We start from the raw sequence: 72,089 nt of genomic DNA, 5'->3' as shown, positions 1-72,089 counted from the left end.
CTATGAAGCGCCATCCAATCAACTTTGCAGCATTTGGCTGAATCTGGGCTGAAAGTATATCCCGGTACACTTCAGAATTCATCCGGCTACTCTTGTCTGCTCTTATGTCATCAATAAACACAAGTGACCCAGTGCCATTGAAAGCCATGCATGCCCATGCCATCACGTTGCCTCCACCATGTTTTACAGAGGATGTGGTGTGCCTTGGATCATGTGCCGTTCCCTTTCTTCTCCAAACTTTTTTCTTCCCATCATTCTGGTACAGGTTGATCTTTGTCTCATCTGTCCATAGAATACTTTTCCAGAACTGAGCTGGCTTCTTGAGGTGTTTTTCTGCAAATTTAACTCTGGCCTGTCTATTTTTGGTATTGATGAATGGTTTGCATCTAGATGTGAACCCTTTGTATTTACTGTCATGGAGTCTTCTCTTTACTGTTGACTTAGAGACAGATACACCTACTTCACTGAGAGTGTTCTGGACTTCAGTTGATGTTGTGAACGGGTTCTTCTTCACCAAATTAAGTATGCGGCGATCATCCACCACTGTTGTCATCCGTGGACGCCCAGGCCTTTTTGAGTTCCCAAGCTCACCAGTCAATTCCTTTTTTCTCAGAATGTACCCAACTGTTGATTTTGCTACTCCAAGCATGTCTGCTATCTCTCTGATGGATTTTTTCTTTTTTTTTCAGCCTCAGGATGTTCTGCTTCACCTCAATTGAGAGTTCCTTTGACCGCATGTTGTCTGCTCACAGCAACAGCTTCCAAATGCAAAACCACACACCTGGAATCCACCCCTGACCTTTTAACTACTTCATTGATTACAGGTTAACGAGGGAGACGCCTTCAGAGTTAATTGCAGCCCTTAGAGTCCATTGTCCAATTACTTTTGGTCCCTTGAAAAAGAGGACGCTATGCATTACAGAGCTATGATTCCTAAACCCTTTCTCTGATTTGGATGTGGAAACTATCATATTGCAGCTGGGAGTGTGCACTTTCAGCCCATATTATATATATAATTGTATTTCTGAACATGTTTTTGTAAACAGCTAAAATAACAAAACTTGTGTCACTGTCCAAATATTTCTGGCCCTAACTGTATATTACTGATATTACTCTGCGTGTAGGAAACCAAAATTTAGTACAAGACAATGGGCAAACAGAATGGGAGTACCACATTTCTAATAATGGGAACAATGCTTTCAGGGGGCCATCTAGGACGTATATTCAAAGGGTTATAGGGGTGCATCGAAATTTGGAGCAGACCTTGCATTCACTTCATGGGCAAAAACACTATGTGAGTACAAAATTCATAATAATGGGAACTTTGGTTTCATGTGGCCATCCAGGACGTCTTTTCAAAGGGATATTGGGGTGCATCTAAATTTAATGCAAGGCAGGCCTTGCATGCAATGCATAAGCAAACAACTTTGCAATAATGTAAACATTGCTTTCATGTGGCCATCCTGTATGGATCTTCAAAGGGGTATTGGGGTGGCTGTTAGAAGAGGTATTGGGGTGGCTGTTCTAAGGGGTATTGGGGTGCGTCTAAATTTTGGACAGGCCTTGAAATCACTGCATAGGCAAACAGTATGGGAGTACCAACTTCCTAATAATGGGACCATTTCTTTCAGGTGGCCCTCCAGTAAGTCTCATCAAAGGGGTATTGGGTAGTGTCCAAATTTTGGGCAGCCCTGCCACTCACTGCATACACAATAACATGATTGGAGACCCACCGTTTAATAATGGGAACATCAAAGCATAGCCGGCTGATAGCTCTCTAAGAATAGTAAAGGCCGCCTGATTACCCAATAAAAATAGGCTTTGTGATTTGGAGTCCGTCCTTTATATCAGTGAAACAGGATGTGTCTGATGATGTGTCACACATCACATGGCCAGCTAAGGTTGTAAAATGTTAAAATGACATGATCCCGGTACGATGGGCATTGCGGTTCGGTCCCGGGCCTCCCATCTTCTTATGATGACATCCTCTTCTTGTATTCACGCTGCGGCTTCGGCGCAGGTGTACTTTGTCTGCCCTGTTGAGGGAAGAGCAAAGTACTGCAGTGCGCAAGCGCCGGGCCTCTCTGACCTTTCCCGGCGCCTGCGCACTGCAGTACTTTGCTCTGCCCTCAACAGAGCAGACAATGTACGCCTGCGCCAGAGCCACAGCGTGACTACAAGAAGAGGACGTCATCGTAAGAAGATGGGAGGCCACAGAACGCGACGCCTATTGGACCGGACCTCAGCGGGACCACCCCTGGGTGAGTATAATCTAACCTCTTTTTCTCATCTTTCATGATACATCGGTGGCTTATCTACAGCATTACAGAATGTTGTAGATAAGCCCCTGATGCTGGTGGGCTTAGCTCACCATAGATTTTGGGGGTGCCAGGTTCTCTTTAAGGTTGGGATTAGGATTAGGGGTGTGTTAGAGTTAGGTTTGTGGTTAAGGTTATGGTTAGGGCTGGGATTAGGGTTAGGGGTGTGTTCTGGTCAGGGTTGGAGTTAGAATTGTGGGGCTTCCACTGTTTAGGCACATCAGGCGAAAAGATAATTTTTGTAAAAAAATATGTTTTGTTATTTTTACGGCTCTACGTTATAAACTTCTGTGAAGAACTTGGGAGTTCAAAGTGCTCACCACACATGTAGATAAGTTCCTTAGGGGGTCTAGCTTCCAACATGCAGTCAATTGTGGGGGTTTCCAAAGTTTAGGCACTACAGGGGATCACCAAACGCGTCATGGAGTCCAATCTCAATTCCAGCCAATTTTAGTTTGAAAAAGTCAAATGGTGTTCCTTCCCTTCCAAACTCTGCCATGCGCCCAAACAGTGGTTCCCCCCATATATGGGGTATCAGCGTACTCAGGACAAATTGGAAAACAACTTTCGCTGTCCAATTTCTCCTGTTACCCTTGATAAAATAAAAAAATTGGATCTGAAGTACATTTTTTGTGAAAAAAAGTTAAATGTTCATTTTTTTAGACATTCCAAAAATTCCTGTGAAGCACCTGAAGGGTTAATAAACTTCTTGAATGTGGTTTTGAGCACCTTGAGGGGTGCAGTTTTTATAATGGTGTCACTTTTGAGTATTTTCTATCATATAGACCCCTCAAAGTGACTTAAAATGTGATGCGGTCCCTAATAAAAAAATGGTGTTGTAAAAATGAGAAATTGCTGGTCAACTTTTAACCCTTAAAGCTCTCTAACAAAAAAATCTTTTGGTTCCAAAATTGTTCTGATGTAAAGTAGACATGTGGAAATGTTACTTATTAAGTATTTTATGTAACATATCTCTGTGATTTAAGGGCATAAAAATTCAAAGTTGGAATATTGCAAAATTTTCAAAATGTTGGCCAAATTTCCTTTTTTTTCACAAATAAACGCAAGTCTTATCGAAGAATTGTTACCACTCACGTGAAGTAAAATATGTCATGATAAAATTATGCCAGAATCACTGGGATCCATGGAAGCGTTCCAGAGTCATGATCTCATAAAAGGACAGTGGTCAGAATTGTAAAAATTGGCCTGGTCATTAACGTGCAAACCACCCTTGGGTGTTAAAGGGTTAACATTTTTCCCAGGAGAATCCATTTTGGTTTCCTTTTTGTATGTTTTTTGGTGAGTCTGTAAAAGTGGCGCAAGACTCGGACAACATTACTTCACAGCAGTGACCTGGGAATCAGAAATGGTTCCAGGGGTATTCCCCATGATGTTCCCATGAAATTTCAGCAATGTTCCCAACGATTTCTGCTGTGTTTAGACCCTCTAAAGACCTCGGGGGGGGGGGGGGTGTGACAAAAATGCTTGGGTTTCCCATAGACTTACATTGGGTTTGTTGCTCAGGTTGAGCACCTGAGCATTCCAATTTGCTCGACCAGAGCAACGAGCACCCGAGCATTTTTATGCTCACTCATCACTATCTGTGATGCTTTACTTTGATGTGACACATGTCACATGGAAGTGCTCACATTTTCTTATCTTGACATTCTTAGAGATGTCCTGAAAAAGTCTGAAGGGGCATCATCAATATAAAGATAATAAGTACAGTAATTTTCCAGTGAAAAGTTAATGTATTTTTGCACTATGATATATCATCACTGCATTATCATCCCTCTATGGTGACATCACTGTTTATTATCTTTGTACTGACATCACTGTTTTTAGTATTCCTCTACTGTGAAATCAATGTCCTTACTATCTCTGTACTATGACATCACTCTATTTATTATCCCTGAACTGTGACATCACTACATTATTGAAATTGCACTTTACTGTCACATCACTGTGTTTGTTATCTCTGCATTTTGATATCCCTGAGTGTATTATTCCTGTACTGTGCCATCGCTTTCTTTATTTTTCTTGTACTATGACATCACTGTGTTTATTATCTCTGAACTGTGACATCACTGTTTATGGTCCCTGTTATGTACAGTGACACCACTATGTTCATTATCTCTCTGCTCCGACATCCTTGTGTGTATTATCTCAGTACTGTAACATCTATGTGTTTATTATCCCATTACTGTGACATCATTGAGTTTATTATCCCTGTATGGTGACATTACTGTGTTTAATATTCATGTACTGTGACATCCCAGTATTTATTATCTCTTTACTGTGACATTCCTGTGTGGGGGCAGCACGGTGGCACAGTGGTTAGCCCTGCAGCGCTGGAGTCCTGGGTTCTAATCCCACCCTGGACAACATCTGCAAAGAGTTTGTATGTTCTCTCCGTGTTGGCATGGGTTTCCTCCGGGCACTCCAGTTTCCTCCCACATTCCAAAGACATACTGATAGGGAATTTAGATTGTGAACCCCATCGGGGACAGCGATAATAATGTGTGCAAACTGTAAAGCACTGCGGAATATGTTAGCGCTATATAAAAATAAAGATTATTTATTAACCCTGTAATGTGAAATCACTGTGTTTATTATCTCTGTCCTATGAGATCACTGTGTTTAGTATGGCTGTGCTGTGACATTACTGTGTTTATTGTTCTTGAACTGTACTATGACACCGTTTTTATTATCTCAGCACTGTGACATTACTGGCTATATTATTCCAGGACTGTAACATCACTGGATGTCACACGGCAGCTATGCAGGTTGATGCACACTCCACTAGATGGCAGTAGAGTGGAGGAAAGACTGCAACACTTGCCAGAGAAGACCTGCTGTGCTGCAGTGAGGCCACCACCAGGTGGCAAGAGAGTAGTCAAACAAGCCATGTCAAAACCAGGAGAGTAACATAGTACAAAAGGGAAAATCAACCCAGAGTCAGAGACGCGCCAGAGGGTCAATACCAGATGGAAGCAGAAGTGCCAGGAGCAAAAGACAGAGTCAGGTAAGGCTAGTTTCACATTTGCGATTAAATCCGCAGCGTTGATTCCGCATCCGCAAGTGGTGGAAAAAACGCATATAAACGCGTACAAACGCAGCATTTTTTAAACGCATGTGGCAACGCATGCAGTTAAAAAAACGCCGCGTTTGTACGCGTTCATATGCGTTTTTTTATTGCGCTTGCGTTTTTTGTACGCATGATGAGAATTTTCCCAAGAGAAAGATCTAGATAACCAGACACCGCCAATGGGACTACAGAGGGCGTGTATTTTGGTATTTTATTTATATAGACCCCTGAACAGCTGTAATATTCAGATTTTGCTCCTGTATCCTGTGTCATGATGGATCTTCGCATGGAGAGCTTATATTTCAACCTGGATTTAAGCATCAAGCTGTTTCTTGCCTGTGCTTTTGCTTGGGAGCAAGACAGAAATCGTGAAAGATGGAGAAGGAGACAACGTCGGCGTTTTTGGAGACACCCCATAATCGAACTACGTGAGAGTCGGGGAGCCTATCACACGCTGTATGGCGAGCTTAATGCCAACCCTGAGAAATTCCATGAATATACAAGGATGTCACAAGACTCGTTCCGGGATTTGCTTGCTCGTGTCCAAGGAACCATACGGAGACAGGACACCCAGCTCCGTAGAGCGATTCCACCGGAGGAACGTCTGCTGGTTACATTAAGGCACGTTACAAATCTAAACCAATGACAGTCCAAATGTTGTGTTTTCAGACATGTATGTTTTGGCTATTTAACTATCTCTCTTTAGTGTAAACACACCATCAATAGAATAGATTGTAATTTTTTTTGTTTCTGTTTTCCTTACAGATTTCTGGCAACCGGAGAGAGTTTATCATCCCTCCACTTCCAATACCGGCTTGGAATATCCACCCTGTCCGGAATAGTTGCGGACACCTGCCTGGCTTTGTGGAATGCACTCCGGGATGAGATTATACCCGTACCCACCGCGGACATGTGGCTTGAAATAGCTGAAAAATTCTGGAGTGTGTGTGATTTCCCCAACTGTTTAGGAGCGGTGGATGGAAAGCACATCCGCATTATCAAACCTGCCAGAACAGGATTGGAGTTTTTTAACTACAAAAAATATTTTTCTGTTGTGCTCATGGCAATAGCTGATGCGGACTGTCGCTTCATCGCCGTGGACATTGGAGCTTTTGGCCGTGGCAACGATTCCCAGACTTTCAAGAACGCGGATATGGGCCGGCGTGTGTATGGCAAAAATTTCAAGTTTCCCCCGCCACAGCCTCTCCCCAACACTCAAGGTCCACCCCTGCCATTTGTTATGGTTGGGGATGAGGTTTTCCAGATGTGTGAAAACCTACTGAAGCCCTATTCCAGTCGGGACCTGAACCACACTAGAAGGATCTTTAACTACAGACTGACCAGGGCCCGAAGAACAGTAGAGTGTTCTTTTGGCATTCTGGTCTCAAAATGGCGCATTCTTGCATCAGCCATAAATCTAAAAGTGGAAACAGTCGATGAGGTGGTCAAAGCCTGTGTGGTTCTTCACAATTATATAATGGCTAAGGAGCAATCCAACATTGAACTGGATGAACCAGTTGCACACCCATTGCCCGACTTCCATCATCTCCCGCTGCAATCAACTGCAGCAGTTGGTCACATGCAGGACCAATTTGCTGCATTTTTTTATTCAGATATTGGACGAGTGTCATGGCAGGACAATGTTGTGTAAATGTCCTGTTGTAATTAGATCTGTACAAGTAATTTTCTGAAATGATAATTATATTTCTCATTAATAAACTTTAGTTTTGGTTATGTTGACCGTGTCTCCTATGTTTTTCCTCTACAAACCAAGTCTGTCCTAAAACTAGCAGTATTTGGTCTGTATTTAATATCAGTATTTGTAATCCAAAACCAGGAGTGGGTGATAAAGGCAGAGGTGCTAGTTGTTATGTTAATATCATAATTTACCTCTAATTGCTCCACTCCTTGTTTTGGCTTAGAAATACTGATATAAAACACTGACCACATACTGCTTGTGTTATGGCAGCCATGTTGCTTTACATTTGGTGATGTCATTGCGTCCTGATTCTGTTCTGCAGTATCCATTGGACACAGACTGAAGAGACAATGACTGTCACATTCAAGAGATCTATACTCATCAAGTCAGGTGTCAGAAATAATGAATTCATGATGCACATATAACAGCCTCATGAATTCACTATTTCTGTCACCTGTGCAGGTGAGCATAGATATGCCGTGTGACCACCATTGTCCCTTCTATTTGTGTGTAATAGATTATGTACACAGAAGAGAAAATGGAGGTTATACAAGGCAGTTCTCTACTCACCAGGTCAGGTTTCAGAACTAATTTTTTTTATTGACACCTGACCAGTTCAGTAGAGTTCTGCACTGTTTTTCCGCCATTTTCTCTTCAGACTGCAACGGAAGTCACAGCAGAAAGAAGAGATTATGGAGATAATACATCTCTTATTTTTGGGCCCACCTCATATCTTTATACTAAAGACACACAAAGGTGCATTTTTTTTCTAATAACTACTGGAGATATTATGTGGCCCAAAAATTAAGTGTGTGGTGAAGTTTCTTGGTGCACGGTGTGTGTTGCCGGCAGCGATAGACAAAATAAACCAAACATAATTGTGGCAAATCAAATTGTATTTATTTTTTTAACAACCAAAAAAATTTATTTAACTGCACCGGCTTGGGGTAGAGTGATGTAAACAGGGGGTGTGAAGCACTGAGGCCTGGCTAACCGTGGACGACGCAGAGGTGACAGGAGAAGGGGCAATGAAACTAGTGGGGTCTGGTAGTTCGGGGATGGGGCTTGACACATGAGAGGCTTGAGACGCACTGGAAGGGTGAGACAAGCCTAACATTACAGACACATTGGGAGGTGAAGGGGGAGGAATGCTAAGAGTTCTCTGTTTTTTTTGTGTGTGTTTTTTTTAGTTTGATGGGTTCTGGGAGGCACTGGTGGGCTCATATGGTGTGGCGTGGTGGTGGGTGACCTGTCAGGGTCTGGCTGCACCGCATCAGAGTCCATAGCGCTCGTAGAGTGTGCAGCCATGCCAGAGTCCATAGTGCTCTTAGAGCATGCAGCCATGCCAGAGTCCATAGCACTTGTAGAGCAGAAGGCCATGCCAGGGTCCTGCTGCATCATGGTGGTGGCGGTACGGAAGGCCATGCCAGGGTCCTGCTGCATCGTGGTGGGGGCAGTACGGAAGGCCATGCCAGGGTCCTGCTGCATCGTGGTGGGGGCGGTACGGAAACCCCTGCCAGGGTCCTGCTGCATCGTGGTGGGGGCGGTATGGAAAGCCATGCCAGGGTCCTGCTGCATCGTGGTGGGGGCGGTACGGAAAGCCATGCCAGGGTCCTGCTGCATCGTGGTGCTGGCGGTACGGAAAGTCATGCCAGGGTCCTGCTGCATCGTGGAGGTGGCGGTACGGAAAGCCATGCCAGGGTCCTGCTGCATCGTGGTGTCAGTGGAGGAGGTCCAAGCAGGAGCAGCGGTTGTCATGGTGGTGGCGGTGGGATGTCCAACTGCACTCGTCATGGTGCTGGCGCTGTAGTGGAGTCCGCCTGTGGAAGGAATTGAGGTGGCCGTGCAGTGGTATGCAGCAGAGGTCGGCATTGATATTAATCGTGACAGTGAATGCACAGTTGGATTTGCCGCCACTGTCTGCTGCAAATACCGACTCTGCTGCATAGCTTGCACGTAAGCAGCATTGCAGGCCTGCATGACACTCAGCTGGAGATCGGGAGTAAGGTGTTCCGACATGCCCTGCTCAATTTGGTTAAAAAAATGATGAGCTGGCCTCTGGAGGTCGGCTTTCACTTGATCAAGGCTTTTGGTGATCTCCTGGATACGTGCATTCAAGAGGTTATGTGAAACATCCATTCGGTCACCCAAAGCCTTGATTGCTTTGTGTAAAACCGAGCTCAAGTGCAAAAACTCGGGCATGAGTGACCTGTCCGAAGCCCTCTGCCGCTGCCGGGGAGGAGCCCAAAAAAAAAGGGCAGTGGAAGAGGACTGCGAAAGGGGAAGACCTGATGGACCAGCTCTCTGGTCTCCAGTTAGTGTGGAAAGCTGTTGTGAATTCTGCTCTTGGGCTCCCTCCGGTGGTTATGAGTGGTAGTGCTGCTGTCTTTGGATCGCAGCATTTATCAGGTGTGTCCACTTATTGCAATTTGGAATGGGCTATTTAGTCTTGCTTGATCCTTTAGTCAGTGCCAGTTGTCCATTGTTTTTTTTTGGAGGATTCAAATCCCTGACTGGTCTCTCCTGTTTTGCTGTTCTTTTCAACAAAGATAAGTTCTGGCTTTGCTTTTGCTGTCCACATGCTGTGGGCCTTATAGTTCTGTGCATTTTCATGTTTTGTCTTGTCCAGCTTTGTCTGTGTAAGGATTTTTTGCAGCCAAGCTGTATCTCTGGAGATGCAGATATACCCTCCATGTCTTTAGTCAGATGTGGAGATTTGTATTTTCTGTTGTGGATATTTTCTAGTGTTTTAATACTAACCGCATAGTACTCTGTCCTATTCTTTCTTTTTAGCTAGAAAGGCCTCCTTTGCTATATCCTGATTTCAGTCTGCGTATGTCATTTCCCTCTCCTCTCACAGTCAATATTTGTGGGGGGCTGTCTATCCTTTGGTGATTTTCTCTGAGGCAAGATAGTTTTCCCGTTTCTATCTTTAGGGGAAGTTAGTCCTTAGGCTGTGTCGAGGTGTTTAGGGAGTGTTAGGTACATCCCACGGCTACTTCTAGTTGCGGTGCTAAGTTCAGGGTCTGCGGTCAGTACAGGTACCACCTTCTCCAGAGTACGTCACATGCTGTTCCTAAGCCACCAGATCATAACAGTACAACTGGCCAAAAATGAGTTAAACGCATCTCAGAAGAAGGGAAGGAAAGTGCTGAGCCATTTTTTTTCTGTAGTCTGTTTTGTCTTTCCTTCCCTCTTTTCCTCTGGGTTGCTCTGGAGTTAGGCGCTGGCATGGAGGTTCAGGAATTGGTTTCTCGTGTGAGCCAACTTGCTGCTAGAGTACAGGGTATTTCCGATTATATCGTTCAGACTCCGGTTTTAGAGCCTAGAATTCCAACTCCTGATTTGTTTTTTGGGGACAGGTCCAAATTTTTGAGCTTTAAAAATAACTGTAAACTGTTTTTTGCTCTGAAACCCCGTTCTTCTGGCAATCCCATTCAACAGGTTAAAATTGTTATTTCTCTGCTGCGTGGTGATCCTCAGGATTGGGCATTTTCCCTGGAATCTGGGAATCCTGCTTTGCTTAATGTAGACACCTTTATTCAGGCGCTAGGGTTATTCTATGATGAACCTAATTCAGTGGATCATGCAGAGAAGACCTTGTTGGCCCTGTGTCAGGGTCAAGAAGTGGCAGAATCGTATTGCCAGAAATTTAGAAAATGGTCTGCATTGACTAAATGGAATGAGGATGCCTTGGCAGCAATTTTCAGAAAGGGTCTTTCTGAATCCGTTAAAGATGTTATGGTGGGGTTCCCCACGCCTGCTGGTCTGAGTGATTCTATGTCTCTGGCCATTCAGATTGATCGGCGCTTGCGCGAGCGCAGAGTTGTGCACACTGTGGCGTTGTCCTCCGAGCGGAGCCCTGAGCCTATGCAGTGTGATAGGATTTTGTCTAGAGATGAACGGCAAAGATTCAGGCATCAGAATAGGTTGTGTTTTTACTGCGGCGATCCTGCTCATGTTATTTCTGATTGCCCTAAGCGTACAAAGAGAATCGCTAGTTCTGTTACCATCAGTACTGTACAACCTAAATTTCTGTTATCTGTGATCTTGATCTGCTCATTATTGTCATTTTCTGTCATGGCATTTGTGGATTCAGGCGCCGCTCTGAACTTAATAGACTTAGAATTTGCCAGACGTTGTGGTTTCCCCTTGCAGCCTTTGCAGAACCCTATTCCTTTAAGGGGCATTGATGCTACACCGTTGGCTAAAAATAAACCTCAGTTTTGGACACAGCTGACCATGTGCATGGCGCCAGCCTATCAGGAAGATTGTCGTTTTTTGGTGTTGCATAATTTGCATGATGCCATTGTGCTAGGTTTTCCATGGTTACAGGTACATAATGCGGTGTTAGATTGGAAATCTATGTCTGTGACTAGTTGGGGTTGTCAGGGGGTTCATGGTCACGTTCCTTTGATGTCAATTTCCTCTTCCCCCTCTTCTGAAATTCCTGAGTTTTTGTCAGATTTCCAGGATGTATTCGATGAGCCCAAATCCAGTTCCCTTCCACCGCATAGGGACTGTGATTGTGCTATTGACTTGATTCCAGGATGTAAGTTCCCTAAGGGCCGACTTTTCAACCTGTCTGTGCCAGAACATGCCGCCATGCGGAGCTATATTAAGGAGTCTTTGGAGAAGGGGCATATTCGGCCATCTTCTTCACCATTGAGAGCAGGTTTTTTTTTTGTTGCCAAGAAGGATGGCTCCTTGAGACCCTGTATTGATTATCGCCTCTTGAATAAGATCACGGTCAAATTTCAATATCCTTTGCCTTTGCTTACTGATTTGTTTGCTAGGATTAAGGGGGCTAGTTTGTTTACTAAGATTGACCTTCAAGGGGCATATAATCTTGTTCGTATTAAGTAGGGTGACGAATGGAAAACTGCATTTAATACGCCCGAAGGCCATTTTGAATACCTTGTGATGCCATTCGGACTCTCTAATGCCCCATCTGTGTTCCAGTCCTTCATGCATGATATCTTTCGGAATTATCTTGATAAATTCATGATTGTATATTTGGATGATATTTTGATTTTTTCCAATGATTGGGAGTCTCATGTGAAACAGGTCAGGATGGTATTTCAGATCCTCCGTGATAGTGCTTTATTTGTGAAGGGGTCTTAGTGACTCTTTGGAGTGCAGAAGGTTTCTTTTTTGGGCTTCATTTTTTCTCCCTCATCTATAGAAATGGATCCGGTTAAGGTTCAGGCCATTCATGATTGGATTCAGCCCACATCTTTGAAGAGCCTTCAGAAATTCTTGGGCTTTGCTAATTTTTATCGTCGTTTCATTGCCAACTTCTCCAGTGTGGTTAAACCTCTGACCGATTTAACGAAGAAAGGCGCTGATGTGACGAATTGGTCCTCCGCGGCTGTTTCTGCCTTTCAGGAGCTTAAACGCAGATTTACTTCTGCCCCTGTGTTGCGTCAGCTCGATGTTTCTCTTCCATTTCAGGTTGAGGTTGACGCGTCTGAGATTGGGGCAGGGGCCGTTTTGTCTCAGAGGAATTCTGATGGTTCCTTGATGAAACCGTGTGCCTTCTTTTCTCGGAAGTTTACGCCTGCGGAACACAATTATGATGTCGGCAATCGGGAGTTGTTGGCTATGAAGTGGGCATTTGAGGAGTGGCGTCATTGGCTTGAGGGGGCCAAGCACCGTATTGTGGTCCTGACCGATCATAAAAATCTGATTTACCTCGAGTCTGCCAAACGACTGAACCCTAGACAGGCTCGATGGTCCCTGTTTTTCTCCCGTTTTGATTTTGTGGTCTCGTATCTTCCGGGTTCTAAGAATTTTAAGGCTGATGCCCTCTCTAGGAGTTTTTTGGCTGATTCTCCTGGGGTCCTTGAGCCGGTCGGCATTCTGAAGGAAGGGGTGATTCTTTCTGCCATCTCCCCTGATTTACGATGGGTTCTTCAGGAATTTCAGGCTGATAAACCTGACCGCTGTCCAGTGGGGAAACTGTTTGTTCCTGATAGATGGACTAGTAAAGAGTGATTTCTGAGGTTCATTGTTCTGTGTTGGCTGGCCATCCTGGGGTTTTTTGGCACCAGAGATTTGGTTGGTAGGTCCTTCTGGTGGCCTTCTTTGTCGCGGGATGTGCATTCTTTTGAGCAGTCCTGTGGGACTTGTGCGCGGGCCAAGCCTTGTTGCTCCCGTGCTAGTGGGTTGCTTCTGCCTTTGCCGGTCCCTGAGAGGCCTTGGACGCATATCTCTATGGATTTTATTTCAGATCTTCCGGTTTCCCAGAGGATGTCGGTTATCTGGGTGGTTTGTGATCGGTTTTCTAAGATGGTTCATTTGGTACCTTTGCCTAAATTGCCTTCCTCTTCTGATTTGGTTCCGTTGTTCTTTCAGCATGTGGTTCGTTTGCATGGCATTCCGGAGAATATTGTGTCCGACAGAGGTTCCCAGTTTGTTTCTAGGTTTTGGCGGGGCTTTTGTGCTAGGCTGGGCATTGATTTGTCTTTTTCTTCCGCATTTCATCCTCAGACAAATGGCCAAACCGAGTGAACTAATCAGACTTTGGAAACTTATTTGAGATGCTTTGTGTCTGCTGATCAGGATGATTGGGTGGCTTTCTTGCCATTGGCCGAGTTTGCCCTTAATAATCGGGCTAGTTCTGCTACCTTGGTTTCGCCTTTTTTTTGTAATTTTGGTTTTCATCCTCATTTTTCTTCAGGGCAGGTTGAGCCTTCTGATTGTCCTGGTGTGGATTCTGTGGTTGACAGGCTGCAGCAAATTTGGGCTCATGTGGTGGACAATTTGGTGTTGTCTCAGGAGGAGGCTCAGCGTTTTGCTAACCGTCGTTGGTGTGTTGGTTCCCGGCTTTGGGTTGGGGATTTGGTCTGGTTGTCTTCCCGTCATGTTCCTATGAAGGTTTCTTCCCCTAAGTTCAAGCCTCAGTTTATTGGTCCTTATAGGATTTCTGAGATTATCAATCCAGTGTCTTTTCGTTTGGCCCTTCCAGCCTCTTTTTCCATCCATAATGTTTTCCATAGATCTTTGTTGTGGAAGTATGTGGTGCCCGTTGTTCCCTCTGTTGATCCTCCGGCCCCGGTGTTGATTGATGGGGAGTTGGAGTATGTGGTTGAGAAGATTTTGGATTCTCGTTTTTCGAGGCGGAAGCTTCAGTATCTTGTCAAATGGAAGGGTTATGGCCAGGAGGATAATTCTTGGGTTGTTGCCTCCGATGTTCATGCTGACGATTTGGTTCGTGCCTTTCATTTGGCTCGTCCTGATCGGCCTGGGGGCTCTGGTGAGGGTTCGGTGACCCCTCCTCAAGGTGGGGTACTGTTGTGAATTCTGCTCTTGGGCATCTTCCAGTGGTTATGAGTGGTAGTGCTGCTGTCTTTGGATCACAGCATTTATCAGGTGTGTCCACTTATTGCAATTTGGAATGGGCTATTTAGTCTTGCTTGATCCTTTAGTCAGTGCCAGTTGTCCATTGTTTTTGGAGGATTCACATCCCTGACTGGTCTCTCCTGTTTTGCTGTTCTTTTCAACAAAGATAAGTTCTGGCTTTGTTTTTGCTGTCCACATGCTGTGGGCCTTATAGTTCTGTGCATTTTCATGTTTTGTCTTGTCCAGCTTTGTTTGTGTAAGGATCTTTTGCAGCCAAGCTGTATCTCTGGAGATGCAGATATACCCTCCATGTCTTTAGTCAGATGTGGAGATTTGTATTTTCTGTGGTGGATATTTTCTAGTGTTTTAATACTAAACGCATAGTAGTCTGTCCTATTCTTTCTTTTTAGCTAGAAAGGCCTCCTTTGCTGTATCCTGATTTCAGTCTGCGTATGTCATTTCCCTCTCCTCTCACAGTCAATATTTGTGGGGGGCTGTCTATCCTTTGGGGATTTTCTCTGAGACAAGATAGTTTTCCCGTTTCTATCTTTAGGGGAAGTTAGTCCTTAGGCTGTGTCGAGGTGTCTAGGGAGTGTTAGGTACATCCCACGGCTACTTCTAGTTGCGGTGCTAAGTTCAGGGTTTGCGGTCAGTACAGGAACCACCTTCTCCAGAGTACGTCACATGCTGCTCCTAGGCCACCAGATCATAACTGAAGGCCCAGTTGCTGCTGCGCTGCTGGATGGCTGGGACGGGTCCGCGGCTGTCGGATGAAGGACCGCTCCAGAACCTGGGCCAACAGTAGTGCTCTTCTGCTGTGAAAAAAGGAAAAATTAAATTACTGCCAAATATTAACAAGACGCCAAATCCTGTGGAATATAAACATACATAGTATGGCAATGCAATACAACCAAATGCATGGATAAATACTTACGCTCTCTGGGCAAGTACCGGTCTTAAAAATGCCAGAATGCGATGGTATTTGTACGTTCGGATCCTTGCTCCTGAACCACTGGGAACACGGCTCTCTTGACGCAGGTCCTTGTTGAAGCGGTCCTTAATCGAATGCCAACGTGTTTTGACTTTGCCCACTGTTAAAAATGGACTTTGGACCGTGCTCACACAACTTTGTGTGATGAGAGAAACTCCTGAGAGTTTCTTTCATCACACACAGTTGAGTGAGCACGGCCAAGGTCTCTGCTGCTTCACGCTGCAGTGCAATACTTACCAAATGCACTTCGGACCCGAGTCGGGACGTTGTCCCAGCCATCCCACAGCTCTTTGGCCACCTCATTCCATAGGCGCCACAATGTGACGTTGTTTGAGTGCAGTGGATCCCGGGTGTCCCACAACGGGACTCGCTCCTGGACCAGGGCGATGAGGAGTTCATTCTCTATGAGATCATCCTCCCATTGTGAAACCTAAAAAATAAATACATTCATTAAAGTTTGGTCAATTAACATAAGGAAAATAAAGTAAAAAGATGCAGAGAAATTGCATGAATAGGAAAGTCAACATACAAAAGCATTCCAGAAGAAAAAAGTAAAGAAATATGAATGGAAATAAAGGAAGATTCAAGAGTATGACACTGAGGATACATTAAAAACAGTCAGCCTTGTATACGTACCCGCTGCCGTCTGTCCACTGGACCTTGACTCCGCTGCTCCTGGCCAGTCTCTGCCGCAGATGAAGAAGAGCTCTAAAAAAAAAGAAAAATTCAAATTGTCGCATGTGTAGATGTGACAGTGAATACTTACCAATCTGACGAGGCAAGTACTCACCTCACTCACATGCTCGACTTCTGACGGCCCAGGTAGAAACTCCTCATGAGATGATAAAGAAGAAGACATTCTGATGCATGTAGAAAGAAAGAAAAGCAAGAAATTAGGACATGTAGAGACAGAAAATTGAAAATAAAGGCATTGGCTAGGATATACTCACATTGTTCAGAGTCTGGTTTCCTCCAAGGTGCTGTTGGCTGTCTGCTCTGCTTCAGTGTCTGCTGAGTAGTGACCTGCAAATGTCCACTACCTCCCTTTATCACCTACTATGTGGAGGGTGGCTTATCAGTGTCTAGACATGTTGTTTTCAATTGAAACGCATGCGTCCGCAAACCCAACCAAATGCATGCGCTTGTGAACGCATGCGTTCATATAGACAGCAATGCGTTTTTTTGGCGCAAACCCTGCACAATCAACCACATGCGTTACCAGGCGGCAAATTGACGCCTCTAAAAATTACTACATGTTGCATTTCCGCGCCAAGCCGCAAACGACGAAACGATGCATGCGTCGTCAAACACGGTAAAACGCGGACAATCACAAACGCATGCGTTCCTAATGTTAAATATAGGAATACACAATGCATGCGGATATATGCGGTAGAAACGCTGCGGACACAAACGCAAATGTGAAACCGGCCTAAGAGACAAAGCTGAGTCAAGTACCAGAGAGTCCAAACACGAAAGGAATACACTGAGTCAGAATGGGGGAAGGGGAATGAACAGACACCGGAACAGTCAGGAATCACAGCAGGACAAATCAAGATATAACCAGAGTCAGCTACTCATGCCGTAGGCAGAAGCTATAATTGACACTGCTTGCAGGATGCAGTGGGGGTAAATAGCAAACCAGATTGAATCTGAGAAAAGTTAACCCCTGACATAATCAGGCCGGGAAAAGGGAAGACGGGACTCAAAATCCGGTCTGGATCATGACACTGGGTTTATGATCCCTTTACTGTGACATCACTGTGTTTAGTATCTCTGTACAGGCAGTCCATCCAACTTATGTACAACTCACACTTATAAATGGAGGATATAACTCTACAGCAAAGGGATCCCAGGTTGCATGTGGAGAAAGCTGCAATTCAGTAGTTGTAGCAGTATTACTCTTGTACTGATGAGAGTTGCACTCCTTTTTAGGTCCAGTTCATAGTAGTGTATGTACATTACAGGAAGCTGACTCTTGTTAGATGTGCAAACAAGGAGTGCACACCACTTCTTCCATGTCTGGTATTGTACAGTGCTGAACATTACAGGAAATTGGCTTTAATTTCCATCACAATCATAACAGTGCAATGTTTTTTGTTGATTTATACACTATGCAGTGCGTTAGGGCTGCTATTTAATCTTGTATCCTGAGATACATTTAAAAAATTTAACTGTTACAATTTACATACTAATGTAACCTAAACTTACAATACCTATTTAGGTTCTAACCTGGGGACTACCTTATTGTGACATCACTGCATTTGTTATCCTTGAACTGTGACATTACTATGCTTTTTATCCATTTGTTATCCCTTCACTATGACATAACTGTGTTTATTATTCTATACTGTGACATGACGATGTTTATTATCCTATAGTATAGGACCTATACTGTGACATCACTGCATTTATTATCCCTGCACTGTTACATCACTGTGTATATTGTGTCTGAACTATGACGTCGCTCTGCTTATTCTCTGTATTGTGTTGTTACTGTCATGAATGTGCCACATTCTGCTGGAACCTGTGGTACATCTGAAATTAGAAGACAGCAGCGATTAGCTGACATAGGTCCTCTTTAAATCTACACAGCCATTCATGAGTTAATAAAGTGTTTAGCGTTCCTCATGGCTATTGGCTGTGCTGCTTATTGGAACCATACCCTTCCAATATAAAGACCTATTTTTGGTTTCCCTCTTTGCAAGCAATAGAATTTTCATTCTGTTCCTGGCTTCATTGGAGAAGTGTTCTGGAGAGTCGCTCTTGCATTCTTAACCCCTTCAAGACCCAGCCTATTTTGACCTTAAAGACCTTGCCGTTTTTTGCAATTCTGACCAGTGTCCCTTTATGAGGTAATAACTCAGGAACGCTTCAACGGATCCTAGCGGTTCTGAGATTGTTTTTTCGTGACATATTGGGCTTCATGTTAGTGGTAAATTTAGGTCAATAAATTCTGCATTTATTTGTGATAAACACGGAAATTTGGCGAAAATTTTGAAAATTTCACAATTTTCACATTTTGAATTTTTATTCTGTTAAAGCAGAGAGATATGTGACACAAAATAGTTAATAAATAACATTTCCCACATGTTTACTTTACATCAGCACAATTTTGGAAACAAAATTTTTTTTTGTTAGGAAGTTATAAGGGTTAAAATTCGACCAGCGATTTGTCATTTTTACAACTAAATTTACAAAACCATTTTTTTTAGGGACCACCTCACATTTGAAGTCAGTTTGAGGGGTCTATATGGCTGAAAATACCCAAAAGTGACACCATTCTAAAAACTGCACCCCTCAAGGTACTCAAAACCACATTCAAGAAGTTTATTAACCCTTCAGGTGCTTCACAGCAGCAGAAGCAACATGGAAGGAAAAAATGAACATTTAACTTTTTAGTCACAAAAATTATCTTTTAGCAACAATTTTTTTATTTTCCCAATGGTAAAAGGAGAAACTGAACCACGAAAGTTGTTGTCCAATTTGTCCTGAGTACGCTGATACCTCATATGTGGGGGTAAACCACTGTTTTGGCGCACGGCAGGGCTTGGAAGGGAAGGAGCGCCATTTGACTTTTTGAATCAAAAATTGGCTCCACTCTTTAGCGGACACCATGTCACGTTTGGAGAGCCCCCGTGTGCCTAAAAATTGGAGCTCCCCCACAAGTGACCCCATTTTGGAAACTAGACGCCCCAAGGAACTTATCTAGATGCATAGTGAGCACTTTGAACCCCCAGGTGCTTCACAAATTGATCCGTAAAATGAAAAAGTACTTTTTTTTCACAAAAAAATTCTTTTAGCCTCAATTTTTTCATTTTCACATGGGCAACAGGATAAAATGGATCCTAAAATGTGTTGGGCAATTTCTCCTGAGTACACCAATACCTCACATGTGGAGGTAAACCACTGTTTGGGCACATGGTAAGGCTCGGAAGGGAAGGAGCGCCATTTGACTTTTTGAATGAAAAATTATTTCCATCGTTAGCGGACACCATGTCGCGTTTGGATAGCTCCTGTGTGCCTAAACATTGGCGCTCCCCCACAAGTGACCCCATTTTGGAAACTAGACCCCCCAAGGAACTAATTTAGATGCCTAGTGAGCACTTTAAACCCTCAGGTGCTTCACAAATTGATCTGTAAAAATGAAAAAGTAATTTTTTTTTCACAAAAAAATTCTTTTCGCCTCAATTTTTTCATTTTCACATGGGCAGTAGGATAAAATGGATCATAAAATTTGTTGGGCAATTTCTCCCGAGTACGCCGATACCTCATATGTGGGGGTAAACCACTGTTTGGGCACTCGGCAGGGCTCGGAAGAGAAGGCGCGCCATTTGACTTTTTGAATGGAAAATTAGCTCCAATTGTTAGCGGACACCATGTCGCGTTTGGAGAGCCCCTGTGTGCCTAAACATTGGAGCTCCCGCACAAGTGACCCCATTTTGGAAACTAGACCCCCCAAGGAACTTATCTAGATGCATATTGAGCACTTTAAACCCCCAGGTGCTTCACAGAAGTTTATAACGCAGAGCCATGAAAATAAAAAATAATTTTTCTTTCCTCAAAAATGATTTTTTAGCCTGGAATTTCCTATTTTGCCAAGGATAATAGGAGAAATTGGACCCCAAATATTGTTGTCCAGTTTGTCCTGAGTACGCTGATACCCCATATGTGGGGGTAAACCACTGTTTGGGCGCACGGCAGGGCTCGGAAGGGATGGCACGCCATTTGGCTTTTTAAATGGAAAATTAGCTCCAATCATTAGCGGACACCATGTCACGTTTGGAGAGCCCCTGTGTGCCTAAACATTGGAGATCCCCCAGAAATGACACCATTTTAGAAACTAGACCCCCAAAGGAACTAATCTAGATGTGTGGTGAGGACTTTGAACCCCCAAGTGCTTCACAGAAGTTTATAACGCAGAGCCATGAAAATTAAAAAAAAAATTATTTTCTCAAAAATGATCTTTTAGCCTGCAATTTTTTATTTTCCCAAGGGTAACAGGAGAAATTTGACCCCAAAAGTTGTTGTCCAGTTTCTCCTGAGTACGCTGATACCCCATATGTGGGGGTAAATCACTGTTTGGGCACATGCCGGGGCTCGGAAGTGAAGTAGTGACGTTTTGAAATGCAGACTTTGATGGAATGCTCTGTGGGCGTCACGTTGCGTTTGCAGAGCCCCTGATGTGGCTTAACAGTAGAAACCCCCCACAAGTGACCCCATTTTGGAAACTAGACCCCCAAAGGAACTTATCTAGATGTGTGGTGAGCACTTTGAACCCCCAAGTGCTTCATAGAAGTTTATAATGCAGAGCCGTGAAAATAATAAATACGTTTTCTTTCCTCAAAAATAATTATTTAGCCCAGAATTTTTTAATTTTCCCAAGGGTAACAGGAGAAATTTGACCCCAATATTTGTTGTCCAGTTTCTCCTGAGTATGGTGATACCCCATATGTGGGGGTAAACTACTGTTTGGGCACATGCCGGGGCTTGGAATTGAAGTAGTGACGTTTTGAAATGCAGACTTTGATGGAATGCTCTGCGGGCGTCACGTTGCGTTTGCAGAGCCCCTAATGTGCCTAAACAGTAGAAACCCCCCACAAGTGACCCCATTTTGGAAACTAGACCCTGAAAGGAACTTATCTAGATGTGTGGTGAGCACTTTGAACCCCCAAGTGCTTCATAGAAGTTTATAATGCAGAGCCGTGAAAATAATAAATACGTTTTCTTTCCTCAAAAATAATTATTTAGCCCAGAATTTTTTATTTTCCCAAGGGTTACAGGAGAAATTGGACCCCAAAAGTTGTTGTCCAGTTTCTCCTGAGTACGCTGATACCCCATATGTGGGGGTAAACCACTGTTTGGGCACACGTCGGGGCTCAGAAGGGAAGTAGTGACTTTTGAAATGCAGACTTTGATGGAATGGTCTGCGGGTGTCACGTTGCGTTTGCAGAGCCCCTGGTGTGCCTAAACAGTAGAAACCCCCCACAAGTGACCCCATTTTAGAAACTAGACCCCCCAAGGAACTTATCTAGATATGTGGTGAGCACTTTGAACCCCCAAGTGCTTCACAGACGTTTACAACGCAGAGCCGTGAAAATAAAAAATCATTTTTCTTTCCTCAAAAATTATGTTTTAGCAAGCATTTTTTTAGATTCACAAGGGTAACAGGAGAAATTGGACCCCAGTAATTCTTGCGCAGTTTGTCCTGAGTATGCTGGTACCCCATATGTGGGGGTAAACCACTGTTTGGGCACACGTCAGGGCTCGGAAGTGAGGGAGCACCATTTGACTTTTTGAATACGAGATTGGCTGGAATCAATGGTGGCGCCATGTTGCGTTTGGAGACCCCTGATGTGCCTAAACAGTGGTAACCCCTCAATTCTAACTCCAACACTAACCCCCCCACACCCCTAACCCTAATCCCAACTGTAGCCATAACCCTAATCACAATCCTAACCCCAACACACCCCTAACCACAACACTAACCCCAACACACCCCTAACCCTAACCACAACCCTAATTCCAACCCTAACCCTAAGGCTATGTGCCCACGTTGCGGATTCGTGTGAGATATTTCCGCACCATTTTTGAAAAATCTGCGGGTAAAAGGCACTGTGTTTTACCTGCGGATTTTCCGCGGATTTCCAGTGTTTTTTGTGCGGATTTCACCTGCGGATTCCTATTGAGGAACAGGTGTAAAACGCTGCGGAATCCACACAAAGAATTGACATGCTGCGGAAAATACAACGCAGCGTTCCCGCGCGGTATTTTCCGCACCATGGGCACAGCGGATTTGGTTTTTCATATGTTTACATGGTACTGTAAACCTGATGGAACACTGCTGCGAATCCGCAGCCAAATCCGCACCGTGTGCACATAGCCTAATTCTAAAGGTATGTGCACACGCTGCGGAAAACGCTGCGGATCCGCAGCAGTTTCCCATGAGTGTACAGTTCAATGTAAACCTATGGGAAACAAAAATCGCTGTACACATGCTGCGGAAAAACTGCACGGAAACGCAGCGGTTTACATTCCGCAGCATGTCACTTCTTTGTGCGGATTCCGCAGCGGTTTTACAACTGCTCCAATAGAAAATCGCAATTGTAAAACCGCAGTGAAATGCGCAGAAAAAAACGCGGTAAATCCGCCATAAATCCGCAGCGGTTTAGCACTGCGGATTTATCAAATCCGCAGCGGAAAAATCCGCAGAGGACCAGAATACGTGTGCACATTCCTAACCCTAACCCTAGCCCTAACCCTAGCCCTAACCCTAACCCTAGCCCTAACCCTAGCCCTAACCCTAGCCCTAACCCTAACCCTACCCCTAACCCTAACCCTACCCCTAGCCCAACCCCTAACCCTACCCCTAACCCTACCCCTAGCCCTAACCCTACCCCTAGCCCTAACCCTAACCCTATTCTAACATTAGTGGAAAAAAAAAAAATTCTTTATTTTTTTATTGTCCCTACCTATGGGGGTGACAAAGGGGGGGGGGGTCATTTATTATTTTTTTTATTTTGATCACTGAGATAGATTATCACACTAGTATTTCCAGCCATGGCCGATGATATTTCAGCATCGGCCATGGCTGGATTGTAATATTTCACCCGTTAAAATGGGTGAAATATTACAAATCGCTCTGATTGCCAGTTTCACTTTCAACAGCCAATCAGAGCGATCGTAGCCACGAGGGGGTGAAGCCACCCCCCCTGGGCTAAACTACCACTCCCCCTGTCCCTGCAGATCGGGTGAAATGGGAGTTAACCCTTTCACCCGATCTGCAGGGACGCGATCTTTCCATGACGCCGCATAGGCGTCATGGGTCGGATTGGCACCGACTTTCATGACGCCTACGTGGCGTCAAAGGTCGGGAAGGGGTTAAGATTGGTGCAGGCTGTTTCTTGTGAATACCTCTATCTTCCCCTTTTGGTGTTCTTTTGAGTTGCTTTTCTGCCTCTTTACTGTGCACCCATTTTACCTTTGTATTTTAGCCTGTGTGTCTGTTGTTTGATTGTGCATTGTTTTCCCCCTTTCTGTCCAGCTGGTGTTACCATTTTACTCCTGCCCCTTTCCTCCGAGAGGTGGGTAGGATCAGCGTAGGATTTTGTGGGAGCACAGAGAGGTACGAGACCCAGGCATCTCCACCTTAAGGGGTAACAATAGGGTTAGGTATTGACTAGGGCATCCCTAGAATAAGGGATATTGTAGGATCCATCCTTCCCTGCTTTCCGATGGACACAACTTGACAATAACAGTGTTTATTATCTCTGTACTGTGATATCACTACATTTATTATCTCTGTACTATGACATTACGGAGTGCATTATCTCTGCAATGTGACATCACTGACTAGCTTTATTACTTTTGCGACATAACAATTTCACAGGAGTGCCAGGAAACCGAGAGCCAATATCACTGGTGTGGTGCCACTGCGGCAGGGGAATATAACTGTTTCTTTTATTACTTCTGAAATTCGGGCATTTAAGAAAGAATTGTCAAAGTAGTGGACAATCCTTTTAAGGTAAATCCAAATGCATAGCTGTACATAGTTGCATAGTCCCCTGTGCAAAAAAAACAATGTTATGATGATATTGTTTTGTTTCTTGTTATCCATGTGTTGTAGTCTCAGTGGGACAATCAGAACTAAATATTTAGTTCACATGTCTGACTATGAGGTTTAGATAAAGGATAATGCATTAACAAAAGTAAGCAAAAAATGTTAAACTGAATAAGGTACGACATTGTCAGACATGAGAAAGGTAGACTTTAAAGCCATCTTATTTGTTCCATTCTTCTGTTAAAATATTAGCTCTATGGTTTAAACTGCAGAAATTATCTGATATTTAACTCTGCCTGAAGCCGCAACTAAGGCTACTTTCACACTAGCGTCGGCCCGTCGCAGTGCTTTGGGCCGACGTACCGATGCATCCTGTCTCAACGCTGCACAACGGTGGCAGCGGATGCATTATTACAACGCATCCGCTGCCCCATTGTGAGATGAGGGGAGGAGGGGGCAGAAATGGCAGACACGACGCACCCAAAAATGTTACAAGCAACGTTTTTTGGTGCCGACGGTCCGACGCAACACGACGCAACCGTGGCATGACGGTTGTGACATGTGGCAATGCGTCGCAATGCGTCGCTAATACGAGACTATGGAGAAAAAACGCATCATGCAGACAACTTTGTAGGATGCGTTTTTAATGCAAACAACACATTGTGACGGAGGCCAAACGAGGCTAGTGTGAAAGTAGCCATAATTGCTAGATAATTTTCAAAAACAGAGGCTAAAAATTAAATAACTAATTGAAACTATTTGTCAATGTTTGCATTTTGTTAATTAAATATCAATATTAGAAAGATAAACTAACACTAGCAAATTCATTAGAAAATTAATTTTCACATCTGCAGCATAAACAAGGCAGATAATATATGACAAACACAAAATTCTGATCTCTTGAACTCCATCTCACAAAACATAAAGCATGCACCTGCCTAAGTAGCATAACTTTCCTTGACAGCAAAACACATGCCAGGTTGCTTGCAGTGGGTGTTTGTATCCTTGTAGTGCAATCTAAAAGCTGTGCAACTGAAGGAGTAAAAACAATTTAATGCTTGACTGTACCAAGTACATATCCCCTGGTGCTTTTAGTAGTAGTAGATTTTTCTTAATGATGAGTTAAAGTGTTTTCAGGGGAGGAACATGGGAAAAAAGTATATGGCATGGTAAAAGCAGAGATCTAATTGTCCAGAAAGAAAGCACATAGAAATATAACAGAGATCTGAGCTTAGCTGTCCTAAAAGAAATCACATAGAAATACAACAGAGATCTGAGCTTAGCTGTCCTAATAAGGAAAATAAAAAGTACAGGAGAGGGTTGGAATTTCTTAGGTTCTTCAACGGTTATTTAGAAATGACTCAAATACTGTATCACGGCAGCATCACAATTGTTTACCCTTATAAAATATTTGCTATCTTTTAAAAATTGGGTATTGTCTTACTAAACAGCTAGTGGATGGACATGGAAGAAATAAAAAATGGATGTCAATAAGAATTGCATGTCTAAAGAAATTCTCAGTTTATTCTGTCAAAAATCATGGTGTTTGGGCTAGTGGAACGCACCAAATAATACGGAGATAGATATGAGGTGCGTTTGCAGCCCGGGGTCCGCCGTGCAGAGATGGTACCTGCTGCTGAGTAATGGATGGACACTTGCTCACACGTGGGTTAGACTTCACCCCGTGTGAATAATAGCGAACTCTGTTGCTTCTCAGAGTCGCCTATATACGCTGTGCCCTGTTAACAGTCACAGGGTGCAGCTGCAAAACACTAGTGGGATCCCTATGAATCACCCCCACTAATCTGGTGATTGGACTTGATCTGACCCTCGGTGGCTTTTGAGCCCACACCTGAGGATGCCCCGAGTCAGATGCAGAGTCCAAGTGGGAATTCCCACCCTACACTGACAGGCTGTCAGGAAAGTGCACTGATTGCGCATGGTGCCGTATAGGCGGGCACTGCAAAAGGCACTGTAAAGTGTGCTAGATGTGCAGGTAGCACTGTCGGGCTCTAGATAGCTTCCAACATTCGCGAGCAGTCAACGACATGAGGAATGGGAATGATTAAGGAGCTTTCATCTATTGACAGTCATTCATCTACACACACATGTTATCAAGTTTATACTAGCGCATGGCTGAGCGGCCAAGCAAACCTTTTATAGAAGTAGCTCAACAGGACCTTCCAGATAGTCCAATAGGAGCAACAACAGGACCTGAGTATGTGACCCCCGGACCTCCAATGGGAGGTCGTCCCGTGGGCATGCTCAGTATGAGAAAAGTGGCACTTAGTCCCAGAAAGACCTGCTTGCTTCTGATCAGTACTGGCTACAAATGCAGAGCTGGAAAGGAAGCAGTAACCAGTCGCACAGTATCAGTCTGAGCCAGACGCAGGGACCGACATCTCCGCTGAGCAGGCTCCACTGCAGCTGGAGAAGAATGGGAGACCGCAGTGGACATGGTTCGAGATTCCCCCATGCAGCGGCAGGAACTCAACACCTAACTTTACCCTCCTCCTAGAGCTTTCTCCTCCCTGGGCCTCACTACGTTTAAAGGCTGCAATGAGCAGTGGGGCCCGAATGTGCTCCAAAGGCTCCCAGGTTTTGTCCTCTGGGCCGTGACCCCTCCAGTCCACCAGATAGAACTTTTTGCCACGCACCAACTTGCACCCCAAAATAACGTTCACCTCATAATCGTCCGTGGACGAATCCGATGTCCCGGCAGATGACTCAGCAAACTGGGACATGTGAACGGGCTTTAAGAGGGACACATGAAAGGTGCCGGTGATACCCAGGCATGGAGGAAGAGCCAGAAGATAGACCACAGGGTTAACCTGTTCCAGAACCTTGAAAGGCCCTACGTAGCGAGGCGCAAACTTAGTGGACTCAATATTGCGGGCGGAGAGCCACACTAAGTCGCCAGGAGCAAATGTCGGAGCGGGGCGCCGATGTGCATCGGTAGAGACCCTCATTCTCTCCTTGGAAGCCCGGATTGCATCCTGTGTACGGTCCCAGATGTCCCGTGCTTCCACTGCCCAGTCTGCCACCCTAAAGTTGGCAGAAGACATGGGCATGGGCACAGGAACTCATGGATGATGGCCGTAATTAAGGATGAATGGGGTCTGCCCAGTGGAATCGGCTACGGCGTTGTTCAAGGCAAACTCTGCCCATGGTAACAGGGATGCCCAGTCATCCTGCCTGGCAGAGACAAAATGTCATAGATATGTGACCAGGGTCTGGTTGGCCCTCTCTACCAACCCATTCGTCTCAGGTGGTACGCTGAAGAGAGATTCAGCTCAATACGAAGTAGGCGACAAAGCTCTCTCCAGAACCGAGACCCAAACTGGGGACCCCGGTCACTGACAATCTTTTCAGGCATACCGTGTAAACGGAAGGCATGTTTGGCAAACAACACCGCCATGGCTCGTGCAGAAGGTAACCGTTGAACAGGCAGCAAATGCACCATTTTAGAAAAATGGTCAGTAACTACCCAAGTAACGGTGCAGCCACGGGACTTTGGTAAGCCTACTACAAAGTCCATCCCGACCATCTCCCAGGGCCTATCAGCCACCGATAGGGGGCAGAGTAACCCAGCAGGCCATTGTCGAGGAGACGTATTCTTGGCGCAGGAGACGCACGCCTGAATAAAGTCTCTAATGTCACAGGCCATATGTGGCCACCAGTGCGTTCTCGCCAGAAGCTCAGATGTCCTTTTTATCCCTAAATGTCCACCCACCCTGGATGAGTGAGCCCAAAAGAGAAACTCTGGTCGCAAATTGGATGGCACAGACTGCAGCAACACCAGAGCCACAGTTCTCAGACTCTCAGAGGGAACAATTAGCCGAGGCTCCTCCTCCTCTGATGACACCACGGAACGGGAGAGAGCATCGGCGGGAATGTTCTTCTCCCCAGATAGGAAATGAAGGGTGAAATGGAACTGGGAGCAGAACAGGGACCATCTGGCCTGGCAAGAATTCAGCGGCTGGGCTGTCTGCCAATATACTAAATTCTTGTGGTCAGTGTAGACTTGGAAGGGAAAGCGAGCCCCTTCCAGGAGGTTTCTCCATTGTGAAAAAGCCAACTTCATTGCTAGCAGCTCTCTGTCCCTGATGGAATAATTCCTCTCTGCCAGAGTGAAGGACTTCGAGATAAAGAAGCAAGGATGCTTCCGACCTTGAGTGTCCTTTTGGAAGAGGACCGCTCCAGCTCCGACAGATGAGGCATCCACCTCAATAATAAAAGGTTTATCTACATCGTGACGATGTAGAATGGGAGCACTAGCAATGTGGGACTTAACAGATAAGAAGGCTTTGGAGACCTCTTCTGACCACAATTTGGGATTTGCTCCCTTCTTGGTGAGGGCTACCAAGGGAGCTACCAAAGTTGAGAAGTGGGGTATGAACTGGCGATAATAATTAGTGAACCCCAAGAAGCGCTGTACTGCTTTGAGAGAATGAGGTTCCTGCCAGTCCATCACTGCTTGTAGCTTGGTAGGATCCTTAGCTAATCCCTGGGTTGAGATGATATAGCCCAGGAAAGGCAAGGACTCCTGCTCAAACACACACTTCTCCAACTTGGCATAGAGGGAGTTTTCCCGTAGGAGGTCGAAGACTCTGCTAACATCTCTCCGGTGGGAATCAATATCTGGAGAGAAGATGAGAATATCATCCAGATAGACTACCACCGAGGTGGAGAGCATATCCCGGAAGATATCATTCACAAAGTCTTAGAAGACAGATGGGGCATTACAGAGCCCAAAGGGCATCACCAGATATTCATAGTGCCCATCTCTGGTATTAAAAGTCGTCTTCCACGCGTCCATCTCATGGATGCGAATCAGGTTGTAAGCACCCCGCAGATCTAGCTTAGTAAATACCCTTGCTCCCCGGAGCCTATCGAAGAGCTCAGATATCAGGGGGAGAGGGAACTTGTTCTTAACGGTAATGGTGTTAAGACCACTGTAGTCTATGCATGGACGTAATTCTCCGTTCTTCTTCTTCACGAAGAACTTCGCCCCTGCAGGTGACACTGACTTCCTAATGAATCCTCTTGCTAGATTCTCCTGGATGTACTGTGACATTGCCTCCATCTCCAGGAGAGACAGGGGATAGACACATCCCCGAGGAGGCTCTGCCCCTTGCAAGAGGTCAATAGGACAGTCATAGGGGCAGTGAGGCGGAAGAGTCTCCGCAGCTCTCTTGGAGAAAACGTCCGCATAAGGCCAGTAGTGTTTGGGTAGAGGACTAAGATCTGTGGGTATCTCCGTAGTGTCAACCTGAAAGCATTCCCTCTAACATCTACCATCACAAGATTTACTCCATCCCTGAATTCTCCCAGAGGACCACTCAATATGTGGGGAGTGGTAAAGCAACCAAGGTATCCCAAGAAGGGTCCCTCAGGAATGACGAGAAGAGAAATTATCTCCTGATGGGATGGAAACATGGATAGTGTAAAGGGAACAGTCTGATGTGTAATCTGTGAAGGCAGAGCCGACCCATTCACCACTCTTACGGTCACTGGTTTGGCTAGCATAACCAGGGGTATTGCGTGCCGTTGGCTGAAGGAAGAAGACATGAAATTTCCCTCCGCCCCAGAATCCACACAAAGCTCAACCGTAAAAGTGGAAGGGCCAAAAGTAATTGTCGCTTTAAAGGATAATTTGGAGGAAAATGCCCTTTTCCCTGCCGCTGTGGACAATTCTTGGAATAATGTCCTGACTGCTGGCAGACACTACAGACCATGAGTGTTCGAGCAGTCCGAAACTTAGGACCTGCTCAACAAGCCTCCATGGCCTCATAGGCCTCGAACGCCTGGACAGGTGAATCCAGAGGTTTGGCGAAGGTAAGCGCCAAATGAAACCTCTGTCTACACTGGGCTCGCTCCAATCTTCTGTCATGATCCATGTTTGGATCTGTGGCAGATCTGGTTTGCCTCAGTTTAAGACCTTTTTTCCTTTCTGGTCATCGAGGGTTAATGCAATTTCTTCCCCCGGTGGCCGCTGATGTTACTGCATTGCTGCTGGCTCAGCTGATGCTTGTGGCTTGTGATGACCACTCCCTCCATCCTTTAAGAGGTCACCTGGTTCATCAGCTGACTGTCGGTGTTAGTTCATTCTTCAGCGACCAAGCCAGGAGTAGGAGCTAGCTGGGAACTGCTGTTCTACAGCTGTGTCCGTTGTATCTGTCCGTTCTGCTATGCTGTGCCTTGCAGCACTAAGCTAAGGTTGGTTTTCCTTTACGTTGTCTGTTTTCCTGTATATTGTATAGTTATACACTGGTGCAGTCCACCTCCCTTGGGGGGAGTGGGGGTCACTATAGCGCCTGTATAGGAGACAGGGATACGCTGGCGGCTCGGGCCTCCTAACCTTCATAGGTACCCCCGAGATAAGGGAAAGCCAGGGCCCCTTATAGTGGCAGGGACAGGTGCGGGTTCCAAATACGCCGTCCTGCCCCTTTATCGCCGTAATCGGCGTGACATTAACACCGACCTTCACATTTTTTCTGGTGAGCTATGGCTCAAATGCAGGCCTTTGCCCAACTGCTTCAGACCCTCACTGACATGTTTAAGGTGCTGCGTGGTGAGTTGGTGCAGCAGCTGCAGCAGTTGGTGGGGTTTTGGGCTTCGGCCCAGGTAAATGCTCAACCTGAGCCCAAGTTATCTCTTCCTGATAGGTTCTCTGGAGGGAGACATACATTTTTGGTTTTTAAGGAGGCCTGCAAGTTATACTTCAGGCTCCGCCCTCGTTCATCAGGGAGTGAGGAACAATGGGTGGGAATCATAGTTTCCCTTCTTAAAGGTGATCCCCAATCTTGGGCCTTCTCCCTGCCGACCGGTTCTCCATCTCTACGGTAAGTGGACGAGTTTTTTGCAGCTCTGGCGCTGGTATATGGTGACCCGGATGGCGTCTCCTTGACGGAATCCCGACTCCGCAAGATCAAGCAGGGGGCTGGGCCGGCGGAGGAGTACTGTTCAGAGTTCAGGAGGTGGGCCACTGACACACAGTGGAATGACCCTGCCCTTAGGTGCCATTTTGTGCAGGGTCTGTCCCCTAGGTTGCAAGATACTCTGGTACAGTACGCCACTCCCAAGTCATTGGAGGCCACCATGTCCCTTGTCATCCAGGTGGATAGACATTTGAGGGAGAGGCATACACCAAATGTGCCCCCGGTAGTCCTTGCTAGGGAGGAGGCCACACCTGACAAGGTGGACGAACCCATGCAGGTGGGAGGAGTTGCTTCCCAAACGGGGTTGTCTGGGGTTCGCCATGGTGTGGGGGCATGTTTTTACTGTGGGCAGACTGGTCATTTTATCAATGTCTGCCCAGCTCGCGCCAAGATACCTGTTCCATCTAAAAAGCCACGTCCCCCTGGTTGTGTGGAAGGAAGCGACCAGGGAGTGTATATTTCCTCTATTTTCTCATCTCAGTGTACCTTACCTGCTGAGGTGGTTGTAGGTGGGGTTACTGAGAATATTCCGGTGCTTGTAGACAGTGGAGCAGGAGTCAATTTGGTGGATGCTCATTTTGTCCAGAACCATGGCCTGATGAGTAGGTCGCTAGCTAGACCCCTAAGCATTCAGGCCATTGACTCTGTCCCGCTCAGCCAGGGGAGCATTACCCAAGTCGTTGACAAGATACATTTGCGTATAGGGGCTTGTCATGAAGAGTTCCTGTCATGCTACGTCTTGGAGAACATACCAACTCCCTCCCATTGTCTTAGGTCTCCCTTGGTTGAGTAAACACAACCCGGTCATTGACTGGCGGTCCAGAGAAGTAGTCAGCTAGGGTCAGTCGTGTAAGTACTGCTGTCCAGGAGCTATGATCTCTGCTGTCCTTCTACAACCTACCTCTTCTTCTCCTGTGGGGGCAGTAGAGGTGTTTGAAGGGAGTAGGGGCAAGACTCTACCCTCATTACATTCTAACCCGGTATGTCAGAGACCTCTTAGGAGGAGGGGTCGGAGGAGGGTGGTGGTTCCCTCAGTTCATCGTGGGGGTGTGAGTTTGGTGACACAGGGGGATGCCTCTGTTGTCGGTTCTATAAAGAGTTCACCATCTTGTGGCAGATGCATGCGTGAAAATAAACGTTCAGGTCCGGACCTGTGTGTGAATGATTACGTATGGGTGTCCACCAAAAATATCAGGTGGAAGTGTGGAACTGGAATCTGGAGTTCGAGGGTAATCGGGCCATACCGGGTGTCAGCCATTGTCGGTCCGAAGACTTACCAGTTGGAGTTACCCTCTGTAATGCCCATACACAACTCATTCCACAGGTTGGCGCTCTGGAGATTTGTGCCACCTACGTTGTCATCTCCAATGTGCTGTGTCCACCGTAAACCTAATGGTCAGGTGACTGATGAGGTGAACTCTGGTGAATCGAGACGTTCTCACTGTAGGTTGTTTACTGGTGAGGTCCAGTGTTGAGGGTCCAGAGGCCCCTCATTGAAAGGGGGGTACTGTCACGATCCATGTTTGGATCTGTGGCAGATCTGGTTTGCCTCAGTTTAAGACCTTTTTCCTTTCTGGTCATCGGGGGTTAATGCAGTTTCTTCCCCCCGATGGCCGCTAATGTTACTGCATTGCTGCTTGCTCAGCTGATGCTTGTGATGACCACTCCCTCCATCCTTTAAGAGGTCACCTGGTTCATCAGCTGACTGTCGGTGTTAGTTCATTCTTCAGCGACCAAGCCAGGAGTAGGAGCTAGCTGGGAACTGCTGTTCTACAGCTGTGTCCGTTGTATCTGGTGTTTCTTTCTGCTGTGCTGTGCCTTGCAGCATTAAGCTAAGTTTGGTTTTCCTTTACGTTGTCTGTTTTCCTGTATATTGCATAGTTATACACTGGTGCAGTCCACCTCACTTGGGGGGAGTGGGGGTCACTATAGGGCCTGCATAGGAGACAGGGATACGCTGGTGGCTTGGGCCTCCCAACCTTCATAGGTACCCCCGAGATAAGGGAAAGCCAGGGCCCCTTATAGTGGCAGGGACAGGTGCGGGTTCCAAATACGCCGCCCTGCCCCTTTATCGCCGTAATCGGCGTGACACCTTCACTCATTAAAACGGAGGTCTATGCGAGTGGATAAAGTTATTAACTCCTCCAGTGTAGCGGGAATCTCCCTAGTGGCCAAGGAGTCCTTTACATGGTCAGCCATTCCTCTCCAAAACACTGGAATCAGGACTTTATCCGGCCACTCCAGCTCAGATGCTATTGTCTGGAAGTGGACGGCAAAATGGCTGACCAAGTACGAACCCTCTGTCAATGCCAACAGTTGAGGCGCCAAATCATGGGTGATGCGAGGTCCCATAAAGACCTGTTTCAGAATGTCCAGGAACCTTGGAGCACTCTGCACCACATGATCGTCACGCTCCCACAGCGGCATTGCCCACTCCAATGCCCTGCTCGACAGAAGGGATATAATAAACCCCACTCTAGCCCATTCCATGAGAAAACGTGCAGCCACGAGCTCAAGATGTATAGTGCACTGGCTCACGAATCCCCGGCACAGCTTACTGTCTCCAGCAAACTTGTCCGGTAATGGGAGACAAGATAATGTTGGAGCAGGGGTGGCAGTGGACAAACTCACTGCAGCCACGCTAGCAGCCTGAACAGCAACTGTGGTATCCTCCTCAGCCGAAGTTGTGCGCTCAAGAGCCACCAACCTACCCTCCAGCTGCTGGATGTACCGTTGTAATTGCTGTTCGTCCGCCATTACTAGCCAGACCCTGGCGCTAGTATAATGTTAGGGCTAGCAGAACGCACCAAATAATAAAGAGTTAGATATGAGGTGCGTTCGCAGTCCGGGGTCCACCGTGCAGAGATGGTACCTGCTGCTGAGTAATGGCGGATGGACACTTGCTCACACATGGCTCACACATGGCTTAGACTTCACCCCGTGTGAATAATAGCGAACTCTGTTGCTTCTCAGAGTCGCCTATATATGCTGTGCCCTGTTAACAGTCACAGGGTGCAGCTGCAAAACACTAGTGGGATCCCTATATATCACCCCCACTAATCTGGTGATTGGACTCGCTCTGACCCTTGGTGGCTTTTGAGCCCACGCCTGAGGACGCCCCGAGTCAGATGCAGAGTCCAAGTGGGAATTCCCATCCTACACTGACAGGCGGGCACTGCAAAGGGCACTGTAACGTGTGCTTGGTGTGCAGGTAGCACTGTCGGGTGCTAGATAGCTTCCACCATTCGCGAGCAGTCAACAACACTAGGAATGGGAATGATTAAGGAGCTTTCATCCATCGACAGTTTTTCATCTACACACACATGTTATCAAGTTTATACTAGCGCATGGCCGAGCGGCCATGCAAACCTTTCAGATGGTCCAATAGGAGCAACAACAGGACCTGAGCTAGTGACCCCCGACCTCCAATGGGAGGTCGTCCCGTGGGCATGATCAGTATGAGAAAAGCGGTACTTAGTCCCAGAAAGACCTGCTTGCTTCTGATCAGTACTGGCTACAAAGGCAGAGCCTGGAAAGGCAGCAGTAACCAATCACACAGTATCAGCCTGAGCCAGTCGCTGGGATCGACGTCTCTGCTGAGCAGGCTTTACTGCAGCTGGAGAAGAATGGGAGACTGCAGTAGACATGTATCGAGATTCCCCCTGTGCAGCAGCGGGAACTAGACACAGAACATATGGTAATTCAAATTTACACACATGTATTTATGATCAGTACTGCTCTATAAATGTAAAAACTAACAATTGGTGGTGTTTCTGTGAACTTAAACTGCAAATCTAGTATTTGTTATATAGATGTTACATATAAAATATAAATAGTTCACCAATATTGCTATTAAAAAATGTCAGAATATAATGCTACAAATAGTTACCACTGTAGACCTAGAATTTCCACTAGCAATCATGTATGTGAAGCATATAAAGGAGTAACAAAAAGAAGACCTTCAATTTGCTGATATAAAGTCCTTGTAATAGTTCACTGGAGGATGGGAGTTATCCCTGTACCTTTGAGCGCTCCTGTATGTACTATGACTTTTTAAGACATTACCTGAGTATTACATTGTAAATGCACTGCTTATTGCTATTTATAATTGAATGTCCCCTTTTTTTGTTCCTTCCATGTCCATCCACTGGCTATTTAGTGCAGCAGTTTCCATTTTTTTTCTGATTATCTTTCGCCATGGGTTTGCCACACAGGACCCGTTTTTCTGCCAGCATATTTCAGCAGTGCCTATTCCCTTGTGTGCTAGTGTCTATGCTTTATTTATCTCCTAGCCTGGTTGAAGGTTGATATCACTTAACCTATGGGCTCATGCATTCTCTTTTAGAATAGATCTGCCTTACAGGATCTGTCAGATTCAGTGTCTATGGAGACCCAGAATTCAATTCTGGAATCAATGCTACCAGGAGAGGAAACCCATGTAGGTTGACAAACCATACAACAATATATTTTTATGGTCGATCTGTATGGCATGCAACAAAAAAGACCTACCATATGTCTGCCTACCTCTGAATTTAAAGGCATTTGGAGATAAAGAGCTCATGTACTTCTATTAAAGCAGTACGATGGTGTAACGCAAGGGTCCCTGAATGCCTCCACTTCTCCCTCCGGGATGGGATGCCAACTTACTCATCCCCCAGGCCGCCCTGCCATGTCCACTACTCCGGCTCCCATGTCCCAAGGTCTGCTCACACCATGCAAATCTCCTGGCAGTGCGCTTAGGGCAAGTGCGTGCTCCTTGTTTCTTAAAGAGACAGTGTGCTCACTCCTATTGTGTCCCAAGCCAATAGCCAGGAGGCAGTTAGTACTTAAGGCACCTCCACCTGTCGTGAGGTGCCTGATCAAAATTAGTGTTTAGTTAGTCTGGAAGATGCTAAGACTGTTGTCAGGTCCCTGTTCCTCTATCCAGCTTGTATCCAGAAGCCATGCTATCTGAACAAGCACCAGTAACTAGTCCTGTTTGAATTAGTATCTGTTACCTTCCCGTCTTGTGTTCTAGAACCTGAACTGTCTGTACCTGTTCCTGACCCTATCCTGTTTGTGCCTTGCCTTGAACCCTAACGTGCCTTGTCTGCACTTATACCTGTATCCTGCATTCCTGTACCAGTCCTATCTGAACAAGCTATCAGTCTGTCAGTATTCGAAATCCAAAAAGCAGCAGCCGACAGCACATCAGATGATTTCAGGATGCACGCTCAAGATCCATTGACCCAATTGGACAAATACTCACAAATAGGCAAAAATGAGCAGCATCCAATCCAGGTGAAAAAAATAAAGATTCTTTATTCTGCCATCATAGTCATACAACATTTCGACCAAACATGGTCTTTATCAAGTATACATCATGGTACAAATGGCAGCCTTATATAGTGTGGAGCTTGACAAGCACCAATCACCATCAAGGAACTGCCTTCAATCAATATATACAAATAACTTATAATCATCTGCAAAATATGTTCCAAAATACCTCATTATACATCCAAATATCATGAAACATCAATATTTACAAACACGTTAAGGATTTTGATTATAGGATAAGTCAGTGCAATACGACAAGACACGCTTCTAATACACATAAGTCCCTATCCACGTAGAGCTTTGTGGTAGCCATAGTGATTCTCCACCGATCAGCATGCTCCACTTAAATCATCTATGTAAACAATGTCAATATACAATCCATATCTCATGTCATGTTGGCGCTTGATTTCAAACTAACCTATCGCTGGTACTGATGTAGTTGTGTTGGGAGGATTTTGAATAAACATTGGAGCCTTTTACGGAAAGGTATGCCACAGATTCCTGATTTTACAACTCGACTGATTCTTTCCTATAGACGTGGACGGCTGGACGCAACTTAAGGGATAAACTTGTGAAATCAGACGTAGGAACTTGTAAAATCTCCCAACAACGAACATTGTGTCCACCTCGATTGGGGAATTTCCCATGTTTAGGTTGTGCCTGCTGTGGAAATATGTTAAAGGGGGATAGTGGAAGTGCATTTGGACAGCAAGGTGGATTGCTGTTAAGGGAACTAGAGAAAAAAAAATCTATAAATCTTCAGCATAGCGAGTGTGAGCGAGCTGAGTGTGAGCTGAGCGTAAGTGTGAACGGCGGTAAGTGTGACTTGTGATTCAGTGACTTTGGAGTCAGGGAGTTTCCAAGAGAGGAATTACTGAATTGCTGTCTGTTTTTTTTTATTATTACTTTGTATTTATTTTTTATTTTTTTTATTTAACTTTTCTGTCTGGTGCAATCCCCATTAGGAAATGTGCTCCACTCTTGTTAATGCCATCCAGTGCACATCTTGCCACATGTATGCAGTCCTTGAGCAGCCGGTTGAGGGTGCATACTGCTGTGCGAGATGTGAGCACGTTGTGCATTTGGAAGCCCAGATTCTTGATCTAAATGTGCAGCTGGCAACACTGAGATCCATAGACAATATGGAGAGGAGACTTCTGGTCACGGAGCAGACGCTCAATGGGATAGATGAGGGGGGGATGGTGGGATGGAGCTGCAGGACGATGAAGTAGCAAGCTGGGTACAGTTAGGAACCGGGTAGAGGGAAGAGTGCCAGGGAGGTTAGTCCTGATCTGGAACACCCCAATAAGTTTGCTAAGTTGGCAGATGAGGGGGGTGCCAGTACAGGGGTAGCACTGCTGCAAGCCGGAGGAGTGACTGCTCCAGTAAGGATGGAAATAGGAGAGCAGGGCAGGCCAGACACGTGCTGGTAGTGGGTGACTCATTTATTAGGGGAACAGATAGGGCAATCTGTCACAAAGACAGGGATCGTCGAACGGTGTGCTGCCTACCTGGCGCTTGAGTTCGACACATCGCTGATCGGGTGGACAGATTACTGGGAGGGGCTGGTGAGGACCCAGCAGTCATGGTGCACATTTGCACTAATGACAAAGTTAGAGGTAGGTGGAAGGTCCTTAAAGATGATTTCAGGGAATTAGGCTGCAAGCTGAAAGCAAGGACCTCCAACGTGGTATTTTCCGAAATACTGCCTGTACCACGTGCCACGCCAGAGAGGCAACGGGAGATTAGGGAGGTTAATAAGTGGCTCAAGAATTGGTGTAGGAAGGAGGGGTTTGGGTTCCTGCAGAACTGGGATTAACTTCTCAGTTGGCTACAGGCTCTACGCTAAGGACGGGCTGCACCTCAATGGGGAGGGTGCAGCTGTGTTGGGGGAGAAAATGGCTAGAAGGTTGGAGGAGTGTTTAAACTAGGAATTGGGGGGAGGGTATTCATTTTATAGGAGGGGAAGATAGTGCAGATAGAGACCTGGGCACAAATAAGGAAGTTGGGGGTGGCAGTAGCATGGGGGGTAGGGTTAGAACAGTTAATAATTTAAGAAAGAATAGAGGTGCAGAGAGATACATAAAATGTATGTATACTAATGCCAGAAGCCTCGCCAACAAAATGGATGAATTAGAACTAATGTTGTTGGAGCATAATTATGACATGGTGGGGATATCTGAGACATGGCTGGATGAGAGCCATGACTGGGCTGATAACTTGCAGGGCTATAGTCTGTTCAGAAATGACCATACAGATAAGCGAGGGGGAGGGGTGTGTCTATATGTAAAATCATCCTTAAAACCCATCCTGCGTGATAATATAGGTGAATTTAATGAAAATGTAGAATCCCTGTGGGTGGAGATAAGGGGAGGGGAAAAAATAATAAATTACTGATATGGGTTTGTTATAAATCTCCAAAAATAATGGAAGCAATGGAGAATATCCTCGTAAAGCAAATAGATGAAGCTGCAACTCAAGGAGAAGTCATTATTTTGGGGGACTACAACTACCCTGAAATAGATTGGGGAACAGAAACCTGCAGTTCCAGCAAAGGTAATCGGTTTTTGACAACTATGAGAGACAATTACCTTTCACAACTGGTTCAGGACCCAACAAAAAGGGGGGCACTGCTAGACCTAATATTAACCAACAGGCCAGACCGCATATCAAATATAAGGGTTGGGGTCACTTGGGAAATAGCGATCACAAAATAATAAGTTGTCATGTATCCTTTAAAAAGATGTGTAATAGAGGGGTTACAAGGATACTAAACTTCAGGAGGGCAAATTTCCAACGGATGAGAGAGGATCTTGGTGCAATTAACTGGGACGATATCCTGAGACACAAAAATACACAAAGAAAATGGGAGACATTTATTAGCATCCTGGATAGGACCTGTGCACAGTATATACCGTATGGGAATAAACATACTAGAAATAGGAGGAAACCAATATGGCTAAATAGAGCTGCAAGGGGTGCAATAAGTGACAAAAAGAAAGCATTTAGGGAATTAAAGGAAGTAGGTAGTGAGGAGGCATTAAATAAATACAAAAAATTAAATAAATTCTGTAAAAAGAAAATCAAGACAGCAAAGATTGAAACAGAGAGACTCTTTGCCATAGAGAGTAAAAATAATCCTAAAATATTCTTTAACTACATAAATAGTAAGAAACTAAAAAATGATAGTGTTGGCCCCCTTAAAAATAGTCTGGGTGAAATGGTGGATGAGGATGAGGAAAAAGCCAATATGCTAAATGACTTTTTTTCATCAGTATTTACACAAGAAAATCCCATGGCAGACAAAATGACTAGTGATAAAAATTCCCAATTAAATGTCACCTGCTTAACCCAGCAGGAAGTGCGGCGGCGTCTAAAAATCACTAAAATTGACAAATCTCCGGGCCCGGATGGGATACACCCTCAAGTACTGCAGGAATTAAGTACAGTCATTGATAGACCATTATTTTTAATCTTTAAAGACTCCATAAAACAGGGTCTGTACCACAGGACTGGCGTATAGCAAATGTGGTGCCAATATTCAAAAAGGGGACAAAAACTGAACTCGGAAATTACAGGCCAGTAAGCTTAACCTCTACTGTGGGTAAAATCCTGGAGGGCATTCTAAGGGATGCTATACTGGAGTATCTGAAGAGGAATAACCTCATGACCCAGTATCAGCACGGGTTTACTAGGGAACTAGGGATAGGGGAAAATATGTGCAAGTGGGTTGAGAGCTGGCTCAGGGATAGGAAACAAAGGGTGGTTATTAATGGAGCACACTCGGACTGGGTAGCGGTTAGCAGTGGGGTACCACAGGGGTCAGTATTGGGCCCTCTTCTTTTTAACATATTTATTAATGACCTTGTAGGGGGCATTCAGAGTAGAATTTCAATATTTGCAGATGACACTAAACTCTGCAGGGTAATCAATACAAAGGAGGACAATTTTATATTACAGGATGATTTATGTAAACTAGAAGCTTGGGCTGATAAATGGCAAATGAGCTTTAATGGGGATAAATGTAAGGTCATGCACTTGGGTAGAAGTAATAAGATGTATAATTATGTGCTTAATTCTAAAACTCTGGGCAAAACCGTCAATGAAAAAGACCTGGGTGTATGGGTGGATGACAAACTCATATTCAGTGGCCAGTGTCAGGCAGCTGCTACAAAGGCAAATAAAATAATGGGATGCATTAAAAGAGGCATAGATGCTCATGAGGAGAATATAATTTTACCTCTATACAAGTCACTAGTTCGACCACACTTAGAATACTGTGCACAGTTCTGGTCTCTGGTGTATAAGAAAGACATAGCTGAACTAGAGCGGGTGCAGAGAAGAGCGACCAAGGTTATTAGAGGACTGGGGGGTCTGCAATACCAAGATTGGTTATTACACTTGGGGCTATTTAGTTTGGAAAAACGAAGACTAAGGGGTGATCTTATTTTAATGTATAAATATATGAGGGGACAGTACAAAGATCTTTCTGATGATCTTTTTAATCATAGACCTGAAACAGGGACAAGGGGGCATCCTCTGCGTTTGGAGGAAAAAAGGTTTAAGCATAATAACAGACGCGGATTCTTTACTGTAAGAGCAGTGAGACTGTTATGATGCGGTGGTCTAGGAGCAACATGGAACGAGCTCTGAAGGAAGTGGTAACTGTACTGACTGCAGTCCCTAAGCTCAACACAACACTAGAAGTAGCCGTGGAATGCTCCTAACTCTCCACAGGCATCTCGTCACAGCCTAAGAGCTAACTACCCCTAAAGACAGAAGCAGGAAAACTATCTTGCCTCGGAGAAAATCCCCAAAGGATAGATTAACCCCCCACAAATAATGACTGTGAGTGGAGAGGGAAAAGACATACACAGAAAGAAACCAGGATGAGCACAGGAGGCCAGTCTAGATTGATAGATAGGACAGGATGGAATGCTGTGCGGTCAGTATAAAACACTACAAAAATCCACGCAGAGTTAACAAAAAAAATCTCCACACCTGACTAAAGGTGTGGAGGGTAAATCTGCTTCCCAGAGCTTCCAGCAAGACAGAATTAATTCATACTGATAACGCTGGACAAACATAGAAAGCACTGAACGGATATGTCCACAATCTGTGAACAGAAAAGCGCAAGCAAAAACTTAGCTTTGCTGAACTGGTCAGGATAACAGGGAAATCCAAAGAGATGTGAATCCAACCAGGAACCATTTACAAGTGGCACTGGCTGAAGGAAAAGCCAGGCCTAAATAGCAGAGCAGAAGAGACGATAAGTGGAGGCAGCTGATGACAGCTAACTCCAAGGAGCAGCCATACAACTTGAAACCACAAGAGGGGGCCCAAGAGCAGAACTCACAAAAGTGCCACTTACAACCACCGGAGGGAGCCCAAGAGCGGAATTCACAACATGAGACTATGGAACTCTCTGCCGTATGATGTTGTAATGAGTGATTCATTACTTAAATTTAGGAGGGGACTGGATACCTTTCTGGAAAAGTATAATGTTACAGGGTATACACACTAGATTCCTTGATAGGGTGTTGATCCAGGGAACTAGTCTGATTGCCGTATGTGGAGTCGGGAAGGAATTTTTTTCCCCAATGTGGAGCTTACTCTTTGCCACATGGTTTTTTTTTGCCTTCCTCTGGATCAAGAAGTTAGGGCATGTTAGGTTAGGCTATGGGTTGAACTAGATGGACTTATAGTCTTCCTTCAACCTTAATAACTATGTAACTATGTAGCTTCAATCATCCACAGACTGGTAAAACAAATTTGATAAAGGAACGATATACCTGCTCTTACAATTTTGTTATTTATTTGATTATATGCCCGTGTGGGCTGATGTATGTGGGCGAAACAATTATGGAAGTGAGAGCACGTATTAGTAAACATAAGAGTACCATTAGAACCAAATTGGTTGAGTTACTGATACCCAAACATTTTAGTGAGTGCAGGCATTCCGTAAATCAATAGAGATTTAGAGTTATAGATGGGGTCCCTACACAGGCGAGAGGGGGTGACAGGGTAAAAATTTTGAAACAGAAAGAACTGAGATGGATTTCTACTCTTGATACATTACAACTGAAAGGTCTTAATGTTGATTACAATTTGCAGATTTGCTATGGTCCATTGTTACTTTTTATACGTGGATCATTGTTGTATGTTTTTTATGTGTGTTTACTACGTGTTTTTTTGTTTCTTTAGGATTTGATACCCAGGGACGACTGGAAGATATGGGGACAAAGACCCTTGGATGTTTCTTAGATATCTTGTTTATGTGTATTTTTGGTCCTCCATGCCCTCTGTTCTCTCATTGTCTGCCAAATCTTAATATGCCATGTAATAATGTGTATCTAGTTAGGTATTATGTGTTTAACATATTAGGGACATATATAGCGAGTTTTGCTGCTGATCCCATAGCTTTACTTTTGCCATGGAGATGGTCAGGTGAGCAGTCCCGAGCCTCCATGGGGGTGCCGGATGTGTGGGCGTCTCGGGGTATGGTCACATGAGTAGTCACGTGGCCACCTCTTGGGTTGCACATAGGCGCTTGCGCATTCTGGCGCCCTTGGTTGGTTGGCTTGGGTTCTTTGGCCTATGGATATGCGCTGGATGTGCGTGCGTGCTGGGCTGGACCCAGAGATGCGATCATGTGATGGTGCGTGATCTCTCACCGGATGTGGCTGGTGCTTGTGCGTGCATGGGCACCGACGGGCCGTGGGGGAATTATACTCCTGGGATACATCAGTACCAGCGATAGGTTAGTTTGAAATCAAGCACCAACATGAGATAAGATATGGATTGGTTATTGACATTATTTACATGGTTGATTTAAGTGGAGCATGTTGATTGGTGGAGAATCAATATTAAAGAAAATCAATTATACCCAGGATCTCAATTATATTATCGTATTAAATATCCCTAAAATCATAAATCTTTATTGATAACCTGAACCTACACGTTGGTTCACACCACAGACTTGACCAAAAATACAAAACATACACTGTGCTCACGCATAAACACTAAATTTTAAAAATGGGGTATACTAGGTATACCTGGTGAGTACTAAACTCACACCTACCTGACTGCGGGGGTTGGCACCCTATGGGGAAGAACGTTGTGGTGCCCCCGCTCCACGGTGGCTATCCCTAGGGGCCCTGTTATGCCCTGTAGCCACTTGGGAGCTCCCACTACCCGCAGTGTAAGGAAACCGCTGTAGACTATACAGAGATATTCCTACACTAAAGGAATCCTAGATCCCCACACATAAAAACAATAGTATAATAGGAACACAGAAGGCAAAATGTTGGCGTGCTGGTGAGGGAGTTTTTGGAACAATCATTCATAGGTCCATCACAATTGTTATGGATGAGCCTATTACAATATACCACATAACTTTCAGATATCTGATCATCAAAGTGTAACGTAGTAAGCACAAATCCAAGCACTTATCTCCCTTCGTCCGCCATTTGCCCTAGATCCACAGTGCTGTGGCTACAGGGCATAACAGGGCCCCTAGGGATAGCCACCGTGGAGCGGGGGCACCACAACATTCTCCCCATAGGGTGTCAACCCCCGCTGTCAGGTAGGTGTGAGTTTAGTACTCACCAGGGATACCTAGTATACCCCATTTTTAAAATTTAGTGTTTATGTGTGAGCACAGTGTATGTTTTGTATTTTTGGTCAAGTAATTGGTGGAGAATCACTATGACTACCACAAAGCTCTACGTGGATAGAGACTTATGTGTTTAAGGGGCATGTCTTGTCGTATTGCACTGACTTTTTCTATATTCAAAATCCTTAATGTGTTTGTAAATATTGATGTTTTATGATATTTGGATGTATAATGAGGTGTTTTGGAACATATTTTGTAGATGATTATAAGTTATTTGTATATATTGATTGAAGGCAGTTCCTTGATGGTGATTGGTGCTTGTCAAGCTCCACGCTATATAAGGCTGCCATTTGTACCATGATGTATACTTGATAAAGACCATGTTTGGTCGAAATGTTGTATGACTATGATGGCAGAATAAAGAATCTCTACTTTTTTCACCTGGATTGGATGCTGCTCGTTTTTCTCTATTTGTGAGTATTCCAAATCCAGTCTTGCCTGGGACTCCAAGTATATATCCACATCACGGTACCAGATCCTGTTATGTGTCTCTGATATCCCCCCTGCCTGGAACTCCAAAGCCCAGCTCTGAAATCTTGCCCTTTGGGGTCAGCTTCTGCAGTACCAAGGACTATCCTGGAGTGGTACATGGCGGCTACCTGTGGCACAAGCATATCCCCACCATTAGAGGCTCTAGTGAACACAAGGTAACCACTTAGTTACACCCCTCCAGTGTAGGCCCGGTCCACACCCACCAGTGTGACAGATGGCTTTGTGGTGCAGCTGAGTGCATGAAAGCAAATAATTATGAAAAATAGTTTTCACATGCAATTAAAGAGGACCGGTTACTTGCTAAAAAAAAATTAAGGTAAATATTTTGTAAAAATCTCTGAGCTCCCTGATTATGCTGCTTTTTGTCTATTTTGCATTGCGTCATTCATTGTGGAGATAGCCACAGTTGTTCCTTTTGGACTGCTTGCAGTCTTACTGGGCATTTCGCCAGTGTCTTCACTGGGGCATGCATTTTTACTCTTCCCTTCCACACTCTTCCAATCACAGCTCAGCAGCTGATATAGCAGTCTTTCAGTCTCTATTTTTGCTAGACTGTGATTGGTAGGGTCTGGGAGAGAGACTTTAAAGAAAGACTCAGTTGGACTCCAAGCAAAGATTTCACATAGTGCATTACAGAAGAAACAAATATAAATATTTCTCCAATGAAGTGAAGCAGCACCACAAACAAGAAAGATGCAGAATCATGAGAACTTAGGGATTTTTATAAGGTATTTAGCTCAATTTTATAAAACAAGTTGCAAGCCATTTTTAAATGAGGGAAACAGTACTGATCACTCTGACAGGAGACCACCTACATTTACCAAATGCCAATTATGTCTATCATGCATGTCAAAGTCATATCTTCAGGCATGTCTAAGTGAATACAGTACAATAGCAAGAATAAAAGGGCTTTAATTTTAGCGACGCCACAAAAACCAATGGATATTTTAGAGAAAGTATCAGGATCCAGGATAAAGAATGAGGTTTATTGTCAACGTGTTTCAAAGTATAACAAGAAGTTTGTAATGTTTTGAAACATGTCAACAATAAACCAAATTCTTTTATCCTGGATCCTGATTCTTTCTCTGAAATTTCCATTGGTATTCATGGCAGCGCAAAAAATGAAAACCTTTTTTACCTTGCTATTGTATTGCGAACAGCGGTGTGGGTGTATAGCAGTCATATCAAGCACATTATGGTGTGGTTTCACAACCCAACCAGGTGAGCAATTTCCTCTACCCAAATATCCTAGTTACCCAAATAAGACACTATTGTTTTTTAGCTTCTCCACATTTAAGTGAATAGAGCATAACAGTGGGTGCCTATAGGGGAAGGATATGATATATAACTTTTAGTAAAATATACAGCACTAGGCATTACTGGAAGTGTAAACCTACAAAATGTTGTATTCTGAGAGTGTAAGTGGAAGATCTAACTGAAAACCTGTTTATCTATCATTGCAATTCCTCATAGTATAGCTAAATTTAAGAGGGGACTGGATGCCTTTCTTGAAAAGTATAATGTTACAGGTTATATATACTAAATTCCTTGATAGGGCATTGATCCAGGGAACTAGTCTGATTGCCGTATGTGGAGTCGGGAAGGATTATTTTCCCCATTGTGGAGCTTAGTGTTTGCCACATGGTTTTTGTTTGTCTTCCTCTGGATCAACATGTTAGGCTATGGTTTGAACTAGATGGTCTTAAAGTCTTCCGTACACCTTAAATACTGTGTTACTATGTAAAAAGCCATACAAATATCACATTCAACTGATGAAGACATAATAGAAGAAATGTGCATGAAATATTTATTTAAAGCGAATCTGTCACCCCACAAAATGGCCAATAAACTAAGGTCACCGACATCAGTGGCTTATCTGCAGCATTCTGTAATTCTGTAGATAAGCCCCCAATGTATACTGAAAGATAAGAAAAACAGGTTATATTATACTCACCCGGGGGCGGTCCGGTCCGATGGGCATCGTGATCTGGGACCGGTGCCTCCCATCTTCATACAATCACGTCCTCTTCTTCTCTTCTTGCTGCGGCTCCTGCACAGACGTACTTTGTCTGTTCTGTTGGGGGCAGAGCAAAGTACTGCAGTGTGCAGGTGCCGGGCCTCTCTGACCTTTCCCGGCACCTTCGCACTGCAATACTTTGCTCTGTCCTCAACAGGGCAGACAAAGTACGCCACTGTAATGCCGCTGGGTTTATACCTTGTTTCTTCGACGTTACTCTGCATGTCTCTGCTTTAACCCTTGCTCCTCTCCCCCTAATGTGCAGGGATACTGTTGTCTGTTACCTGTATGGACGTTGCTCAGTTCCCTGCCACCGCTGCGTAGCTGTACATGTGCTGTGATGTCTTTGCTCTGCTGCATGGCCACTCGCATGTGCGGTCCCTGGCTGCTGCTGTGGAAGCTAGCCACGGCTTGCGAGGTCCTCTGCAGCTGGTGCATGACTTTTCACATGTGTCCAGGCTAGCAGTCGCTGCCAGGTGCCCTAAGCCACAGTTCCTGTGCTGACTGTGCTGTAATGGTTTCTGTCTGTGCTTAGGGTGCACACGGCCACACCTACCCTGCTTTTATTAGGGTTCGAGTGCGCACCTGTGTTGCTTCCTCAGCCTTTTGCTGAGGGGCAACTTAAAGGGAATGAAGTGCAACCTGTTTTACGTCATAAAGCACCTGGTGATGTCTGTACGCATGAATAAAGTTATACTTTTGGCATAAAAATCCATACTATTGGAGTGTGGCTGTTTTTCGTGAATATTGCTGAGGGGCAGCTCCTATATAAACTCCCTCTTTCCTTTTGGGCGTGGCCAGAGCATTGCATTGTGTTTCTGTGTCTTGCCTAGTGAGTTAGGTATGCAGCTCCCGTTCTGTCTGCAGTCTGTTTTGGGAGAGCTGATACCTGTCTACCACCTGTTCTGGGGGCAGAGTACCCAGATTCCGCCTACTCTGGGGGCAGAATACCCAGATCCATTTGTATCTTGTTTTTTCCGCCTGTTCTGGGGGCAAAGTACCCAGATTCCGCCTACTCTGGGGGCAGAATACCCAGATCCGTTTGTATCTTGTTTTTTCCACCTGTTCTGGGGGCAGAGTACCCAGATCCGCCTATCCTGGAGGCCGCATATCCAGTACCTGATCCTTTCTGAACTGTGTCCTTTGTGTTATGTTCCTGATGTCCTTCCTGTGCCCTGGGCTGCCATGCCAGTGTCCCAGTCGATGACCTGGGCTGCCACTCCAGTGTCCCAGATGTCTATCCTGTGTCCTATGACCGGATGTCTTGCTTTTGTCCTGATGTCCTTCCTGTGTCCGATGTCCTGATGCCCTGTGCTGCCACGCCCGTGTCCAAGCCGATGATCTGGGCTGCCACGCCAGTGTCTCAGATGTCTATCCAGTGTCCGATGTGTTATGACCTGGTGGTCAGGACAATAATGGACCTGGTGGTTAAGAGCACACGGAATGACCAGATAGTTACTGATAATAAAGGACAAGCTCTGGGACGTGGGAACTCTGCTGACCGCAATCCCTAATCCTATCAAACACACTAGAAATAGCCGTGGATTGCGCCTAACGCTCCCTATGCAACTCGGCACAGCCTAAGGAACTAGCTAGCCCTGAAGATAGAAAAATAAAGCCTACCTTGCCTCAGAGAAATTCCCCAAAGGAAAAGGCAGCCCCCCACATATAATGACTGTGAGTAAAGATGAAAATACAAACACAGAGATTAAATAGATTTAGCAAAGTGAGGCCCGACTTACTGAACAGACCGAGGATAGGAAAGGTTACTTTGCGGTCAGCACAAAAACCTACAAAAAGACCACGCAGAGGGCGCAAAAAGACCCTCCGCACCGACTCATGGTGCAGAGGCACTCCCTCTGCGTCCCAGAGCTTCCAGCAAGCAAGACAACAATAAAAATAGCAAGCTGGACAGAAAAATAGCAAACCAAAGAAATACAAGCTGGAACTTAGCTTCTGCTGGGAAGACAGGTCACAAGAACGATCCAGGAGTGAACTAGACCAATACTAGAACATTGACAGGTGGCATGGAGCAAAGATCTAAGTGGAGTTAAATAGAGCAGCCAGCTAACGACTTAACCTCGTCACCTGTGGAAGGAAACTCAGAAACACCCACCAGAGGAAGTCCATGGACAGAACCAGCCGAAGTACCATTCATGACCACAGGAGGGAGCCCGACAACAGAATTCACAACAGTACCCCCCCTTGAGGAGGGGTCACCGAACCCTCACCAGAGCCCCCAGGCCGACCAGGATGAGCCAAATGAAAGGCACGAACCAGATCGGCAGCATGAACATCAGAGGCAAAAACCCAGGAATTATCTTCCTGACCATAACCCTTCCACTTGACCAGGTACTGGAGTTTCCGTCTCGAAACACGAGAATCCAAAATCTTCTCCACCACATACTCCAACTCCCCCTCAACCAACACCGGGGCAGGAGGATCAACAGATGGAACCACAGGCGCCACGTATCTCCGCAATAACGACCTATGGAACACATTATGGATGGCAAAAGAAGCAGGAAGGGCCAAACGAAATGACACAGGATTGATAACCTCAGAAATCTTATACGGACCAATGAAACGAGGCTTAAACTTAGGAGAGGAAACCTTCAGAGGAACATAACGAGACGACAACCAAACCAAATCCCCAACACGAAGTCGGGGACCCACACAGCGCCGGCGGTTAGCGAAACGTTGAGCCTTCTCCTGGGACAATGTCAAATTGTCCACCACATGAGTCCAAATCTGCTGCAACCTATCCACCACAGTATCTGCACCAGGACAGTCCGAAGACTCAACCTGCCCTGAAGAGAAACGAGGATGGAAACCAGAATTGCAGAAAAACGGCGAAACCAAAGGAGCCGAGCTGGCCCGATTATTAAGGGCGAACTCAGCCAACGGCAAAAAGGACAACCAATCATCCTGATCAGCAGAAACAAAGCATCTCAGATATGTTTCCAAAGTTTGATTAGTTCGTTCGGTTTGGCCATTTGTCTGAGGATGGAAAGCCGAGGAAAAAGACAAATCAATGCCCATCCTTGCACAAAAGGATCGCCAAAACCTCGAAACAAACTGGGAACCTCTGTCAGAAACGATGTTCTCAGGGATACCATGTAAACGAACCACATGCTGGAAAAATAATGGCACCAAATCAGAGGAGGAAGGCAATTTAGACAAAGGTACCAAATGGACCATCTTAGAAAAGCGATCACAAACCACCCAAATGACCAACATCTTTTGAGAGACGGGGAGATCCGAAATAAAATCCATAGAAATATGCGTCCAGGGCCTCTTTGGGACCGGCAAGGGCAAAAGCAACCCACTGGCACGAGAACAGCAGGGCTTAGCCCGAGCACAAGTCCCACAGGACTGCACAAAAGAACGCACATCCCGTGACAAAGACGGCCACCAAAAGGATCTAGCCACCAAATCTCTGGTACCAAAGATTCCAGGATGCCCAGCCAACACTGAACAATGAATCTCAGAGATAACTCTACTAGTCCATCTATCAGGGACAAACAGTTTCTCCGCTGGGCAACGTTCAGGTCTATCAGCCTGAAATGTTTGCAGCACCCGCCGCAAATCAGGGGAGATGGCAGACAAAATTACCCCCTCTTTGAGAATACCCGCCAGCTCAGGAACACCCGGAGAGTCGGGCACAAAACTCCTTGACAGGGCATCAGCCTTCACATTCTTAGAGCCCGGAAGGTACGAAACCACAAAATCAAAACGGGAGAAAAATAATGACCATCGAGCCTGTCTCGGATTCAACCGTTTGGCAGACTCAAGATAAGTCAAATTCTTGTGATCTGTCAAGACCACCACGCGATGCTTGGCTCCTTCAAGCCAATGACACCACTCCTCGAATGCCCACTTCATGGCCAACAACTCACGATTACCAACATCATAATTACGCTCAGCAGGCGAAAACTTTCTAGAAAAGAAAGCACATGGCTTCATCACTGAGCCATCAGAACTTCTTTGCGACAAAACAGCCCCTGCTCCAATCTCAGAAGCATCAACCTCAACCTGAAACGGGAGCGAAACATCTGGCTGGCACAACACAGGGGCAGAAGAAAAACGACGCTTCAACTCCTGAAAAGCCTCTACAGCTGCAGAAGACCAATTGACCACATCAGCACCCTTCTTGGTCAAATTAGTCAACGGTTTAGCAACAGTAGAAAAATTAGCGATGAAGTGCCGATAAAAATTAGCAAAGCCCAGGAACTTTTGCAGGCTCTTCACAGATGTCGGCTGAGTCCAATCGTAAATGGCCTGGACTTTAACAGGGTCCATCTCGATAGTAGAAGGGGAAAAAATGAACCCCAAAAATGAAACCTTCTGAACTCCAAAGAGACACTTTGACCCCTTCACAAACAAGGAATTTGCATGAAGGACCTGGAACACCATTCTGACCTGCTTCACATGAGACTCCCAATCATCCGAAAAGACCAAAATATCATCCAAATACACAATCAGGAATTTATCCAGGTACTCTCGGAAGAAGTCATGCATAAAAGACTGAAATACTGATGGAGCATTGGAAAGCCCGAATGGCATTACCAGGTACTCAAAATGGCCCTCGGGCGTATTAAATGCTGTTTTCCATTCATCGCCTTGTTTAATACGCACAAGATTATACGCCCCTCGAAGATCTATCTTTGTGAACCAACTAGCCCCTTTAATACGAGCAAACAAATCAGACAGCAACGGCAAAGGATACTGAAATTTGACTGTAATTTTATTAAGAAGGCGGTAATCAATACAAGGTCTCAAAGAACCATCCTTCTTGGCCACAAAAAAGAACCCTGCTCCTAACGGTGATGACGACAGGCGAATATGGCCTTTCTCCAAAGATTCCTTTATATAACTCCGCATAGCGGCGTGTTCTGGCACAGATAAATTGAACAATCGGCCCTTAGGAAACTTACTATCAGGAATCAAATTAATTGCACAATCGCAATCCCTATGAGGAGGTAGGGCACTGGCTTTGGGCTCATCAAATACATCTCGATAATCCGACAAAAACTCTGGAACTTCAGAAGGAGTGGAAGACGAAATAGACAAAAATGGAACATCACCATGTACCCCCTGGCAACCCCAGCTGGACACAGACATAGATTTCCAGTCCAAAACTGGATTATGAACCTGTAGCCATGGCAACCCCAAAACGACCACATCATGCAGATTATGCAACACCAGAAAGCGGATATCCTCCTGATGTGCAGGAGCCATGCACATGGTCAATTGGGTCCAGTACTGAGGCTTATTCTTGGCCAAAGGCGTAGCATCAATTCCTCTCAATGGAATAGGATACTGCAAGGGCTCCAAGAAAAAACCACAGCGCCTAGCATACTCCAAGTCCATCAAATTCAGGGCAGCGCCTGAATCCACAAATGCCATAACAGAATAGGATGACAAAGAGCAAATCAGAGTAACGGACAATAGAAATTTAGACTGTACCGTACCAATGGTGGCAGACCTAGCGAACCGCTTAGTGCGCTTATTAGAATCGGAGATAGCATGAGTGGAATCACCACAGTAAAAACATAGCCCATTCCGACGTCTGTGTTCTTGCCGTTCAGCTCTGGTCAAAGTCCTATCACATTGCATAGGCTCACGCCCATGCTCAGATAGTACCGCCAAATGGTGCACAGCTTTACGCTCACGCAAGCGTCGATCGATCTGAATGGCCACGGACATAGACTCATTCAGACCAGCAGGCATGGGAAATCCCACCTTGACATCCTTAAGGGCTTCAGAGAGACCCTTTCTGAAGATTGCTGCCAGGGCACATTCATTCCACTGAGTGAGCACAGACCACTTTCTAAACTTCTGACAATATATCTCCGCTTCATCCTGACCCTGACACAGAGCCAGCAAGATTTTCTCTGCCTGATCCACTGAATTAGGTTCGTCATAAAGCAATCCAAGCGCCAGGAAAAACGCATCAACATCACGCAATGCCGGATCTCCTGGCGCAAGGGAAAATGCCCAGTCTTGAGGGTCACCGCGTAACAAAGAAATAATGATCTTTACTTGTTGAACAGGGTCACCTGAGGAGCGAGGTTTCAAGGCAAGAAACAATTTACAATTGTTTTTGAAATTCAAGAACTTAGATCTATCACCAAAAAACAAATCGGGAATTGGAATCCTAGGCTATGACATCGGATTCTGAACCACAAAATCTTGAATGTTTTGTACCCTTGTAGTGAGATTATCCATCCAAGAAGACAGACCTTGAATGTCCATGTTTACACCTGTGTCCTGAACCACCCAGAGGTAAAGGGAAAAAGAGAGACAAAACACACTGCAAAGAAAAAAAAATGGTCTCAGAACTTCTCTTATCCCTCTATTGAGATGCATTAGTACTTTGGGCCACCTGTACTGTTATGACCTGGTGGTCAGGACAATAATGGACCTGGTGGTTAAGAGCACACGGAATAACCAGATAGTTACTGATAATAAAGGACGAGCTCTGGGACATGGGAACTCTGCTGACTGCAATCCCTAATCTCATCAAACACACTAGAAATAGCCGTGGATTGCGCCTAACGCTCCCTATGCAACTCGGCACAGCCTAAGGAACTAGCTAGCCCTGAAGATAGAAAAATAAAGCCTACCTTGCCTCAGAGAAATTCCCCAAAGGAAAAGGCAGCCCCCCACATATAATGACTGTGAGTAAAGATGAAAATACAAACACAGAGATGAAATAGATTTAGCAAAGTGAGGCCCGACTTACTGAACAGACCGAGGATAGGAAAGGTTACTTTGCGGTCAGCACAAAAACCTACAAAAAGACCACGCAGAGGGCGCAAAAAGACCCTCCGCACGGACTCACGGTGCGGAGGCGCTCCCTCTGCGTCCCAGAGCTTCTAGCAAGCAAGACAACAATAAAAATAGCAAGCTGGACAGAAAAATAGCAAACCAAAGAAATACAAGCTGGAACTTAGCTTCTGCTGGGAAGACAGGTCACAAGAACGATCCAGGAGTGAACTAGACCAATACTGGAACATTGACAGGTGGCATGGAGCAAAGATCTAAGTGGAGTTAAATAGAGCAGCCAGCTAACGACTTAACCTCGTCACCTGTGGAAGGAAACTCAGAAACACCCACCAGAGGAAGTCCATGGACAGAACCAGCCGAAGTACCATTCATGACCACAGGAGGGAGCCCGAAAACAGAATTCACCACACCGATGTCCTGATGTCCTGCCTGTGTCCTGAGGTCCTGCCTGTGTCCTGTTGTCCTGCCTGTGTCCTGATGTCTCGCCTGTGTCCTGATGTCTAGCCTGTGACCCGATGTTCCACCGATTCCCCGGGGTTCACCCAGTGACGACGTCCTTCTGGGATCGGTGTCTGATGTTCTTCTGCTGAGCCAGTGATATGCCTGTGGCCTGAGAAAGAGGCCGTCCTAGTATGCCCGTGCCAGATGATCCTGGACTGCATCAACCTGCCATCGTTTGACGTCTGAGACGTGTACCCTTCCTAGACGTGTGGAATCAGGATCCTGACATCATTATGTTTTGTTTGTACTTTGCTTTCATTTAAGTAAACTTTGTTTCTTCATACCTGAAGTTGTGCGGTGTAGTCTAGTTCTGCATATCGACATCTTGTTCACATGCTCAGCTGTCACAGACCCTGCTCGCTGCCCTTCCATAGTCTGGGTAGGTCCAGGCTACTCTATGTGGTCCAGTGGGTCCACATTGCGTTCCTTTTTGGGACGCTCGCCCATGTTGTCATAGTCAGGCAACGTGGAGGCATCGGCACGGCTGCGTCTGCGGTCGTAGCGGTAACAGCCTGCGCAGGAGCCACGGCAAGAAGACAAGAAGAGGACAACATCGTATGAAGATGGGAGGCGCCAGACCCGACCGCAACGCCCATCAGATCAGACAACAGCAGGATCGCCCCTGGGTGAGTATAAAATAACCTGTTTTTCTTATCTTTCAGGTTACATCGGGGGCTTATCTAGAGCATTACAGAATGCTGTAGATAAGCACCTGATGCCGGTGGCCTCAGTTTATAGGCCATTTTTGGGGTGACAGATTCCCTTTAAAGTTGCTACTAGTGATGAGTGAGTATACTCGTTACTCGAGATTTCCGAGCATGCTCGGGTGATCTCTGTGTATTTGTATGTGCTCAGAGATTTAGTTTCTGTCTCCGTAGCTGCATAATTTGCCGCTGCTAGACAGCCTGAATACATGTGGGGAATTCCTAACAAATAGGCAACCCTCACACATGTCCAAAGACTCAGAGATCACCTGAGCATGCTCGGGAAATCTCGAGTAACGAGTATACTTGCTCATCACTAGTTGCTATCTGAAGGTTTATACAAAATGCAGAAAAAAATAGGAATAGGGGGAAATTCCATAAAATAAACATTACTTAACTTACATGGTAAATCCACCCCTTTTTTCCCCCGAACTTGCTGCTGCACTTAATTATTGTAATTTACTTTTACAAGGTAAGAAGACTCCTGAGGGGTTTTAGATGCTTTGATCCTTGTAATTCCAAAGCCTAAGAAGGATCTTCAAATTCTTGGAACACTTCTCTTATCAATTTTGTTATGACCAGTTGTTGGGAAAGTTGATTTGTAGGGATCAAGTTGGTTTTGTACCTAGCAGACAAACCACAGTCATGTTCTAATGTTGATAAACCATTGTCAACATTAGAGCATAAATTGAATCAACTGGGAAAATACTTCTTAGCATCCATTACTGTTTTGTCTTTGGACATGTAGAAACCTTTGATAATGTCTTGCAAATACTTATTTGAGGTTTCACACCATTTAGGCATATTGGGTCTTTTTGCAGACTATCAATTTGCTTTGCTCTTTAGTTCATAAGCAAAACACAAGCATATCTTAAATTCCCCTTCCTTTCCTATCTGTATTTCTATGCATTCTATGGTGTATTCTATGGCACTTGGAAGCATTGACTTTTATCTCCAATTTTGTTAGTAGAAAACGTAGAACCATTAGCAGCCCTGATAAAGCAACAACCTGACATAGCTGGAATGCAGATTGGTGATAATGGATCGCCCCCAGACACAGGGCCATGCGTTTCGGTACCGGGCCTCTCTGGTTCGGTTCTGAGGCTGCCACGGTGGCTAGACCCGGTCCGTGACCCTGCTAAGGGGCTTGGAGGTCTTCCGGGACCCTAGAGACGCCCCTCTCCCAATGTTGCCCCCTATGTCTTCTTAGGAAATTTAAGGTAGACAGCCAACCTATAATTAACTGTCCTGCGGATTTTGAAGTAAGGCCTGAAGTCAGTTACTCCCGCGGTGTTCCGGCCACCGGCTACACGCCTCAGTAGGATGTTGCCTCGGTCTCACGGCATGACTCCTACTGGTCCTCCTTTTTGCTTGATCTCGTTTACACTGTTCCACAATATCCTTCCTTTCTTGTCTCTTTCTTAGGATGCCGCCGCAGGAGGTGCAGGCACGGCTCCATAACGTTCTGTTCTGTTTGCTAGGCACCTGCCAGGTTCCCACGCCTGACAGGGACCCCCCTGTGTCTTCTCCCTGCAACACCCCCTGCCACGAGATGTTGCCTGAATCCAACCCAGTCAGCTTCTGACTAACTTCCTCCCCAGCCCCTAGTTTTACCAGTGTGAGGAGTGGCCCAATAAATAAAGCTTTTTTCTCCCCCTAGTGGCCGGAGTGTGAAGTGTAATGTGTTCTGGTGATACATGGTCAGGAGAATTCCTTCAGTGCCATCAGACGTACCATCACTCCCCTTAGTGGCAGAGTGTCATACTGCAACGACCAGATCTCTGGGGCGCTGCACTCCCCCCCGGTTAAATCCAGTACTCCTGGACTGGGAAGAAGAACAACAATATAATACAGCAAAAGACATACAACATTTTTGAAATGCTAAAACAAGTAAATAGAACAATGCTTCCCTTTATGGGAGGTGAGGACACTTGAACGTTACAAACAAATTAAATATCTTTAACCCCTTAGTGACAGAGCCAATTTGGTACTTAATGACCAGGCCAATTTTTGCAATTCTGACCACTGTCACTTTATGAGGTTATAACTCTGGAACGCTTCAACGGATCCCACTGATTCTGAGATTGTTTTTTCGTGACATATTGTACTTCATGTTAGTGGTAACATTTCTTCGATATTACTTGCGATTATTTATGAAAAAAACGGAAATATGGCGAAAATTTTTAAAATTTTGCAATTTTCAAACTTTGTATTTTTATGCCCTTAAATCAGAGAGATATGTCATAAAAAATAGTTAATAAATAACATTTCCCACATGTCTACTTTACATCAGCACAATTTTGGAAACAAAATTTTTTTTTGTTAGGGAGTTATAAGGGTTAAAAGTTGACCAGCAATTTCTCATTTTTACAACACCATTTTTTTTTAGGGACCACATCACATTTGAAGTCATTTTGAGGGGTCTATATGATAGAAAATAATGAAGTGTGACACCATTCTAAAAACTACACCCCTCAAGGTTCTCAAAACCACATTCAAGAATTGTTCACAGGAACTGAAACAATGTGGAAGGAAAAAATGAACATTTAACTTTTTTTTTTCTTAATTCAGAACCATTTTTTTTATTTTCACAAGTGTAAAAACAGAAATGTAACCATAAATTTTGTTATGCAATTTCTCCTGAATACGCCAATACCCCATATGTGGGGGTAAACCACTGTTAGGGCGCACCGCAGAACTTAGAAGTGAAGGAGCGCCGTTTGACTTTTTCAATGCAGAATTGGCTGGAATTGAGATCGGACACCATGTCACATTTAGAGAGCCCCTGATGTACCTAAACAGTGGAAACTCCCCACAAGTGACACCATTTTGGAAACTAGACCCCTTAAGGAACTTATCTAGATGTGTGGTGAGCACTTTGAACCCCCAAGTGCTTCACAGAAGTTTATAACGTAGAGCCGTGAAAATAAAAAATCGCTTTTGTTTACACAAAAATGATCTTTTTGCCCACAAATTCTTATTTTCACAAGGGTAACAGGAGAAATTAGACCACAAAAGTTGTTGTGCAATTTCTCCTGAGTACGCTGATACCCAATATGTGGGGGTAAACAACTGTTAGGGCGCACCGCACAGCTTGGAAGAGAAGGAGTGCCGTTTTACATTTTCAATGTAGAATTGGCTGGAATTGAGATTGGACGCCATGTCGCGTTTGGAGAGCCCCTGATGTGCCTAAACAGTGGAAACCCCCCACAAGTGACACCATTTTGGAAACTAGACCCCTTAAGGAACTTATCTAGATGTGTGGCGAGCACTTTGAACCCCCATGTGCTTCACAGAAGTTTATAACATAGAGCCGTGAAAAAAAAAAATTGCATTTTTTCTACAAAAATGATCTTTTTGCCCACAAATTTTTATTTTCACAAGGGTAACAGGAGAAATTAGACCACAAAAGTTGTTGTGCAATTTCTCCTGAGTACGTCGATACCCAATATGTGGGAGTAAACCACTGTTTGGGCGCACCGCAGAGCTTGGAAGAGAAAGAGTGCCGTTTTACTTTTTCAATGTAGAATTGGCTGGAATTGAGATCGGACGCCATGTCGCGTTTGGAGAGCCCCTGATGTGCCTAAACAGTAGAAATCCCCCACAAGTGACCCCATTTTGGAAACTAGACCCCCCATGGAACTTATCTAGATGTGTGGTGAGAACCTTGAATGCCCAAGTGCTTCACAGAAGTTTATAATGCAGAGCCGTGAAAATAAAAAATATTTTTTTTTTCCACAAAAAAGATTTTTTAGCCACCAAATTTTTATTTTCACAAGGGTAACAAGAGAAACTGGACCCCAAAAGTTGTTGTCCAATTTGTCCTGAGTATGCTGGTACCCCATATGTGGGGGTAAACCACTGTTTGGGCGCACGGCAGAGCTCGGAAGGAAGGAGCGCCGTTTTGGAATGCAGACTTAGATAGAATGGTCTGTGGGCATTATGTTGCGATTGCAGAGCCCCTGATGTACCTAAACTGTAGTAACCCCCCACAAGTGACCCCATTTTGGAAACTAGACCCCCCAAGGAACTTATCTAGATGTGTGTTGAGAACTTTGAATGCCCAAGTGCTTCACAGAAGTTTAGAATGCAGAGTCGTGAAAATAAAAAATATTTTTTTTTTCACAAAAAAGATTTTGTAGCCCCCAAGTTTTTATTTTCACAAGGGTAACAAGAGAAATTGGACCCCAGAAGTTGTTGTCCAATTTATCCCGAGTATGCTGATGCCCCATATGTGGGGGTAACCCACTGTTTGGGCGCACGGCAGAGCTCAGAAGGGAGGGAGCACCATTTGACTTTTTGAGCGCAAAATTGGCTGTCGTGTTTGGAGACCCCCTGATGTACCTAAACAGTGGAAACCCCCCAATTCTAGCTCCAACCCTAACCCCAACACACCCCTAACCCTAATCCCAACCTCATCCATAATCCTAATCACTAACCCTAACCATAATCACAACCCTTACCCCAAAACAACCCTAATGTCAACCCTAACCATAACCCTAATCAAAACCCTAAATCCAACACACCCCTAATCCTAATCTCAACCCTAACCTCAAACCTAACCCTAATCCCAATACACCCCTAATCACAACCCTAACCTTAACCCTAATCCCAAGCGTAACCCTAATGCCAACCCTAACCCTAATACCAACCCTAATCCAAACCCTAACCCTAATCCCAGCTCTAACCCTAACTTTAGCCCCAACCCTAGCCCTAAATTTAGCCCCAACCCTAACCCTAGCCCTAGGGCTACTTTCACACTTGCGTCGTTTGTAGTGTTGAGCATTCCGATACCGCAAGTATCGGGTATCGGCTGATACTTGCGGTATCGGAATTCCGATACCGAGATCCGATATTTTTGTGATATCAGGTATCGGTATCGGAAGTGTAAAATAAAGAATTAAAATAAAAAATATTGTTATATTCACCTCTCCGGCGGCCCCTGGACATCTGCGCGAGGAACCGGCGTCCGGCACGGCTTCTTTCTTCAAAATGCGCGCCTTTAGGACCTGTGGTATGACGTCCCGGCTTCTGATTGGTCGCGTGCCGCCCATGTGACCGCCACGCGACCAATCAGAAGCCGCGATGTCATTCCTCAGCTAAAGTCCTAGAATGAGCGCCTTTTAGGACCTGAGGAATGACGTCGCGGCTTCTGATTGGTCGCGTGGCGGTCACATGGGCGGCACGCGACCAATCAGAAGCCGGGACGTCATTCTACAGGTCCTAAAGGCGCGCATTTTGAAGAAAGAAGCCGTGCCGGACGCCGGATCCTCCCGTTGATGTCCAGGGGCCGCCGGAGAGGTGAATATAACAATATTTTTTATTTTAATTCTTTATTTTACACTTTAATATGGATCCCAGGGCCTGAAGGAGAGTTTCCTCTCCTTCAGACCCTGGGATCCATGAGGATACATTCCGATACTTGATGTCCCATTGACTTGTATTGGTATCGGATATCGGTATCGGCGATATCCGATATTTTTCGGGTATCGGCCGATACTATCCGATACCGATACTTTCAAGTATCGGACGGTATCGCTCAACACTAGTCGTTTGGCATTCCGTCGCAATCCGTCGTTTTGGACAAGAAACGGATCCTGCAAATGTGCCCGCAGGATGCATTTTTTGCCCATAGACTTGTATTGCCGACGGATCGTGACGGATGGCCACACGTCGCGTCCGTCGTGCACTGGATCAGTTGTGTTTTGGCGGAGCGTCGGCACAAAAAAACGTTCAATGAAACGTTTTTTTGTACGTCGCATCCGCCATTTCTGACCGCGCATGCGTGGCCGTAACTCCGCCCCCTCCTCCCCAGGACATAGATTGGGCAGCGGATGTGTTGAAAAACTACAGCTGCTGCCCACGTTGTGCACAATTTTCACAACGTGCGTCGGTATGTCGGGCCGACGCATTGCGACGGCCCCGTACCGACGTAAGTGTGAAAGAAGCCTAACCCTAAGTTTAGCCCCAACTCTAACCCTAAATTTAGCCCCAACCCTAACCCTAAATTTAGCCCCAACCCTAGCCCTACCCCTAACCTAACCCTACCCCTACCCCTAACCTAACCCTACCCCTAACCCTACCCCTAACCCTACCCCTAACCTAACCCTAACCTAACCCTAACCCTACCCCTAACCCTACCCCTAACCCTACCCCTAACCCTAACCCTACCCCTAACCCTACCCCTAACCCTACCCCTAACCCTAACCTAACCCTACCCCTAACCCTACCCCTAACCTAACCCTAACCTAACCCTAACCCTAACCCTACCCCTAACCCTAACCCTACCCCTAACCCTAACCTAACCCTACCCCTAACCCTAACCTAACCCTACCCCTAACCCTACCCCTAACCCTACCCCTAACCTAACCCTAACCTAACCCTAACCCTACCCCTAATTTTAGCCCCAACTGCTGTTCTCCTGCCGGCCGGCAGATGGAGACAGATGGTGGGCGCACTGGGCATGCGTCCGCCATGTTCTGCTGCCGGCGGCCAGGAGGAGCAGCAAGAGGATCCAGGGACCTAGGTGAGTATGCTAGGGTCCCCGAATCCCCCTATTTCTCTGTCCTCTGATGTGCGATCACATCAGAGGACAGAGAATTACACTTTACTTTTTTTTTTTTTTTTTGCGGTCGCCGGTAAACAGTTAATTACCGGCGATCGCAAAACAGGGGTCGGTAATACCGACCCCGATCGTGCTCTTTGGGGTCTCGGCTACCCCCGGCAGCCGAGACCCCAAAGATTCTCCCGGTGCCGGCCGGCGGGCGCACTGCGCATGCGCCTGCCATTTTGAAGATGGCGGCGCCCACCGGGAGACACGAGGAGCATCGGGGGAGCTAGGTGAGTATTGGGGGGCCACCTGGGACCCCGTTTCTCTGTCCTCCGATGTGCGATTACATCGGAGGACAGAGAAATTAAAAAGAGATCGCTTTTTTTTTTTTTTTGCGATCGCCGGTAAACGGTTAATTACCGGCGATCGCAAATGCGGGGTGGGTTAAAAAAACCCCGAATCATGTTCTCTGGGGTCTCGGCTACCCTCGGCAGCCGAGACCCCGGAGAAAATCGGCCTCTGGGGAGCGCTATGGACTTTTTCCACAGCGCCGTTAATTAACGGCGCTGTGGTTTAAGTACCCTTAGCGGCCGCCGTTAAAAGGCGTATCGGCGGTCGCTAAGGGGTTAAATAACATATTGACTATAAATAACTCTCAGTACCCAGCCGGGTGCAAACTCTTAACAATAAGTTAACTTTTCCTGTAAGGGCGTATACGCTGAACCCACTAAATGCCTACTAATAAATGCTATATTGTAACTCAACTTTCCTTTCCGTTCTAACTTTCCCAATGCAGGACCGCCTAGCTCCTTTGCTGGGCCTACTGTCATTGTACCGACCATCTTTCTACAGTTCTCAGGAGGACTCTCTCTAACCCCTACGGGTTCACTTTCAAGCTTTCCTGTCCTCAGTCTCTATCAACATTATTAACGTTTCAACTTTTATTAAGGCAACCATGTAAACATTCCCTTTAAGAGGGACCCAAGTCTCTAGAAAGTAGTGCAGATTCTCTCTGTCTGCAAGTCCACTGAAAGCAGGACCTTCTGCGTCATGTCCAGAAGCATTATCTTCGCAAAGTCTTCTTTCACTTGTAAAACCAGTAGGGAGCACCTTTAAGAAGGTGTAAACTATATACAGTACAAAGCAGTTTTGGATTCATTTACTGTTCATGATCCGGCAGTCTTTGGAACAATGATAACTCTGTGCAAAAGTAGAAAAAGAACTATAAACAATAGGGATCCTGGGTAAACAAAGGGACCCCTTTAAGAAAAAACCCTGGTCGGGTTTAAAGTAGCAGTTTGAAGATAAAGAGTTAACTATGTACATACTCGGTTCTTCGAGGTTTATTCTCGCGATGGTAGATTGCAAGGCATCCGTTGGTAGCGAACACTTCCCGGCCTGGAAAGATCTGTGTTCGACCTCTCATCCGATGCGGTGTCAATGTCACTAATCAGTTTTTCAGGTATCATCTGGGTTCGAATGTCAATTTTGGTAGTAGATTCAGTAGCGGCAATAATGCCCACTGTGGTAGTAGTATTAGGATTTGTCAGTTCAGAGTTAGTCTTAGTCATGGCAGCAGGTGGCGCTGCTATGGAGTTTATCAGTAGGTCTTCTGTCACTGGGACAGGGTTGTTTTTCATACCTGCTTCAGATGCGGTCCCTCCGGTGCCGGTCTGCTCCGTCTCCGCTGGGATCTGGAACGCTGACTGCAGGGCCTTGCGCTGTGGCGTTGTCATCTCTGTTTGCAGTATCTTGCTTTTCGGTATGGCCTTGCTTCCTGGCTTTGGAGCGCTGGAACTTCTTTCTTGCTCCGGACCAGACGAGGCTGCTGACAGATGTCTGGTGAAGCCCCTGATGACGGTCTCCTTCCACCCGGCCTCAGTGCTCAGCTGCGTCTGCCGGAGTTGATCGCTGAGCTCATCCACTCTGGCCTGCAGGAAGTCGGGGCCAACAGGTGACGCCTGGCCGCGGTATCTCTCTGGGTAGCTGGGGGAGTCCTCTGCTCCGACCCCACGCTCCAATCCCGGTTGGCTGGACATGGCGTCTCCCTTGGGGGTTCACTTCTTCTCCCTCCTTGTCCTTTTCCCGCTCTCTCCTTCATGGGCGGTTTCGCTTTCTTTGTCTCCGCCCTCCACTGAGGATCAGGAGGCGTATCTCAGCTGCTGACAGACACGTCCTCAAGGCACAGAAATATTTAGACTGGGCGGCCATTGTCGTTCGCGCTCTTCAGCTTGTCCACGCCCACTTCCACGCCCTTCTTCTTCTCCTGCGCTCCTCGTGGCGCAGCAATGGCGGCGGTATTGGCGGGAATCTTGCGGCAATCAGCAATACACAGTCCTTGCAATAAATCACAGTCCAACACGTTTCAATCACAGTTCCAAGGCACACATGACCTGCTTCTCAGGCTTAAGTAGGATCCTGTTCGTGACGCCAAGTTGGATCGCCCCCAGACACAGGGTCACGCGTTTCGGTACCGGGCCTCTCTGGTTCGGTTCTGAGGCTGTCACGGTGGCTAGACCCGGTCCGCGACCCTGCTAAGGGGCGTCCAATAAAGGTGGTACAGTTTGTCAGGAGTTCGTGACGCCACCTGTGGTGTTCGGTCAGGGTGACCGACGCTGCTGTGGGTCCACTGGGGTGATGGAATGGCAGCTAGATGGTATACCTTCCCACAGGTGAAGTGTGTCCCCAGGGCTTCCCAGTAAGGTAGATGGTGATGGTGTGAGGTGCAGGCAATAACGAGGACACAAGGTTGCAGTCTCTTTACCTCTTTACTGAAGACTTCAGGATCCTCAATCCAGAGCACGTTTAACAGGGCTATCAGAGACAGGCCGGTCTGATGGGCACTTCCAGAGTTTCCCTCGCAGATGGAAATCGTTGCCCACCACTAGCGCCTGTGTGTTGTAGTCCTACCCTGCTGAGCATTCGGAATAGTCCTCACAACTGCTGCTCTCGTTCGTTCGTTCTCTACAGCTCTCTCTCTCTCTTTAGTTCCAGATGTTGCTAGTTTCTCGTCCCCCAGTATGTTTTGGCTAGGACGCACCCGTATGATGGGAAGGCTTGGAGGTCTTCCGGCACCCTAGAGACGCCCCTCTCCCAATGTTGCCCCCTATGTCTTCTTAGGAAATTTAAGGTAGACAGCCAACCTATAATTAACTGTCCTGCGGATTTTGAAGTAAGGCCTGAAGTCAGTTACTCCCGCGGTGTTCCGGCCACCAGCTACACGCCTCAGTAGGATGTTGCCTCGGTCTCACGGCACGACTCCTACTGGTACTCCTTTTTGCTTGATCTCGTTTACACTGTTCCACAATATCCTTCCTTTCTTGTCTCTTTCTTAGGATGCCGCCGCAGGAGGTGCAGGTGCGGCTCCATAACGTTCTGTTCTGTTCGCTAGGCACCTACCAGGTTCCCACGCCTGACAGGGACCCCCCTGTGTCTTCTCCCTGCAGCACCCCCTGCCACGGGATGTTGCCTGAATCCAACCCAGTCAGCTTCTGACTAACTTCCTCCCCAGCCCCTAGTTTTACCAGTGTGAGGAGTGGCCCAATAAATAAAGCCTTTTTCTCCCCCTAGTGGCCGGAGTGTGAAGTGTAATGTGTTCTGGTGATACCTGGTCAGGAGAATTCCTTCAGTGTCATCAGACGTACCATCACTCCCCTTAGTGGCAGAGTGTCATACTGCAACGACCAGATCTCTGGGGCGCTGCACTAAGACTTATAAAACGGATATTTTTGCAGATGATTTATTAGTTATTCATTATAATGGTCCATCTACACTCAGCCATGTGCACTGTTAACTGTCAGTCGGCTGGCAATGTTTGCCGGTAATACTTGATTAGTCCGTTTACACATGGCGACCCAGCTTCACATGTGCAATGAACAATCTGTATTAGATCATTCAGTGAGCATATGCTTTCATTGTCCTCAGCAGCACAGGTCCTATTTACACAGGATGATGTGCTGCCACGACTAACGAACAATGTGCAAACCAAAAGTTCATTTCACCTGACGAATATGCGTTTTGCTCAATCGTCGGGTGAGCAGCAACCTGTTTAAACTGCACGATAGGAACACTTATTCAGAATAATTTTGCAATGTAAATTGACCACAAGCCATTAATATAACTTCAAAAACAAACAGAAATCTTTGCGCAGACACCTAAAACGCGTTGAAGCGTGCTTTGTAAGCTATATTGCTGACTCGGTATGTCCCTGAAGCATTTTTGTGAATAAAATATTCAATGTTCATCATTGAGCTGGATTTCTCTTCATTTTGAATTTCCCACGTCTTCACGCAGCGATTCTGTGCTCCGGGCTCCTTGATGATACAAATCACAGTGAGCTGGACTATATTTCTACTAATATCACTACCTGATCTATTTAATCAGATGTGCTTGCAGAAATATCTGGTCTTAAAGTTAACAGAACAAAGTCCAAAGTTCTTCACTTTAAGAAGAGGATTTTTCCATTTTTATCCTTCCACTGGGAGTATACATATGTTAAAGATGATAGTCTTACCAATATATAATTTCCGTTTACCTGTTATTGTTTGCGACCTTATAACCTTGCAGGTAGAAGTCTCTAGTAGAGATGAGCAAACTTTTTCAGAAAACATTCGCCAATCTCAAATTCAGCATGAATGTAGCGCATTTGAATTCGTGTTCGGCTTCTCAAGCATTTTTCCTCAAAGTCAGCAAAATTCATCTACAGATCGGTAATAAGGCTACGTTCACTTAGAAATTTGGCGCAGGAAAAATGCAACATGTAGCGTCGGCCGCTCCCTGTCTGCTGCGCCCAAATGATGCATGCGTCGTACAACGCTTGACAACGCATACCGGCGCATGTCCATGCACCCCCATGTTAAAGATAGGGGCGCATGACGCATGCGTCGGTATCCATCGACGACGCTGCGCCCAAAGACGCTAATGTGAACGTAGCCTAAATGGTTGCTTTTCCACTATTACTTTTGTTTTTACTTTGTCTAGGATAGTGGTGCTGTATGATGAGCAGGGGGATGAATTTTATGATGGGAGGGGGAGTGTAATTTTTTTTCTTATTTTTCATGTAATAACTTAATATGTGTACATTTTGGCAGCGAATCAGGGCACAGAAATCAGTCACAACGTCATGACACAAGGTCTTTTTTGATTGGCCGCAGAAGTCTCATGTCTTTCTCTATATATAAATGAATAAATCCACTATTTAATGGCTACATATGTGGACCTTGAATCATTTAGCAGCGCAGTTTAAATCCACATTTTACCCCCTTTTTTATCTCGGGTTGGTCACGAATGGACCAGTGGATCTGCTACAGCAGGATATATCTATGAGCCTGTCTTTCGGCTCAAATTGGTGAGTAGAATCTGATCTTTCTAATCAATTGTACCTCGGATAAGACCCTATTGTTCTCTTTTGTCCAGCAGCATTTATTGTCTCCATATAAAAATGGAACATCTTGTTTTGCTTGCACCATTTTATCAGTGTAACAGTGCAGAGAGACCTTTCCTGCTGCTACAAAAGAACTTGTAATTGAGTTAGATAGGATTCTGTCCTGTATTAAATTAATCTTCTAGTAACTAACTAGATAGTTGCAGTCAGGAGGCCCCTAATCTAAATAGTTTGGGCTAAAACTATGTTGCCGTGAGGAATCAGGAGGCCCCACTTGCTTATCAAAATTGCTAAGCCTAATATTGGGATTCAACTAAGAGGCCCTATTTTCTAATCCAAATAGTTTGGGCTAAAAGTTTGTTGCAGAGAGGAATCAGGAGGCCCCATTTGCTCATCAAAATCATTAGTGCTAATATAGGGGTTCAGCCAGGAGACCCTATTTGATAATTCAAATAATTTGAGTGGAGATGTTACAGTGAGGCAAAAAAGTGTTTAGTCAGTCAGCAATAGTGCAAGTTCCACCACTTAAAAAGATGAGAGGCGTCTGTAATTTACATCATAGGTAGACCTCAACTATGGGAGACAAACTGAGAAAAAAAAATCCAGAAAATCACATTGTCTGTTTTTTTTACATTTTATTTGCATATTATGGGGGAAAATAAGTATTTGGTCAGAAACAAAATTTCATCTCAATACTTTGTAATATATCCTTTGTTGGCAATGACAGAGGTCAAACGTTTTCTGTAAGTCTTCACAAGGTTGCCACACACTGTTGTTGGTATGTTGGCCCATTCCTCCATGCAGATCTCCTCTAGAGCAGTGATGTTTTTGGCTTTTCGCTTGGCAACACGGACTTTCAACTCCCTCCAAAGGTTTTCTATAGGGTTGAGATCTGGAGACTGGCTAGGCCACTCCAGGACCTTGAAATGCTTCTTACGAAGCCACTCCTTCGTTGCCCTGGCGGTGTGCTTTGGATCATTGTCATGTTGAAAGACCCAGCCACGTTTCATCTTCAATGCCCTTGCTGATGGAAGGAGGTTTGCACTCAAAATCTCACGATACATGGCCCCATTCATTCTTTCATGTATCCGGATCAGTCGTCCTGGCCCCTTTGCAGAGAAACAGCCCCAAAGCATGATGTTTCCACCACCATGCTTTACAGTAGGTATGGTGTTTGGTGGATGCAACTCAGTATTCTTTTTCCTCCAAACACGACAAGTTGTGTTTCTACCAAACAGTTCCAGTTTGGTTTCATCAGACCATAGGACATTCTCCCAAAACTCCTCTGGATCATCCAAATGCTCTCTAGCAAACTTCAGACGGGCCCGGACGTGTACTGGCTTAAGCAGTGGGACACGTCTGGCACTGCAGGATCTGAGTCCATGGTGGCGTAGTGTGTTACTTATGGTAGGCCTTGTTACATTGGTCCCAGCTCTCTGCAGTTCATTCACTAGGTCCCCCCGCGTGGTTCTGGGATTTTTGCTCACCGTTCTTGTGATCATTCTGACCCCACGGGGTGGTATTTTGTGTGGAGCCCCAGATCGAGGGAGATTATCAGTGGTCTTGTATGTCTTCCATTTTCTAATTATTGCTCCCACTGTTGATTTCTTCACTCCAAGCTGGTTGGCTATTGCAGATTCAGTCTTCCCAGCCTGGTGCAGGGCAACAATTTTGTTTCTGGTGTCCTTTGACAGCTCTTTGGTCTTCACCATAGTGGAGTTTGGAGTCAGACTGTTTGAGGGTGTGCACAGGTGTCTTTTTATACTGATAACAAGTTTAAACAGGTGCCATTACTACAGGTAATGAGTGGAGGAAAGAGGAGACTCTTAAAGAAGAAGTTTCAGGTCTGTGAGAGCAAGAAATCTTGATTGTTTGTTTCTGACCAAATACTTATTTTCCACCATAATATGCAAAAAAAATGATAAAAAAACAGACAATGTGATTTTCTGGATTTTTTTTCTCAGTTTGTCTCCCATAGTTGAGGTCTACCTATGATGTAAATTACAGACGCCTCTCATCTTTTTAAGTGGTGGAACTTGCACTAATGCTGACTGACTAAATACTTTTTTGTCCCACTGTATGTCCAGTCCATCAGTTTATCCTGTTCACCCTACTTCACCCTCTCTCAGTACTGCAGCCAGCCCTCGGTCTTGCAGTTGGGGTCACATAAAAGATTGTTTCCTCCTACACATGTCAAAGTTAAGACATTCTCTAATCTGTTGGCCATGGAAATGCTGCCTTTCTGCCTGGTGGATACAGATGGTTTCTGAAAGTTGATGGCCGTTGCAGTACCAGTTGCCCAGTTGCCATTACTTCACTTAGAAAGCTGTGACTGCGCTACACCAGCATGTCGCCGACAACATCACCCGTTCGCTGAACAAATCTATATCTGCCAGGGTGCATTTCCCCAAAAAGACCTGGAAAAGCAAATATGGCCAGGGGCATTAAATTTTACTGACTAGGCACTGGGTGACTCTGGTGGCTGTGGAGGCAGGCAGTCAAGGGGCTGCTCCACAAGTCTTGGAATCCCCAAATCTTGCAGGACAAATGTCTGTATCAATCACTTCCTCCACTGCTTCTTGCTCCTCCATCTCCTCTAGGGCCTCTACTTGCACCCTAAATGTCTCCCTTAATGAGATATGCATTCAAATAGTGCAGATAGAATCTTTCCCACATCTATACTGAGCAGCCAGGGCTCACCGCAATTAGGCAGTGCTTAAATAATATGCCTTGGAGATCGCAGTCACACAGCTGAAGAGTTGTGGACAGCAATCCTGGTAGAGCTTGATCATTGACTGTCTCCACTGAAGCTGGAGGTATGCAAGGCCTTGTGCAACAACAATGCGAACCTCGTGGTGGCCCTACGCCAGGGCAACCTCACACACGTGTCTTGCATGGCTCACATCCCCCTTCTGGTGGTACAGCTGTTTCTCTGCCACTATCCTGGTCTGGAGGCACTGCTGCAGAAAGCACGGTCACTGTGTGATGACTTCCGTCGATCAGCCTACCAGTTAAACATTTGATCTGCGATGTGCCGGCATGGTGGAATTCCATTGTGTACATGTTGCAGCGACAAGCTATGGTGCACTATGTCCTTCTGCATAGCTTGTGCCAGCGCAGTATGAACATCACGCAAATCACACTTGTGGAGTGAGCACAGAAGAAGGACCTCTGCACCCTTCTGCACAGTTGTGAAATGGCTACTAAGATGGTTAGCGCTGACGATGCCATCATCAGCAGCATTATTCCAGTCAAAGGTGGAAGTAGAGGAGTATGCAGAAGGGATAACAATATCTCTATATTCCGGAGTGTCGTTGCACAGGCGGGTGCCATGGGAGAGTGGATTAAAGTGATCGAGGGGAGTTCATGGTACCAGACAAACTGTTAGTGAAGGTGCAGGAGCCGAGGAATAAATGGAGGAGGATGAGGAGAAAGAGGTGATGGGCCCGCAACAGTCAGGAAATGAAGTGGATAATGATCCCCTCTCTGTTCGGATTTGTCTGGAGGTGATGGAGGAAGCAAGTTTGAGTGTTTCCTACAACCAACACATCATGGCTTTGCACGTCATGGAAGCACCTGATGCTTCTTGCTGCATCTTCAACATATTGCTCGTATTTTAAAGTTAAGTTCACACTGGGCGTATTTGCTGAGTTTTTTGTTCCACAGCAAAACCTGAGTGCTTGGCAGGAAGGAAGCTAAGGCAAAAACCCAGGTTTTGCTGCATTTTTCATGGCATTTTCTATGCAGTTTTGGTGCATTTTTTCAGGTGTTTTTTCCATTCAATTCAATGTAGGAAAATAAGTGACATGATCTATGTCTAAAAAACAAGCAAAGCTCAAAATACTGATGAAAAAAACAATCTGTGTTCATGAGATTTCTGAAATCTCATAGACATAGCTGGTACTGTCAAATGCAGCTGAAAATTAGCATAAAAAATGCAGTAAAAATGGCCATTGTGAATGTAGCCTTAGGGTTAGAAATAGTGCTGACTACTGGGCTGCCACTCTGTTAGATCCACGGTACAAGAATACATTTTACCAGATACTTCACCCCCCTGAAAGGGAAGAGCGCATGCTGGAGTATTGAAACACGCTTGAAGACAATATTAAGAGTGGTTTTCCCCAAGACAGCAATGAGGCACACAGCATACATTGCAATTGTAGAATTCCAATCCCAGGAATGTGAAGTTGTCAATGCAGAAACATCAGCAGTGGCGTATGTGGCAGAAACAATTGTAGAACGGAGTACATGTCGGACACATTGTGAACAACTGTAGAGGATGGTGCAAGAGTATCTCAAGCTCAGTATCAATGCCACCGGGGGCATTTTGGACCCTTTGGCATTTTTGTCTTCAAAAATGGAAGAGTGTTCTAAACTCGGTTTTGTCAGGCCTAGCAGCGAGCGTTCTTTCAGAACGTTTCTTCAGCGCTGCTGGTGGTGTCCTGATGCATAAGCACATCCGGCTGTCCTCTGAAAGTGTAGACGACATAACTTTCATCAAAATCAACAATTCATGGATCTCCAATGATTTCTGCACCCCAGTCGCAGACTTGGCAAACTAGAAGATGATGTTGTTTTTAGTGTCATACATTGATTGATCTAGTGTTATTGCAGTATGTAGCACCTGTGCCTGTCATTGCTGCAGCTGGTGATGCTACAAACAATTTTTTAAATGTGAAGGCTCCAATTTGGGACTCCATCTGTGGGTTGCCTGTAGTGGAACGTGTGCCAGAAGCCTATTATTCTGTTTCTACTCTGTGGAAACTGATGCCACTTTACTGGTGTGTGACAATAATTTTTTGAAATGTGGAGAATCCACGTTGGGTCTCCCTCATGTGCGTTGCCTGTAGCAGTAGGGCTCCCAGAAAAGCATGCCTGCACTTACTTTCCCTCAACTGCCTGTGTTACTATCCTTACATTTTTCTACCAATATTACTCTATGAAACTGATGTACTGTATGTGCCATCTGAGTGTGGCTGGAAAAATAAAAAATGGGGTGTTGTATGAGGTATCAAGGCTTCCAGCAAAGAAGCTTAAACCCCTTAACCATCAGGTCTTAGTTGAAACTTCAATTCAAAGCTTTAAATGCTGGACAAGACCATGTACCTTACGCTTGGACCATGGCTATGTAGAAATCGCAGGATCGCAGGATGTCATCACAGACAAGAGGCAGATCAAGAGTTAACAGGTGTATTTAACAATAAGTGCACTCCTCGCAGGAAGTAAAGGGTTACAGGTAGTGTTGAGCGTACTTTACGTCGGGTCCTACGCCATTTGCGCCCACACAGGCCCATAGTGATGATGCATACCTATGGCACTCTGGGGGGGGTGTACTCGGAGCGCTCTCTATGTAGTATAAGCGCTCGCGAATATATAAGCAAGGGGTGAAATTCTTGTACGCATCTAGCGCTGGCATTCAGGCCATATGCGCCCACATGGGCTCCATCTAACTGCGCCTGCCCAATGTATACAGGGGGGGTGGAGCGCCGAGCGCTGCTGGCTGACTGTGGGCGTCGTTATTCCTCGATTCAGGGGAGGAGCTTCCCTGCATGCAGTCAGTGGTGGTATGGATGCGCTATTTGCGCCCATACGGACGCCAAAAGAGTACGCGTGCGCACTCGATACGAGGGAGGATCGTCTCCTACAGTACCTACAAAATGAGTAAAATATTGGTGTAATAAACGTGGAAGTACTATTGGCCATTGGGGCACCCCATTGTAGGGG

The sequence above is a fragment of the Ranitomeya imitator genome, chromosome 7 (genome assembly GCF_032444005.1).
Source record: "Ranitomeya imitator isolate aRanImi1 chromosome 7, aRanImi1.pri, whole genome shotgun sequence".
NCBI lineage: Eukaryota > Metazoa > Chordata > Amphibia > Anura > Dendrobatidae > Ranitomeya > Ranitomeya imitator.
The sequence above is the reverse complement of the archived record's forward strand: the minus strand, read 5'-3'. Positions refer to the sequence as shown.